Genomic DNA, 72089 nt, shown 5'->3' with positions numbered 1-72089 from the left:
ACTATATGGGGTTCTCTATCTCTGAGGACAATTTTTTTTCTTAAACGCATGTATTTTTGGTTAAAAATCATTTTTTAAATTGGATTTCATTAAAGCCTCATTCACACATCAGTATTTTTGATCAGTATTTCATAAGTATTTGTATGCCAAAATCAGGAGTGTCTCCAAAACACAGAACAAGTGTCAATGTTTCAGTGAGGCTGGAATCACACATGCGAGAAACATGGCCGAGTCTTGCATGTTAATATCCGGCACAGCCGCCTGCACTCGGTAACGGAGCGTGCGGCTGGATGTATTGCTATGCGGCCGCATGCTCTGATCCGAGTGCCGGCAGCAGTACCAGATATTAACATGCAAGACTCGGCCGTGTTTCTCGCATGTGTAATCCCGGCCTTATAGTTAATCTCTTTAAGTTCCACTCCTGGCTTTGGCATACACTGATGCAAAATACTGACCAAATACTGACGTGTGAATGAGGCCTAAAATGCTGCACTGTTTGCCTCCTATAGCCTCTGTGTTAGGCCACGTTCACACCTTCAGTATTTGGTCAGTATTTTACCTCAGTATTTGTAAGCCAAAATCAGGAGTGGGTGAGAAATACAGAAGTGGTGACATGTTTCAGTTATACTTTTCGTCTGAATGTTCCATTCCTAGTTTTGGCTTACAAGTACTGAGTTAAAATACTGATCAAATACTGACTGCGTGAACGTGGTCTATTGCTGGCTGCAGAATGAATTAACTGGGAATCCAACAGTGAGTCCGCTATGACAGTCTAATGGCGAGGTTGTAGCTCTTAGGCCATGTTCACATATTCAGTGTTTGGTCAGTATTTTACCTCAGTATCTGTGAGCCAAAATCAGTAATGGAACAATCAGAGGAAAAGTATAATAGAAATCCGTCACCACTTCTGTATTTATCACCCACTGCTGGTTTTGGCTTACAAATACTGAGGTAAAATACTGACCAAATACTGAATGTGTCAATGTGGCCTTGTTTGTCTTTTTCTGTGCTCCTCTCAGCTGATTTGTGAACACAGACCACATCAAAGTTGAATGTGAAGTAATCCAAAGATCCTGTAAAAGCCAAGTGCTGCAAATGTTGTAATGGAACTGAATTGCAAAAAAAATATTTCTAGTTGGAAATACATATATTTAAGAAAAAAAATAGACAACCCTATAGATATACGGTAAATTGTGCTTGAAATAACTAGCACTTTTGCAATTTACAGCTTATTAAAATGTGCAGTCATTCTTGAGCTACTACTCCTTTTCTTTTCTTTCCAGCTTGTTGTCCAGGAGACAGACCACTACTGCTGTCTAGTTTTTAAGAACTGCGCTGAAGGAGGTTAGGCGATAACAGCGATCGTGGTCAGCTTCAAAGCCGTGCTTACAAGCTTAATAAAAATGAGCATTGCTCAGGTTCTGTCAGCAAAAATGTACAAATCAGCAGCATATCTTTTATTTAACTTCCTGTGATCTACAAGTTAGTTGGACCTGGTTAGACCTACCCAAGTCCGTACAATCCTGCTCGAATAGCCAGTCACGGATCACTTATATCACACAAAGAGCAACCGTCGTTTTATTTTCCATGAATCAGTAGTACAAAAAATAAGAAAATATGAAACTGTGCAATATATCTTAGAAAAATCGACCTCTTTCTCCTCCTGAACTGATCTTTCATTCTCAAAATTCTCAATTCAAGGCAAAATCTGAGTTCAGTGAATGCAGACTTTCCCATCACTGAGATAGGAGTCAGTGCTCATAACTATGGTTTCAGGAGAACTTGCGGCAGAATGTCTGTGTAGGCCTCTAGCACCTCCCTCCTCCATAGAATTTTGAAAGCACCAACTGTCATCTCCTATTTAAAGGGAATCTGTCACCACCTGAATTTAAGCTGTTACTATGGGTATGTAGGTAATAGAGTGTATAAATCAGTCTTACCCATATGCCTCATAGCTGCGGTCTAGATATTGAGAAAAGCAGTTTTAATGTTATATGGTAATAATTTCTTCCAGGCTCCAGGGAGTGTGGTGTCTGGAAGACATCCTGCCTCCTCTCTTCATTATAAAGGCACGCCCTCCCATGCATATCACACTGACCTGTGATGTGCAGTTGCTGTGCTGTAGTCCGAGCATGCACTGTCCACTCGCGCGGTTATGTGAACATTATTCACCCTTCTATGGGCAGTGTCTTCATTTATCTTCTGTGCAGGAGATCGATGAAAACCCTGGCCATAGAAGGGTGAATAAGGTTCATGTAACCACGCAAGCAAACGGCGCATGCGCAGGATTACAGCGCCACCACAGCACGTCACAGACCAGTGTGACGTATATGGGAGGGCAGTGCTTTCAAAATGAAGAGAGGCGGCAGGGATTCCTTCCAGGGCCCGCATGCCCCAGAGTTTGGAAGAAATGTGCACAACACTTCAGGATTCTTATTGGCTTTGCTGGCAAAAGGATTCCCTGGCATTTTTTGGCCAATTTTGCACTGAAAAAAATGCATCAAAAACACACCATGTGCACACAGCCTAAAATTGCTTTTCTCCAAATCTCTACATCACAGTCATAAAGCAATAAGGTAAGACTGGTTTAACCTTTCAATTACCTGTATGCCCATAGTAATAGCTTAAATTCGTCCAAGGGGTGACTGATTCCCTTTCAGTAATAGGAAACTTTGTCTTCAATGAATATACTGTAGCTTTTACAGACTAGTGAAAGATCAATTGAAAAGGAGAAACAGAGTTATCTGATAAGATGTATTACACAGCTTCCTATTTTCATGTGTACTATTGGTTTATGAAATAAAAATGAAAAAAATGGATTCTCTTCAAAGTATCCATATTCTTTAGATGAAAATTGTCACGATCTGCTTTTGGTGGGAGCGGACGACCATCTAATAGGTATAACCGCTTACCCCAATGAGGGAGATAAGATTCAGGGAATTGGATTTCAATGCTTGATCTTTTAGTTCTTGGGAAGATAACCCACTGCTGGAGGAGTGTAGCAGCAGCCTAACCTCACCTTTATCTACTGAGAGTACTTGTCATTAAAAGTGCATCTTCCTTGCAATGCGAAACGCGCATCGGGGTTCGGGAGGTCAGCGTGTCACTCGACACTATACACGTGGGGAACACCATTCAGGTAATATGTACTAATCATGGGTCTATGCATCTGAATCTGTGCATTATCATTGGTCATTTTTGTATGGACATGTACAATACTATTGGAAGCATGACTCCATTGAAAGAATAAGGCTATAATGGCAGTAGGATTTAATATTTTTTGCACAAAGAGTCATTTTTTTGTATTAATCTGCATGAACGCTGCACTTTTATTATATATATGCACTTTATTTAGGAGTACTTTCCATTATAGGATTGCATGAGAGCGTTCAATGCAAAAAACGCAATAAGTTTATGGAACCACATAGGTGTGAATTGTGCATCATGTTGAGTTTCCAGCAGGATACATATATATATCTCTCTATGACTAGACCTTTATTTTTCCTGAATCAATTTTGTGTGCTCCTTAATTTGTCTGACTTCTCTTTTTATTCTTTTTGTCTGGTTTGAGGCACCAACATTCATTTATTTTTTAATTGTGGATTATTTCAATAAAAATTATTATTTTATTTGCTTTTTTGAGTAGACACTTCTTGGTCATATTGTTAGCCCAGCGGCTACAGGATCAATATGTTTGATCATAAAGAAATAGGTAAGTTCTGTGCAGGCTTAGGGTACCGTTACACTTAGCGATGCACCGGCAATCCCGACAACGATATGGATCGCTGGTGCTTCGCCAAGTGGTCACTAGTGAGCTGCCACACAGGCAGATCTCACCAGCATCATAGCAGCGGTCGGGGGTCGCTACTTACCTGTCAGACGCGGCGATCCTGACGTCCTCCCGCCCGCGTCCACACGTCGCTCGTCGGCGCCAGATGAAGCCCAGCAGGAAGCGCCCGACGAGAAATGGTCCAGGACGTTCTCGCGCGACCAGCGATGAGCAGCGGGGGAGCCGATCGGAGGTAAGTATCAGACATAGCGATATCGCTAGTAATATCGCTGCTACGTCACAAAATTGGTAACGTTACAGCGATATTGCTAGCTTTACCTAGGAAGTGGCAAAAGTGAAAACCATTTGATTTCCACAAGAAGAGAGGCTCTTTGGCAAGTTCAGTTTTTGTATATGATCTGTCATTGGTTCTCCTAGTTCTCATCTATCATAAAATTTACACAAATATGTTTCACACAGTAATATTTAACACTATGAAATAGGAAATAGCAAACCAACTGGCACGGTGGCCTGTGACATGATTTTCACTTCCAATTGGGTTGAAAAAAGACCTAGGTCCATCAAGTTCAACCTTTTCTGTTTATTTTTTGTTTCTGTTTCTATGTTTGTTATTTTTATGTAAATAAATTACTGATTATACTTGTTCATTTATCTTTCAAATTTTATTTTAAGAAATGACAAACTGTTTTTAGGGTCATTTTCAATAAATTTTAATTCCAAAAATATGATCACATTGTGTGCAGAATTATTTGGCAATTTTTATTGTTGATGATTAATTTTATTATTGAACAACTAAAGTGCTCTCAGTCAATTCAAAGTGTTATTAGACCTGAATCCTGAATAATTTAGAAAGTAAAATTGAGGTTTTGTCTTTTTGTGTGCAGGATTAATGGACAACTATTAGTGTGTAGAATTATTATCAAATTTTCCCATCTCACTTGTTTATTTTCATTTGTTACATTTGGAATAATAACCAAACAACTCAAAATGTATAATAATAGATTTCTGATTTTTTTAGAAAAATATCAGTGACCAATACAGCTGCCCTTCTTTTCAGTAACAGTCAGAAGCTCCATCCATGGAGTCTATCAGTTTCTTAATCTATTGATGATCAACTTTTTGGGCAGCACCAACCTCAATCTCCCAGATGCTGTTCATAGAGGTGACAGTTTCCATTCACCCATTTATGAAGGGTCCACAAATTTTCAATAGGGCATAAGTCAGGTGAGGAAGGAGCCAGGTCATTATTCTTCCTTAAGGCCAGTCCTTGCACCCAAGTAGTGGACCCTTCGATGCTGAAATGGAGCATAGTCCTTCATAAAATTCATGGTTTTCCTGAAAGATGCACTACTGTTTGAAGAAAGTGTCTTCTAAAAACTGACTGTTGTTTTGAAAGTTGATTTTGAGTCCATCTTCAACCTGAAAAGGTCCAGCTAGCTCATCTTTAATAATACCAGCCCATAGCAGTATTCTACCTCCACCTTGTTTAGGACTAAGTTGAAGTGGCGATCTGGGCCTGTTACTTATCCAACCATGGCCCAACTATCTCCAGTGCTGCCATCAGGCCAATAGTGCTCTTACTGTTGTATGAGGCTCGGTGAGCAGAAGCAAAGAGAGGGGGCCCGGACTTGGTCCTGTCACCTTTCTTGCTTCTGCTCACCTGGCCCCAAGGTATAATAAGAATCGTGCGCCGGTGGACCACCATGGGCGGTGCACATCTCGGCCCAAGGAGCTTTCATGGTGCTGCATGGCCATCAAAGCAGAATTGCAGAGCAGCTCCAGTGGAGCTTCCTCCACCTCTTCTTTGACGTGCTGCTAATGACGCCTACATGATGACGTCATCGCGTATGTGACGACATATGCACACACCACTCACCAGGACACTAAAAATGGAGCTGCGCCTGCAGGAGATCATCTGAGAAGTAAGTATGAGAATGTTTGTTTCAAATAGAATAAATAAATGGGTGTGGGGGGAGAAAATGATAGTGAATTCAGGGTTTGGGACAGTAAATGATGAAGTATTGAGGTGGCGGGAGCACAAATAATGATGAATTGGGAGTGTGGGACAGCAAATGATGAATTGACGGTGGGGTGGGGAGAGCCAATAATGATGGATTGAGGGTGGGTGGAAAAATTGATGATGTATTGAGACTGGGGGATGGGGAACAGAAAATGATGATGAATTGAGGGTGGAGGGTGGGGACAGCAAAATATGATGAATTGAGGATGGGGAGCAGCAAATAATGAAAAATTGAGTGTGGGGGCAGAGTAAATGATGTATTGAGTGTGGGGGAAAGCAAATGATGTTGTATTGAGGGAGAACAAATGATGATTAATTGTGGGTGGGGGAGACCAGTAGATAATGATTAGGGAGTGCATGTGGGAGAGAGAGGACATAATATATTGAATTGGGGTGGAGAGGGGCATGTAAATATAATTAATCGGGGGAGCGGGAAGTACAGAGTGTGGATGCAGGAGTGTGGTCATGGTGTGGCAGTATTTGTTCCTTGTATGTGGTATTATTATTAATCAAATGAGAAAAGAAAGAGTGATCTCATCGCACTAGGTTGTTGCATGCCTGATTAATTTTGCAGAGTGCCGTGTCCAAAGCTGCTGAACCGCAGAGAAATCCACAAAAATGTATGAAGGAGTAAGGCACCTCTGTTTTAAAATATCTTCATGGCTTTATTTCACATTCAAAAAAGATAAAATTTACACATGTTAGCAGGAAACACTCGTGTTTCTGGCACTAGTGTGCCCTTACAAATAGAGTACCTAAGGCTGGTTTCACATTTGCGTTTTTTAGCGCTGGAAAAAAACGCATACCTGCGCATGCGTTTTTTCCCCTATATTTAACATGGGTGCGCATACCTGCGCGCTGGTAAGCGCATGTATGCGATTTTCATGCGCTGCGTTTTTTTGGGGTGTGCGTTGGTATTTTCCAGACGCAGCATGTTGCATTTTTTGGCCCTTGAAAAAAGCGCATGCGCACGTATGCGCACGTTTTGCGCTAAAAATGGCCATTATAGCCTATGGATGCGCATACGTGCGCACTGGCATGGGCAGGTATGCGTTTTTTTAGCGCTGCGTTTTTTTGGTGGTGTCCACTTGTTGTCCTAGTTATAATCTTCTAAAGTCAAAAAAAAAAAGTCTATATAAAGGAGGTGCCAGCCAAAACTCTGCCAATACTACACTGACAGATTGAAGAGCAGACAGTCAACCAAGAACCCATTATATCAGCGAAGAATGTGAGTATATTACATTATATGCCTGTCCTTTTAAATTATGTATGTACTAATGATTTTTATTATTTTTACATGCAGTATGTCTTCAGAATCAGAGTATTCCCCATCGCGGCAGGAATTGGCGCAAGCAGACCGTGAGGTGATTATTTTTGTGCATCTGGTAAGTATATCTGCTGCTTCTCCAAATCTCTTACGTTTTTTTCAACTTTTTTAAGACATCGTCATCATCCTCTTCTGTGGACGGGACTAGTGAGGGCGAAGAGCAGGAGCAGCGAAGCCAAGTCCCGGTGGTGATACGGAATGTAAGTATCAAATGATTTGTAATGTTCTTTATTTTTTATCTTCTATTTTTACTCTTTTTTATGTTTCTTTTTTTGTAACTTTTTATTCAATTTAAATTGGATTATTCTAATGAATGTGTTTTGTCTAGGTTCCACAACGAGATGAAGACGTGTACCTGGATAATGAGCAGCTCATCAGCCTGGTCCAGGAGCGTTCGCCGTTGTGGGACAGCCGTGACCGGCTGCACAAGGACATTGTGGTGACCCGGCGGCTATGGAATGAGGTGGCCGCAGCGTTGATGGATGGCTGGGACAGCGCCACAGCATCCTCCAAAAAGGCGTTTAGTGAGTATTTCCCTGCTCTGTATTGTGCCGCAGTGACTGTTGTCCTTGATGGCACTGTTGGGTTTCGTGCTAGGCATATTCTAGCAGGAAACCCAACAGTGTCATCGGGGTCTACAGTGACTGCTTTGAGTATTGTATTGCTACATTGTGCCGCAGTGACTGTTGTCCTTGACGGCACTGTTGGGTTTCGTGCTAGGTGTATTCTAGCAGGAAACCCAACAGTGTCATCGGGGTCTACAGTGACTGCTTTGAGTATTGTATTGCTACATTGTGCCGCAGTGACTGTTGTCCTTGACGGCACTGTTGGGTTTCGTGCTAGGTGTATTCTAGCAGGAAACCCAACAGTGTCATCGGGGTCTACAGTGACTGCTTTGAGTATTGTATTGCTACATTGTGCCGCAGTGACTGTTGTCCTTGACGGCACTGTTGGGTTTCGTGCTAGGTGTATTCTAGCAGGAAACCCAACAGTGTCATCGGGGTCTACAGTGACTGCTTTGAGTATTGTATTGCTACATTGTGCCGCAGTGACTGTTGTCCTTGACGGCACTGTTGGGTTTCGTGCTAGGTGTATTCTAGCAGGAAACCCAACAGTGTCATCGGGGTCTACAGTGACTGCTTTGAGTATTGTATTGCTACATTGTGCCGCAGTGACTGTTGTCCTTGACGGCACTGTTGGGTTTCGTGTTAGGTGTATTCTAGCAGGAAACCCAACAGTGTCATCGGGGTCTACAGTGACTGCTTTGAGTATTGTATTGCTACATTGTGCCGCAGTGACTGTTGTCCTTGACGGCACTGTTTTTTTTTTATCAACAGTGGACAAAGTCCGAACACGTTGGCGTTCGATCAAGGACCGCTTCAACAGTGATGTTCGTGCTGAGGGCCAGGTTCGCAGTGGATCTGCGTCAAGGACCAGAACTAGATACCGTCACTATCACGCGTTGCAGTTCCTAAGACCGGTCCTTGCCACGAGATCGTAAGTATTATAAATTTTGGGTTTTTATTTTTATTAATCTGTGTTTTTCTAATCCACAGCTGATGCTTCTTGTAAAGGCATGGTAGTAATGATATTCCTTTCTTCAACAGCACCTGGAGCAGCACCCTGCAACCTGGCCCTGGAGCGGTCCTTCCTCGGACGTCCTCTGACCCGTCCCAGCCATCCGACAGCCAGGAAGCACCTTGCAGGTCAACCACACACACAGCTGGTGACCAGGAAGCTGGGCCATCAGGTGTTCCCCTGTCCCAGGTCTCTGCCACTGGTTATGCGGGCACTACCCGCCAGCGGCAGAGGGCCTTGGACAGGAATGTCTTGCCCGAGTTTATGCATTTGAGCGAGACATTTAATTCCAGCCTCAAGTCACTGTCCGACAGAGTTGAAAGCGGTTTTGCACTCATGGAACGTGGTTTTAACCACTTTGAACACCGCTTCAATTCTGTAGAACAGCGCCTTGACCGTCTGGAGGCCGACCTCAACAGACCAGCACACCATTTTTTTAGTAAGATTGAAAAGGGCATGGCTGAACACCTTAGTCCTGATCAACAGCTGAATGTGCTGCAGGCCTGCAACAATGCTTTCTTGCAGGCTATGCAGCATAATCGGTACGGTCAGCAGTCAGTGGTGTCCTTTCCACCTGTGCCACCATTGACTCGCTTCACCTCACTACCGACTTGTGCTGCATACCACTGCACGGACACCTCTATTCAAAGCCAGGACACCCACCGTTACACCACCACAAGTCTGAGTGCAGCTGGTCACTTCACCGACACCACCATGGCAAGCGCTGCTCCTGTCTGGAGCACCACCGCCACTCCCATGCATGCGTGGAGCTCAGCCACCACTAGGCAAACATGGAACAGCCCTGCCGCTACAACAACATGTAGTAGCCCTGCCACCACCACTCTGCAAACCTGGACCATCACTGCCGCCACCAGTCCTCCTGCAAGGACGAGCACTGACAACGAAGAGCAGCAGCAGCAGCCACCTCAGCAGCAGCAGCCACCTCAGCAGCAGCAGCCACCTCAGCAGCAGCAGCCACCTCAGCAGCAGCAGCAACCACCTCAGCAGCAGCAACCACCTCAGCAGCAGCAGCCACCTCAGCAGCAGCAACCACCTCAGCAGCAGCAGCCACCTCAGCAGCAGCCGCCACCTCAGCAGCAGCCGCCACCTCAGCAGCAGCAGCCGCCACCTCAGCAGCAGCAGCAGCCACACCTGCAGACGGGGGACCTACACTCAATATTTGCCCCTAGTTCAAGGCGAAATCTATCAAGGCGGGCATTGGGCCAAAGTCGGTCCAGGCACACAAGCCTACGGCGACATGCCATTACAACTAATGTACCTGAACAGATTTCCTCTCCTCCAAGTGTTCCTAGTTTAATTCCCTTAACTGGACTACCTTCCCCCACAAGTTTTGTTGCCCCTTCCCCTCAAACACCGTCTTCAACAGCAAGTGTTGCATATTCCCTGCACACCCCCAAATTGAAACCATCTGCCCCCAAATGCCGGAAAAAATAATTTTTTGGTTTATTTTTGTGATAAAAAATAAATTTACATTTGTGGTTCACCATTACTAAGTTTCATTAATGTTGTTTGCGCCGCTCACACACACTGATGGGTAAATACATGTTAAAAACCAACCCAAGGCCTAGTATAGTCATATGTGAAATAATACACGGACTAGTATAGTCATACCAAGGCCTAGTGTAATAACTCGAGTTTTACCAACTTGGATCTGGTTTCATGAAAAACAAACTGTTGAAACTTGTCTTAAAAATAAGTTTCTTTCTAGTTTCACCAGTTTGTTTTTTGTGAAACAAGATGCTAGTTGTTAAAAATCGAGTTATTACAGTAGGCCTTGGTATGACTATACTAGGCCGTGGTATTTCACATATGACTATACTAGTAGGCCCAAGGCCTACTATACTCATATTTGAAATACCACGGCCTAGTATAGTCATTCCAAGGCCTAGTGTAATAACTCTAGTTTTACCAACTAGAATCTGGTTTCATGAAAAACAAACTGTTGAAACTTGTCTTAAAAATAAAGTTTCTTTCTAGTTTCACCAGTTTGTTTTTTGTGAAACAAGATGCTAGTTGTTAAAAATCGAGTTATTACAGTAGGCCTTGGTATGACTATACTAGGCCGTGGTATTTCACATATGACTATACTAGTAGGCCCAAGGCCTACTATACTCATATTTGAAATACCACGGCCTAGTATAGTCATTCCAAGGCCTAGTGTAATAACTTGTAAGTTGGAATGGAGCAGATTACATTCATCCACTCAATGCTGACTTGTATTCCCCATGGACTTTCATTGGGGTTGGGTTTTGAGAAAATCACATACTTTGTTTTCAACTAGTTGCACAATTTTCTCTTGAAAAAAAATGGTTTCCTGATTCATGGCCTGCAGCTTTGCTCGTTCCAATATATTTCACGCAGACTAGCAATGCTGCATTTTAACTCATATGTGTATTTACCTGCCCAGGTGTGTGAACATCATAAAATTCAGTTATACATGGGAAGTTTTTTATTAAATTGGAGTTTAAAAAATAAAGTGCACTCAGTAATGGTATCAAATAAGGTTTTTTATTACCATAAACAAACAAAAACATTACACCATTTCATCTTGCCAGTGCACCCGTCCTACATCAGAAATAAAGTAGGCCGCAAATTGGTCCCTCATTTGGCCAACTTCAACGGATGACCTGAGAGTGTGCTGAGTGAATTCAGGCAATGGGTTAGGAGCATCATCGTCCAGTTCAAAGGTCGGGTGCTCTTTAGCCATCACAAAGTTATGTAGAACCACACAGGCCTTCACCACCTCATCGACTGTTTCAAGTTTAAGATTTATGGCCGTGCCCAGAATTCGCCATCTGGAAACAAGAATCCCAAAAGCACACTCGACAGTTCTTCTGGCCCTGGTCAGCCTGTAATTAAATATTTTTTTGGTGTGGTCCAAGTCCCGGCTGGAGTAGGGTTTCAGTAAGTTTCCGCACATTTGAAAAGCCTCATCGCCAACCATTACAAAGGGCAGTGGCGGAGCTTCGGTGTGAGGAAGAGGCCGTGGCATAGGGAAATTAAATTGGTTGCCATACAACCTACGGCCCATGTCTGAGTTTTTAAAAGCCTGTGAGTCATTACCACGGCCAAATGCTCCAATGTCCACTGCTACAAACATACATCCGGCATCCGCAATCGCAATGAGTACTATTGAAAAGTACTTTTTGTAATTATAGTACTCAGATCCCGTTCTTTGGGGTTTGATGATCCGTATGTGTTTACCATCAACAGCTCCCAAACAGTTGGGAAAATTGCATACTGTCCAGAATTTGTCAGCAATTTCCATCCACTTTTCAGCGGTGGGCAGGGGCATAAATTCTGGGCAAAGAACATTCCAGAGAGCCCGGCAGGTGTCAGCAACAATTCCAGACAAGGTAGAGATTCCAATACGGTACTGGAAGTGTAGTGAAGATAGGGTTTCTCCAGTCGCCAGGAATCTATGAACAGACAAAGAAGTAAAATTAATATTTATGTATATTATTTTAAAAAACTATAAAATAAAATATTAGTACATTCACGAAAACTAATTACCCACGGTTTTGAATACTAAATTTAAAAAAAAAACATCAGACCGCACCCCTTGGTTTTTAAAACATACCGTAATGTCACCAGTACCCGTTCCTCAGGAGGAATCGCACGACGGAGCTGTGTGTCCTGTCTCCGGATGGATTGTTGGACACGAGCAAGCAAATCCATGAAACTTTCGTGGGACATCCTGATATAATCTGTAAATTTCTCCGGGTTTGCCTGTAGCTCGCTGTAGAGGGTGTGGTATGCCCCACGGCTCTCCCGGAGTTCAACAATCGGATGTATCCACATACGCCGCCGTCTTCGCTGCCTCTCTCTCTTCCTTTGTTCATGGCAAGCAACTGCATACGCCTGAGCCATCGCGATGTCCAAATCCAAGTTGAAGTGAAAACTCTTCCAGCGCAGATCCATGGTCACGAGAAGAATCAAGCAAATGTGAAGAATACTGTAGACAGGGTCTATATATTAACATACCACACCCACAATGAAGTCCCATTGGTCTTGTGTGTTGTTGAATGGTTGTTTTTTCATTTTTGTGGGGTTTTTCCAAAATCTGTAAAAAAACGCAAACGCACAAAAAACGCATACAGACGCGCAAAAACGCTGCGTTTTTTCCTGCATGCGCATAAAAATGCTTGAAAAAAACGCAGCGTTTGTATGCATTTGTATGCGTTTTTTTAATGCGTTTTTTTGCGGGAAAAACGCGCTGCAAAAAAAAGCAAGTGTGAAACTAGCCTTAGCTGTATTATTGGTCATTTAAAAAAATGTATGTGACACATTCCCTTAAAGAAAAATAAAGAAAACTATACCTAAAAAAAGTATTGGATATTTTAAGAAATGTTTAACTGTTTAGAGTAGAGTAGGGCCCTACCAAAAGAGTCTACCTTGTCGTGGTCGTGGCTTAAAAAAATCTTTTGACCAAAACAAAAGCTACTGGCTCTGTATGGTGTTCGATGGGAACTGTTCATGTGTGATTTGTAAGAATGTGGTGCAGAAGTGGAAAAGTGGAAGGTTCAACGTGGAGGAGGAGCTGGGGTGGAACCTGGGCGGATTCTTTAGGGCCCAAAAATTTTGCTAGTATAGAGCCTTGAAATTTCATCTCATCCATCAACAATCACTCTCAGCTCAACAGTCTATAAAACCTTTGAAAAATCTGTCTTCATACATATCTTGGCCTAGTCTTGACGTTTATACTTATGGATCTTAATCAGTGGTCATGGAGTTCAAGCCTCCATTACCTCGGCCTGAGCTCTGAACACCTTGATTTCTGGGCCCTCCAGGGAGCTTGCAGTTCTGGAACATGACAGCACTGGAGGATAATGGCTTCAAGGTCACATCTCATTTAAGCCCCCGTTACACACTGCGATATCACTAGCAATATCGCTGTAAAGTCACCGATTTTGTGACGTTGCAGCGATATTGCTAGCGATATCGCTGCATGTGATACTTACCTCTGACCGGCTCCCCCGCTGCTCATCGCTGATCGCGCGAGAAGCTCCTGGACTGTTTCTCGTCATCAGCTTCCTGCTGGGCTTCCTGTGGCGCCGACGAGCGACGCGTGGACGCGGGCGGGAGGACATCAGGATCGCCTCGTCTTGCAGGTAAGTAGCGACCGCCGACCCCTGCGATGTCGCTGGTGAGATCTGCCTTTGTGGCAGCTTACTAGCGACCACCTAGCGATGTACCAGCGATCCTGACCGCGTCATATCGCTAGTCGGGATCGCTGGTGCATCGCTAGGTGTAACGGTACCCTTACTTTCGCTTCAATCTCTGGCAATTAATGGCGTCTTTTTTTTCTCAATACGTTTTTGGGACTCTGGTGTTTATTTGCAGCAAAACTATTGATGGCTCTGTGATAGCACAACAATGTGAATTTCAGTAGTGCTGCATCTCTCTGTAAAGCCCCCGTCACACACAGCGATCTCGCTAGCGAGATCACTGCAGTGCTGAGTCACAAGTTTTGTGACACAACAGCGATCTCACCAGTGAGATCGCTGTGTGTGACACCTATCAGCGACTGGCCCCCTGCCGGGTATCGCTGATCATTGTGGAAAGGGGTGGACATTTTTTTAGTCGCTGGTCTCCCGCTGGCCAGCACGCATCACGGCGTGTGGCAGGCGGGAGAACAGCGATCAGCGAGCAGGAGCTTGTAACCAAGGTAAACTGCGGGTTTCTAAGCGCTGTGCGACGCTTAGGAACCCTCTGTTTACCTTACTTACCAGCGCACTGATGTAGGGAGCTGGTAACCAAGGTAAACAGCGGATTTCTAAGTGCCGCGCGGCGCTTAGAAACCCGCTGTTTACCTTGGTTACCAGCTCCCTGCATCAGCGCGCTGGTAACTAAGGTACACAGCGACGCGAGAGCTCGTTGTCGCTGGTGCTGATCGCTGGTGAAGCTGACTGTTTGGCAGCTCACCAGCGAGCATGTAACGACACACAAGCGATCCTGACAAGTTGATATCGCTGTTGGGATCGCTGGTGAGTCGCTATGTGTGACAGGGCCCTAAGACTTGTAACAATTATTACTTAATTCTGCATATCCTGATAAAGGGCGTTGTATTTTTAAGCCACACGCCCCTCATTGCACAAATACACACCACCTGATCTGCTTCATCCAATAAGCATTCAAGTTTCAACAGCAGAATTGGAGTTGGAAAATCTGCATAAAAGTGATGATATGGTCAAAATACTCATCTAATAATTGTGCACAAAGTGTAGAGAAAGTTTGGCTACTATGCATTACTAGTCCTTTTATGTCTAATTAAAATTATAGCAGGAAATTTGACCATCACTTTTTTTAAAGTTTAATAATTGCTTTAATTTTATCGTAGAAAATATTGTATGTCTTCTGACAGATAGCAAACATTGTGAAAAGATTGTACTCACAATTGTGGCAGCTGGATACTCACATATTTCAAGTACAGAAGGAACAATGAACAATATTATCAGGGACAGCTTTTCCATAAGCAGAGCGGCTTTAGGAATTTTGGCGCCTGTTTCTAAACACATATTTGGACTCGGTCTGATGTGCTGTAAAGATTTTAGGAATGCTATAAGGAAAAAAGAATATATAACCAAAGAGAGATACTGAAGGATTTTCGTGTCTTTATTAATGCAATAGTGCGCATAAGAAATCTGAGGAAAAAAAAAGTGTGAATTGAGAGTTCAATGACAGTTCTCTAAATCCATACCTATTTTAGGACTCATATGTATATTTTATATACCCTCACTGTTTATATATATACAATATATACTATATATATATATTATATATATATATATATAATATAAAAACAGTGAGGGTATATAAAATATACATATGAGTCAACCATGTTGACAACCTTGAAAATGTTCCAGAAAATGAAATATTTCTCCCAATAATTTTGTCCGGCCCACAATTGGGGTTTTTCGTGAAATTATGTCCAATTTGCTTTTTTTTTCTCTGGTTTTTATGTTGTTCCAATAAACACAAAAGAAATAAACATGTGTATAACAATACATGTGCAATTACAATACTTTTATGGGAGAAATACTTCATTTTCTGGAACAATTTCAAGAGTGCCAACAATTTTGCCCATGACTTATATACACACACTCAATATATATATTGCACACACACATATACACACTGTATAGTGCATGCACACATTATAATTGCATGCACACTATATATTGCTCACACACTATGTATTGCAAACACAGACACACACACTATATATTGCATTGTATACACACACTATAAATTTCATACACACACTATATATTGCAAACACACTATAAATTGCACACACACACTATATATTGTATACACACACTATACATTGCATACACCCACACTATATATTTCATGCAAAAATAAAGATGACAAATATCCTTTGAATTTTAGGCAAATATATATACTGCTCTGGCAAAAATTAAGAGACCACTGCACAGTTTTCTAAAAATCAGCTTCTCTACATGTCTGTCAGCCATTCCATTGTCAGTTGAATTCCAACCAGAGTACACCTCATTCTACTTAATGTGCTTCTGATTAGGTGATCACCTGAACCAAATCAAATTTAACGAAGGAAAGTATAAAAAACCCTACTGTGGTGTTCACAATCCTCTGGCGATAGGAAAAGCTGCATGGCAAAACAAGTGCTAGAACTATCCCTAAAGTAATAGGAATGAAAAAATATCTTTTAACCATGCCAAAGGAGTTGAAAGAAAAGTCTTGAGCGATGAAAAGAAGGACTCAATTCTGGCTTTACTAGCAGAGGGATACAGTGAGCATCATGTCGCCTCCATCCTTAAAATTTCTAAGATGGCAGTCCATTACAACAAGGTCAAGCAGCAGACATTGGGGACAACGAAGCTACAGACCAGCAGAGGGTGAAAACAACTCTCCACTGACCGGGATGACGATCATCTTATTCGAATGTCACGCAGCAACCGCATGATGACATCAAGTGACCTACAAAAGGAATGGCAAATGGTAGCTGGGGTGAAGTGCACGACAAGAACAGTTTTTTGCAGGCTCCTAGAGGCAGTGCTCAAGTCATATAAAGCTAGAAAAAAGCCTTTCCTCAATGAGAAGCAAAGGAGAACCAGGCTGAAGTTTGCCAAAGACCATAAAGATTGGACCATAGAGGACTGGAGTAAGGTAATCTTCTCTGATAAGTCTAATTTTCAGCTTTGCCCAACACCTGGTCATCTAATGGTTAGATGGAGACCTGGAGAGGCGAACAAGCAACAGTGTCTTGCACCCACTGTGAAGTTTGGTGGAGGATCGGTGATGATCTGGGGATGCTTCAGCAAGGCTGGAATTGGGCAGTATAAGCTTTGTGAAGGACATATGAATCAAGCTGCATACAAGGTTATCCTGAAAAAACAGTTGACTCCTTCTGCTCAGGCAATGTTCCACAACTCTGAGGACTGTTTTTTTTCCAGCAGGACAATGCACCATGCCACACAGCAAGGTCAATCAATGTGTGGATGAAGGACCACCACATCAAATCCCTGTCATGACCAGCCCAATTTCCAGACCTGAACACCATTAAAAACCTCTGAAATGTAATCAAGAGGAAGATGGATAGTCACAAGCCATCAAACAAAGATGAAATGCTTACATTTCTGTACCAGGAGTGGCATAAGGTCACCCAAAAGCAGTGTGAAAGACTGGTGGAAAGCATGCCAAGATGCATGAAAGCTGTGATTAAACATCATGGTTATTCCACAAAATATTGATTGCTGAACTCTTCCTGAGTTAAAACATTAGTATTGTTGTTTCTAAATGATTATGAACTTGTTTTCTTAGCATTATTTGAGGTCTGCAATCACTTAATTTTTTTTGTTATTTTGACCAAAATTTAGGGCTTGGAAATTCGGAGACATGTTGTCAATAGTTTATAGAATAAAAGCGCAATTTACATTTTACTAAAAAATATACCTATAAAGAGAAAAATCAGATAAACTGAAAATTTTGCAGTGGTCTCTTAATTTTTGCCAGAGCTGTATATATATTCCATTGTAAAAATTACAAAAAGGAAAATGGACCAATGCAAAAGTTTGGGCACCTTGGAGATCTGTGGAATTTTTGGGTCACTTTGGGAAATGCAACCCTTTTGGGTTATAATAAAGTCGTCAGTAGGTTAAAGACACAAATAAAAAGGATTTTGACTCTATTCAAAATTTATGAACCGTGTGCTTTATTTTTACAAATTAGGTGCAAAACAAGGCAACAAATCAAACAAGCCAAAAAAGAAAGGTGACTTAAAAAAACGCAAGTGATGAATCGTTGGCCTTAGAGTCTAAAGTAGCATGCCACAATTTATTTCAGTCTAATTCATATATTCGTCAAAAAATCTGTATGACATCATTAGGCATACGGAGATACAGTAAAGGCCTATAACATCCTGATTATGGCTATGTACAAATTTGCATTGTAAAACATCTGTGTGTACGAGTGCTAAGAATGCTTGTTTTAAGCCCCCATTACACATAGCGGTATCGCTAGCAATATCGCTGTAACGTCACTGGTTTTGTGACGTAGCAGTGATATTGCTAGCGATATCGCTACATGTGATACATACCTCTGACCGGCTCCCCCGCTGATTATCGCTGGTCACACGAGAAGGTCCTGGACCATTTCTCGTCGGGCGCTTCCTGCTGGGCTTCCTGTGGCGCCGACTAGCGACGCGTGGACGCGGGCAGAAGGACGTCAGGATCGCCGCATTTGACCGGTAAGTAGCGACCCCCGACCCCTGCTATGTTGCTGGTGAGATCTGCCTGTGTGGCAGCTCACTAGCGACCACTTAGCGATGCACCAGCGATACATATCATTGTCAGGATCGCTGGTGCATCGCTTAGTGTAATGGTACCCTTAGGCTAACCATCCGAGAGAATCGGGTCGATTATGGTAATCACACTCTGATCAGAGTGTTATCATAGTGTGATCCTATACTCTTGGATGTGGAGAAGATGGAGAAAAAAAATTCTCCATCTCCATTGAGGCTGTGAAAATCTGACATCACTCCAATGGCATCTGAGTGCCGTCCAATGTTTTCTATGGACTCACTGACTTGCATGGCTGAATGACATACGAATATTGGATCAAACTCAGACATGCTGCGATTTGTATTGTCTGTCCTAGTTAAAAATTGGACTTATGCATGGCGTTATTAGTCATATCTTGATCCTACCTACTCATACAACTGACTGTAGGCTATGAGCTCGAGAGAAGTATCATATTTGGTTAGGTTCCCAGCAAAAAAATGTCACTTTTCAATTGCTGTTAGGCATGCTTAAATTGTCCGATATATGTGCTAAGTATCTTCATTTTAACTTTTTTCTAGAGCAGAAATGCAGTTCCAAATTCATATATTCCATATTTGAATGCTATAGTGTTACAGAGTGCAGCTTTAATTTGTTAGTTACATATGGAAGTGGCACTCTTAGCGTGTACCTGTTTACACCTGTTTTTCTGGTTTGAAGTGACGGTAAGTCTTTGATATTTGTATACACTGGCCTTCTGACTAAATACTTCCCCCATCAGCCTATGGTTTTAATCACAGCTCAATCCTACCTACCTATATAATTGAGAGCTATTAGCCCAGAGGTATCATATTAGGTTAGGTTCCAAACAAGGAAGGTTGCCTTGTCAATGGCTGTTGGGCACACATGAATTTATGTGCAAAGTATCTTCAATTTACTTTTTTTTCTAGCGCAGCAATGCAATTCCAATTTCATATACATGTTTGCATACTATTGCACTACAGAGTGCAGCTTTAATTTGTTAGTTAGGGACATATTTGCTAAGATCCACTTAAATACATAAATGTCCTTTTGCCGACCAGGTAAGTTATACTATTGTGATATGATATTCCTATCAGTCTTTTAGCAGACATGATTCAGGAATGAGCATTTGTGTGAAGGCTTGGATATTACGTTTCATCTATTCCATTAATGGCTAATGCCCATGTACCCTCCATTATGATTATGACATATTCAACCTCTGCAAACTAGAAGAACTGCTTATATTGCAGTATTAAGTCTTTATAATTGGCGATCCAAATCCCTTTTTAAGCTGTACCTCAACGCTGCCCCATTGCAATGAATATACTTTTTGGTAACATTGCTTTTCCAAGCCGGTGGCATCGCTAGTAGTCAAAACATACTTTGTCACACACACAGGCCAACACAGTCACCGAGACAAATACGCAGAGCTGCCAACCCATGAGTGGCTGCTCCATTCAAATGAGTTTCAATTGGCAGCTTTTCATAAAGCTAAATTAAAGCCAAACCCAGAACTGCAACCAAACATCCCATTAACCATTACCTTGCTACACTGTGCACTGCGCAGTATTGTATTCACAGGCAACAATATTATCCTTTGCCTACACCACAAAAACAAAAGATGGTGATGTCGCCCTTCTGTATGGGGTGATGTAATGCTGTGGGTGTCGGTGACATTGATCAAGTACAATAAATAAATATGCTTGATTTGTTTTTTATTTTTTAAAAGGCAGGTGAAGAGGAGCGTATTATCAGTCCTAGTGTGTTTCGAGAAAACATCGATCACACTTGAACCAGTTATTCTATGGAGCCTTACACGAGTCCAATTTTTTCTTCTGACAAAGACTATCTGAGGACAAAATTGCAGACTATCCGAGTTTAATCAGTTATTTGGATTGCACTCGGACATGAGAGTCAATCAGTGCGTAGAAAACATGAGACTACACTCGGATGACATCTGAGATGTCAATCGCGTCCTAGTTTAGACTGCCGATCGCATTTTTCTCCTTGAGATAAAGCGCTGGCCGACATGTCAACCAACGGGTTTCTCATTGAGAACAAAGGAGCGCTCGGCCGAACAAGGACTGTTGTGTATGGGAGAGTCGGATGAGATAGCTATGGGCCAAAGAATCGGCTACAGCTTCGTTCAGCCCACAGCCATCTAATGTGTATGGACGGCTTCACTATGGATAAATCCCAAAATGTACTAATAATACTCCTATGGAATAAAGGACAGCTTCCATTGCAAGATTATCATATCCTAGGAACACCCATTTCCTGAAGATTTTACAGTGTAAACAGGCTGCCAATCACCTGACGAATGAAAAAAAGTTTGTTTATTGGGTGAAATGATCTTTTGTGTTGTGCGAAAGATCATTATTGTTAGCAACAAATTGTCCTGTGTAAACGGGACCTACGCTGCAGACAAAAATTGCAGCCTACGCGCACTAAATGATCTGTTACACGCCACTTACTGATCACTCAATGCTCATCTGAAAAGCTGTCTCCCTGTATAAAAAAGCTATCAACTGACCGCCAATCAGCAAAATTTGCTAATTCAGCAGTCATTTAGTGCCGCTGGTCGGTTTGAGTGAACAAACTTTTAGTCTACCGTACTGTGCAGAGTTTTTTGAGGAACTGAAAAATGTCAAGCTTTTCAAGAGGAAACCGAATCAGGAATTTCTCATTTTTTGGAGGAGTCTTTTCTTAAAGAGATTTTTTACAGTACCTAGGTTGGAGTGGATTCTATAAGGAGAAGCCTCAAAGAAGCGATATGCACTTTAATTTTTTTCCACCGTATGTTTTTCATAATCTGAAGTGAAAAAAATGCTCCAAGAAAAAAATCGAACATATGAACAGCGAACATGATTAACTTTTAAAGGAAAAAGAAGAGTGGTTCAAGAGTGTTTTGTTAGACAATTTTTTTACATGCTTGTGGTGATCCATTCTAAAACAAAATCTTCAAAGATCCCATAAACAGAAGATTAAAGTTGAAAGAAATGGACAAATTCAAGACATAACAAATATTCATTGGAACATTAGCAAAAGAAATTCCCATTCTTTGTTATTGTTCAGACCAGTCGGTAACTGAAAAATAAAACAATATTGGCCTATGTAGTCTGTGATGTCTTTGGGGGAATCAGTGAACAATTGTCAATCTGCCCATTAGATTTTCATAGAAAGTGTAAGGGGGGCATTAAAATGTTTGTCTTAAAGTGGCCATGTACTTTAGATAGCTGTTGGGTCAGGTATCCAGTCGAGCCACCATCTATGCAATGTGTGTGCTCACCCTTAGAACGAGAGCCATTCGAGGGACAGGAATTGAAGTGATGACAACCTCCCAACAAATAATTTTGTTAGACAAGAGATTGTCCACTACTTTTTCATTGATGACCTCTCCTTAGGATGTTTTCGATTAGGAGGTGGATGTGTAGTACTCGGCCACTATCATAAAACAGAGCAGATCTGCAAAGGAGCAGTTCCAGCCAACGGCAGCCGCCAAAACAGCTGATCAACGGGGGTACTGGGTGTCAGACTTGGACCAATCAGACATTGATGACCTACCCTAAGCATAGTAGTGGATAACCTCATCAACTAAAGGGCCCATCACACTAAGCGATATCGCTAGCAATATCGCTATAAAATCACTGGTTTTGTGACACAGCAGCGATATTGCTAGCGATATCACTATGTGTGATACATACCTCCGACCGGCTCCCCCGCTGGTTATCGCTGATCGCACGAGAACGAGCGACGCGTGGACGCGGGTGGGAAGACGTCTTCATCGCCTCGTCTGACAGGTAAGTAGCGACTGCCGACCGCTGCTATGTCGTTGGTGAGATCTGCCTGTTTGGCAGCTCACTAGCGACCACTTAGCGATGCACCAGCGATCCTGACCAGGTCATATCGTTGTCGGGATCGCTGGTGCATCGCTAAGTGCGACAGTACCTTAACAAAGTAATTTTTTGGCAAGTGATATTATTCACATGGCCAACTTCATACAATATCTGAAGAAAATCTGATTAGCCATATAGATTTTTCAGCTATCAGCTTGCTTTGTTGTATCAGACAATGGTTTTTATTGAATTCCAAAATCTCATTTTCAATGGGGAAAGGAGACATTTTTTGTATGAAATGGACTGGGTACACCATAAGCCAATGGGCACATGAGAATGTATATTATTAGAGGGCCAAAAGTTCTCGAAGATCTGCTTTATTCTAATCCCAAACAATTGCTGGCTACTATGGTAATGGAAGGGTAACGGAGAATAAATTGTGGAAACAATTCTGAGATTGTCAGAGAAGACTGGTTGGTTGTATTCATTTAATACTACTAAATAAACCACCAATTGCCAAGGCTAGCGAATTTTAATTTGCCATGAATACATATTGAAGAGCTTTTTCACTATGTTAATGAAAAATACATAGAAGAAAAGGATCAGCCAATGGAAATCCATCAAGCCTGAATCTTCTCTTCCTTAACATCATCTATCATGGGAAGCCCCCATAAAAATTGGACTGTCAGCTAATCCCTGCAGTATCGGTTTGGCCAACTTCAGTTTGATATATTTCAGTCTAATATAGTCTAATACGACAAACGTCATGCTGATTGACAGCCAGCTCCTTGCTGCCGAACTGCAGGGAGTCGGCTCTCAATCAGCCTGATGTTGGCAGTGGCAGACCATCAACTAAGAAGCCCGGAGGAGGAAGAGCTGCTCTGTTGATGTGTAGCATCAGACTAATAAGCAGGAGCAGTCAGTGACCTCTCTAAGCCGGTGCTGGGTACAACAGACAGGTAGTTGCCTCTGTTAACAACTATCTGCCTGCTAGTTCTTACTCCCACGGTAAAAAAAAATGTACAGTGGGTATGGAAAGTATTCAGACCCCTTTAAATTTTTTAATCTTTGCTTCATTGCAGCCATTTGGTAAATTCAAAAACGTTCATTTTTTTCTTATTAATGTACACTGTGCACCCCATCTATAGGTCGAGGTCACACTAACCAATGCAAAATACGGTCCGTATTTTACATGCGTAATACGGAGAAATGTCCCCTAAATAGTGCTCTGTATGTCATCCGTAAGCAAGGTGTGGTTGCGTATTTTGCACATGTAAGCATCCGTATGTAATCCGTATGTAATCCGTATGGCGAGATTTTCTCGCAGGCTTGCAAAATGAACATTTAACGGTTTTGAGGCCTGCAAACTATTTAAATCATTAGCCTACACCCTATTTATTGGCTCTGGAACAGGTGTCTGTCTCCATTCTGTCTATTTGTGACCTTGCCTTGACTAGGTGTGGTTGTGTTGTATGTGCAACATGGCAGACAGTCTGAGTTTCAACACAACTGAGCAGGTTCTCTTCAACTGGCTTTTGTCACGCCGCTTTGGTCACCCATACCCAGTGATAGTGGATCCGCCGAGGAGGAGACGCATGTGGGTCCATCCACTTTTGAGGCAACGACTCACAAGAGGTAATTTTCACCGCCTCTTTTCTTGTCTGCAGGATCATCCGGAAAATTTTTTCCAATACTGTCGCATGAGCCTTGCAACATTTGATCTCCTCTTGGAGACAGTGCGCCCTGGGATAACCTTTCAGGACACAAGGATGCGCAAAGCTATATCTGCAGAGGAGCGACTTCTACTCACATTACGGTATGTACTACACAACCACATTCTCTATGTTCATGATGTGTTGACCAAAGTATGTGTATTTTTGTTTTTGGAATAATTTTTTGGCCTTCATCTTACTCCAGATATATTTAAAATTACATACCAGAATGTTATGTGTAATATGTACTGAATATCACGTAGTCATTATGCTAGAAAAAATATGTGTGTTAGTAGATATGAAACAATAACAAGTTTGGTATGTCTGTAGCTGGTCTTTTTATCATTTTTGCCTTCGAAAATGTTCCATTTCTGTTGTTCTTCAGCCTCCTGTCCACTGGCCTTTCTTATGCCGCCCTTCACCATGAGTTTCACATTGGAAGATCTACCATTTCTGGCATAGTCAGGTCAACATGCAGTGAAATATGGTCGAGACTCCATCAACTCGTCATGCCCGAACCCAGGATGGTAGACTGGTTGAGGATCTCAAGGGACTTTGAGGAAGAATGCCAGTTTCCTAATTGTATTGGGGCCCTGGATGGGAAACATATCCGGGTGCGTAAGCCGCCGAACTCTGGCTCCCAATTCTTCAATTATAAGCAATACTTTTCTGTTGTATTGTTGGCTCTGGCCGACCCTCAATACAAGTTTATAATTGTTGACATTGGGGCCTATGGAAGGACGGGAGACTCTAGAGTCTTCAATTCTTCCATTATGGGTCGGCGGCTACATACCAACCCGTTGAATCTACCCCCACCACGCCAGCTACCAGGCTCCATTCAAGAATCAGTCCCTTATGTCCTTGTGGCAAATGAGGCGTTTCAGTTACGCGCAATGTCATTAGGCCATATCCCCGGCGCAACCTGGACCACCGGCGCAGAATTTTAACTTGCGCCTATCACGAGCTCGGCGACTGGTGGAGTGTTCCTTTGGCATTCTTTGTGCCAAATGGCAGGTCCTACAGTCTGCCATTCAGCTGAGTGAACAAAATGTGAATGAAGTTATCAAAGCATGTTTCGTTCTTCATAACTTCACCAGGATACATGATTGTTCCTCCTCTGCTGGTGTTGTGCGTGGGTCGGACAATGTGCGTAGAGCGAGACCACATATCAACCCTCAACGTAGACCGCTCTCTGGGCTGAAAGTGCGTGATACTTTCACAAATTATTCTATGTCACCTGAGGGGGAAACTTCTTGGCAAGAGCATGCTGTGTCTATGTTATACATTTTTGATTTCTATCTGTGTAAATATATATATATTTCAACCACTTATGATTCTCTGACTGTTTAATTGCCTTGGTAAGTGTATGCTAGTATGCTGATAACTTTTTTCATAATTGAGACAGAGACCTAAAATGTTGTAGACAAATTTTTACTTTTGTCTTTTTTTTTTTTAACCACATATTGTTGCCGTATGGTAAATGTGGCAATGGCCCAAAGTGGCCTTTTTGCAGATTTGCAAAATTACAAGCAAAACATTTTCAGAAAACAAAAAAAAACAACAAACAATTATGCAAGACCAATATTCCTACATTACAAATGTTGGTAGGTCGGGGGAGGAGAAGGCGGAAGACCAGCCTGTGTTTACTGCTGGCTACTTTGGCCAACTTGGCCATCGCCCTGTTTGGGAGCATACTGTTGCCCATGATGTGGGTAGTGTACTGCCTCCTGTGATTGTGGTGGGTACAGGGCTGACTGAAATTGGAGAGGGGCCTCTTGTTGGGGCTGATAAACCCGTGGCTCATACTCACCAAAATAGCCATGTCGTCCCCAACCAGGTTGGGACCAGCCTCCAACACTGGGTGGGAACAAGTGGCCATATTGGTGAGGTTGGCTAGAAGCAGACATATGTGGCTGCTGTGGGCAAGGTTGGGTAGGGGGAGGAAGGGGGTCAGGTGTAGGCCCACGTGTTTGAGGATCCTCAGAGCCTGCTTGAGCAAGCATGTGTGTGGGGTGTCTAAGGCGCATCAGATTCCTTAGGGAAAGCTGCCACCTCTCCAGATATTCAAATAACTCATATGGGGTTTTGGGGTGTGTGCTTGCATCAAGCAGGATCTGAAAACATCCTCGAATACGTAGCCTCACCTCATGAGAAAGGGCCCGAAGATAACGAGCCAGGCTGCGTGAGTACGCCTCCTCCCCATCATCATTATTGACTCAAGCAAGGTAGTTCAGTAACCCCTGTGTCAACATTGGTACGGGTATCTCGGGCAGGGATCTGGTGCCTTCTTCTTCCTTGCCGGGATGGTCCAACAGGCTGTGGGGAGCCCTGTATCTGGGCAGTTGGGCTGCTGCTGATGTTGCCCTGCTCCTTCTGTATGGCGGATGGTGCTGCAGCAGACGGTCCTGCTTGGGGATGTGCTCCTGGTGGTGGGGCTTGTGGTGCAGGCACTGGGTTTTCAGGAGAGAAAACTTCACCCATGCTCCTTGGAGGGGGAGAAGATGGGCCAGTCACCTCTTCTCCTTCAGCCACAGGATCAATGATGGACTCTGTATCTGAGCCAGTTTCCCTTTCCGTAAGGTTTGACTGAGTTCTGTTATGAAATAGAACATAGCCAAAATTCCAAACATTAGTTTTGTCCCTGTAAAGTATCTGTGTAATGTGGTGTGAGGTATCTACTTACGGTCTCAGATTCAGAATAGGAGCGAGGAAGGAGATGCGATCATAATATATATATTTTCGCTTTGTGTGGCCCGCATCACCACTCCTGGCCCGCTGCTGACGTTCCCGCCTGTATTGGTCGCGGATGCTGTTCCAGCGTCTCATCACATCTTCCACTGCAATGTGACAGGAAATATTCTAAATTTCACATATTTGCTAGCTAAAATTTGCAAAAAGTAGCCCAGTCATGTGGCCTTCTAGGGTGTGCTTTCTACTCAGGGTGGCATATATAATTGGGGAATCCAGGTCAGATACACAGGGTCACAATAGTTCAGGGGTTAAGTAACTGCTCTTAACTTGGTTGCCTAGGAGGATGAGGAGGATGAGGAGCTTGTGGCCAGGGACAAATTCTGTCAGTGTAAAACAATAGTTCAAATAAAAATCTACACGCCTCATGAGGCAAAAAGGCTAAGCACAGGAAGGAAGGGGGGTGGGCTTATTCCAAATGCCTTTTTTGATGTGAGGTAATTTTAAACACTTTTTTGGTTGTACTTACTCATTTGCTGCTGCTCCTCACGTGGCCGATCACCAAAATCGTGGAACATCTGGCGACATATGTGCCTCAATAACGCCTCCTTTATTGCCCAGTTGGCATAATGGGCATCACGTTGGTCCCAGATTTCCTGCACTAACACGATAAACATCTCCATATTGAGGTAGTAGGGTGCCATGATGCTGCAGGACTCCGTGGAGGCGTACTTCCTGGATGTCTGGAGCGCTTTTTGAGCTAATTAGCATGTCTAAGCTTCCTGATGATGGATTGGCCCATTTCCTGTCACTTGCCAAAGACCTGCGTATTTCTCACAAGTCACACGTGTGGTTCGTGTGTAATGCGTATTTCTTGCGCACCCATAGACTTGCATTGGCGTACTACGGGCATAGTACTCTGACAATCGCAGCATGCTGCGATTGGCATGGACCGTAAAATATGGCTGAGAAATATACGGCTGATGGGAGCTACCCCATAGAGAATCATTTGTCCGTGTGCAATGCGTGGTTTTTACGCCTCTCACTCGTCCGTGTTTCACTCTAATGTGACCCCGACCTTACTGAAAAAAACAGAAGTGTAGAAATTTTAGCATATTTACTAAAAAAGAAAAACCAAAATATCACATGGTCATAAGTATTCAGACCCTTTGCTCAGTATTGAGTTGAAGCGCCCTTTTGAGTAAGCACAGCCACGAGTCTTCTTGGGAGTGATGCAACAAGTTTTTCACACCTGTATTTGGGGATCCTCTGCCATTCTTCCTTGCAGATCCTCTCCAATTCCGTCAGGTTGGATGGTGAACGTTGGTGGACAGCCATATTCAGGTCTCTCCAGAGATGCTCAATTGGGTTTAGGTCAGGGTTCTGGCTGGGCCAGTCAAGAGTGGTCACAGAGTTGTTCCGAAGCCACTCCTTTGTTACTTTAGCTATGTGCTTAGGGTCATTGTCGTGTTGGAAGGTGAACCTTCGGCCAAGTCTGAGGTCCAGAGCACTCTGGAAGAGGTTTTCATCCAGGATATCTCTGTACTTGGCCGCATTCATGTGTCCTTCAATGGAAACCAGCCGTCCTGTTGCTGCAGCTCTAAAACACCCTCATAGCATGAGGCTGCCATTACCATGTTTCACTGTTGGGATTGTATTGGGCAAGTGAAGAGCAATGCCTGGTTTTCTCCACACATACCGCTTAGAATTATCACCAAAAAGGTCTATCTTTGTCTCATCAGACCAGAGAATCTTATTTTTCATAGTCTGGAAGTCCTTCATGTGTTTTTTAGCAAGCTCTATGCGGGCTTTCATATGTCTTGCACTGAGGAAAGGCTTCCGTCGGGCCACTGTGCCATAAAGTGATAGTTGACTTTGTGGAACTTTCTCCAATCTCCCTACTGTATCTGTGGAGCTCAACCACAGTGATCTCTGGGTTCTTCTTTACCTCTCTCATCAAGACTCTTCTCCCATGATTGCTCAGTTTGGCTGGACGGCCAGGTCTAGGAATACTTCTGGTGGTCCCCAACTTCTTCCATTTAAGGATTATGGAGGCCACTGTGCTCTTAGGAACCTTGAGTACTGCATAAATTATTTTGTAACCTTGGCCAGATCTGTGCCTTGCCACAATTCTGTCTCTCATTCTCATTTGGTCTGACATGCACTGTGAGCTGTGAGGTCTTTACAAATCAAGTCCTATTAGTTTAGTTAAACAGACCTGGACTCCAATGAAGGAGTAGAACCATCTCAAAGGAGGATCACAAGGAAATGGACAGCATGTGACTTAAACATGAGTGCCTGAGCAAAGGGTTTGAATACTTATGACCATGTGATATTTTGGTTTTTCTTTTTTAATAAATTTGCAAAAATTTCTACATTTCTGTTTTTTTTTCAGTCAAGATGGGGTGTAGAGTGTACATTAATGAGAGAAAATTGACCCTTTTTGAATTTATCAAATGGCTGCATTGAAACAAAGTGAAAAATTTAAAGGGGTGTGAATACTTTCCATATCCACTGTAATAGCCCTGAACAGCCCGATGAAATATTGAGTGCCTCATAATCTTGTAACTAGTAATGACCTGGTAGACATCCAGTATCTTATTTATGAGATGGAAATGTACATTTCCTCTTTTGAAGAGGACTAACAAAAAATTAAGCACTCAGCACAATCAAATAGGTGCATAATGTGTCAATCCATGCGGTATTTCCATCTCATTGCGTATTCCCATTTCATGGCTATGTAAAGCAGGTAAAAGGATGCAGTAACACAGAGGCGCAGAGCAAGTGTTAACTATTGTTTACTTAATCAGCAATAATGAACTCCTTGCAAGGAGAAAAAAGGGAGGGGAAAATGGAGCACCCGCCAGGGCCGGGGGGTACTCGGTACGGGGCCGGTTCTTAAGGGGATGTGTCATGGCAACTGTGACCCGGTCCGTGGCCCTGGGCATCCAATGAAAATGATTATAAAAGGGGAAATAAAGTTTATAAGGAGTTCATTTGTGATGCCACCTGTGGTACTCAGCAATAAGTTGTTAGCCGACGCTGCTTGAAGAGACCGCTGAGGCTGATGGTGATGCAGCAGAGTTGATACAGCTCTCCACAGGTAGAGCTATGTCCCAGGGCAATTATATTATAAAAGATGGTGATGATGGATGTAATGCAGGACAGGTAACGCAGTAAATAACTCTGAGGACACAGCAGGGCAACTGTTTCCTTTACCTTTACTTGATGTTCTGAGGTGCAGACCGGAGCACTGGTACAGGTGGAAATGAAGATCCAGGCAGCCTGGAAGCAATTTAGGATCCCCTAAGCCAGATGGTGTTGAAGGCTTCATTACTGTGCTGTTCTCTGAGGTCTTTGCTGCCTGAAGCTATGCTCAGTCTTTACTGTCCTGTGGTACTTGCCCATATGGCAGGCAGCTTGAGCCTTTTACAGGTGTCACTCCTTCGTCGTGGCTCCGGCTCAGGTATGCTGCTGTGCCTTTAGGTGTGTGATGGGGCCAGGAGGCCTGCAGTCTCCTGCCCTTCGGATTTGGCTGCTGGAACTGTTGTACCCATGCAGCCACGGACTCTGGCATGTGATGTCAGCTCTCTTCCCTGGGGTGAGCTTGGTCACAGCTCCAATCCCTAGGCTTTCCTAAACTTCCACTTTCCTCTCTCTTCACTCTGCTCTTGAGACGAGCTCCTCACAGCTCCTGTCTATTGTACAGACTCTCACAGACTGCAACTAACTAACTCCACCTCCAGCCCAGAACTTATAGGAAAGCTCCCCTGAAACTGGGTTTAGAACTCCCCCTTCTGGTCTGGAGTAGGAAAAGTGTTGGATGTTGGTATTACCTGGCTAAGGGACCCCTCCTTGCTTTCAGGCATGTCATCACCCCCTGTGAGGGAGGCAATGCCACTGTGGCAACTGGACTCCTGGGGTGCCACAAAAACAGGCTAAACAGTGAAAAGGTGGTTAAACAACAGTCTTTCATCAGATTCAACTTATCATGGCTTCGCTGTCCTTTACTCGCTTGCAGTCCGATGGGTGATGGGATGCCAGCAGAGGCCAGTTCTTGCATCTTCAGGCTTCCCCGCCCAACACACAGTCTCACTTCTGGCGGCAGCGGGCGGTCACCGATTTTGCCTTCTGAGCCCCTAGTCCATTGAACTGCAGAGCTGAAAAGTGAAGCTCAGCACAAGTCTCTACTCGGCGAGTGCTCCCTTGCACACCTGCCAATACCTGGATGGGTGCACCACAATGTTTCACTTGGTGCTTATCTCCCAGCACACCCGCTGATACCTAGATGCCCGTACCATGATGCTTCATTCGGCGCCTGTCTCTCTGTGTTCCCACTGGTACCTGGTAATCCCCACAGCGCCCGTCTTGAGCCTCTGTTCTGTGGTCTAACTCCCTCCACGGCGAATAAGAGGGTCCATCCTCTCTCTTCCACCCGGCGTGATCTCTCTGGCTCGTCTCCTCACTAGACTTACTCTCTTCCCCTCGCTTACTATGCCCCTTCTCTCAAGATCATGGGTTCTTTCCGTCTCCCATTTCCTTCCCCCTGTAACACTGGACGCGGCCTCGGCAGTTCCGGACCTGGTGTCTCATTGTTGGCAGCAGATTATTCAGGATACTCTCCAAGCGTGTGACAACAGAGCTTCTTTATTCAGGACTAAACAGAAACAATATATGATAAGCTTAATAGATCAGTAATAAATCAGTTGTGTGTCTCTATCTGTGCAGCATCTACAGCAGGCTGCTTCTCTCATACACAGACACAGGAAAACAGGAAATACAGTCACACGCTCTCCCTGTGTGAGCCTCTGGGAGTTTTTTTTTGTTCTAACTTTATAAACAGCATACAAATCTAGCAACTAAACACTCATAGACATGAATGGAGTTGTTGCACCAAACATATTCCAACACTCATAGGTACCCACAGCCCGGTTTTCTTCCTTACCGCTATGCCGTGAATGTCTAATATATATACATCTTACATCTGGGAGGAAAAGGCTTGGAGAATTCTTATGCCATTGTGAATCTTGTGGTGTTCAGATATTACTAATAGAGGTGAACAAACCTAAACTGTAATGCTTAGGGTTAGTACTGAACTCCAAGCACAGACTTCACCCAGAAGTTTGTTTTAGTATTTGGAGAGAGACAGATTCTGTGGGAGCACGCTGCTTCCTTTGGCAGCCCCTTAGCCCTTACTATGACCATTATACAGTATAAAATTTTGGGTCCACATTGACTTGTACGGAGTTCTGGTTTCTGGTTGAAGTTCAAGTAGAGTTGTGGTACCCGAACCAAACTATGGACTAAAGTTCGGTCCAATCCGATGAACCCGAACATCCTTAGGTGTGCTCATCCCTAATTACTAATCAAGAACCCTGTAAGGCCTCATTGACATAATCGTATTTTCGGTCTGAGTTCTGTTAGTAAACAAAAAACAATCGCACTCGGACCAATGAAATACAATGGGGCACTGCAGATGAACATTTTTTTCACTGACCAAATCAAATCTGTCTATGAACAAAATCACAGCATGCATAAGTTTCTGCTGGCCATTCCAGTCTATGAGTAGCCAAACAGAAATTGGATTCCATAGTACAGAATCTGATTTTTAGGGATACATTGCAATTCTGAATACAGGAAACTATAAATGATTAATAGCAGCTGCTGTAAAAAACGGATTAAATAGGGATGAGAAGTGAGAAAAAAAGGAAAAAAAAATGCAAAAATGTATACCCTATTTTTACCCTAATAGAAATTGACCACAAATACATTTTTCGTATATCAATTTATGTTCCAAAAAATGCATAAATTCTTCTGAAAATCTGTTGCTTGGAAAATAAGCAAAAGAAAAAAAACATCTTGGATGGTGCTGTTTCTTATCTAAACAATCAGACTTGGCCAAGCCATCACAATTATTGTGCTGGCTATATGTTTACATAGGTGCAATAGTACAACGTACAAAACAGGCCATACTGGGCCCCTGTCTTTAAAGGGAGGCTGACATGATGGGGTTAAAGAGGGAATAGAGGGAGCTGGATAGTTCATGTGAAAGTTAGGGTTAAAAAAAAAAGAGGTGGGGATGGGACAAGAGAGGAGAGAGGTGTGGTCAGAGGTAGAGGAGGGGAGAGTATATAAGGGGTGGTCATTTGCCTGGGTGTACTCATTTTTGGTGCCCATCAGCAAGTATTAGAATCTCCCACTCTCCCTATATATTTTATGTATCACTGTTATTGTTTGGGGGATTATAGTTGGGGGTTATTATAAGGTTATTCTTGTTGGTTGGCAACAGAATGTCATGTTAAATACGTCATAGCATTACGGCAAGGGGTGTGGTCCTAGAAGTTGGTGTAGTTGGTTAGTGGCGGATCGGTGGGGGGAAATCTCATGAGGTTCTGGACCCCCACTTAGGTGAAATTAAGTGGTGACGGGTGTTTAAATAATCTCAGGGAGGGGATTAAAAGACCCTTGGTTAATGGTTATATTCGTTCATCAGGTTAGGTAATAGGTGCCTCTGAGCTAGTGCATAGCGGCTAGAGATAAGATACGAGTGGGACCAAGGTGGTCTTATTAAACCTGTTGTTTAGGGGAGAAAACAGAAAGAGGGGAAATAGGAGGAAGAGGTAAGTCAAAGCTCACATGACTCACAAATGCGTAATGCTTGTGTCATGTAAAGTGCAGCAGACCTGCCTGACATAATACCTCATCCGTCCGAGACCCCGGACCACTGCTGGAATGCAAATGAGACTAAGAACACCTGACCCCACATATGTCACGTGACCATACCGGTATATGTGCCTCCACATTTTTCTACTTCACCAATATGATTAATGTCTTGCTGACACATGAGCCATTAAGTGCCACAGAGGTAGAGAGAGCCCATAGTGTTACACCAAAAAGACAGCAATGCCTTGTTCACAAACACCAATTTGGTGCTGCTTTGAAGAAGTTTTTTTTAGACAGAGACATAAACCAAGACAAAGAAAGGCATAAATGATTAAGAACTGAATAAAAACTGTACTGTGTGAACATATCACAAATATGACAAGCCTAATGGGAACCTGTCACTTGATTCATGCATGCCACACGGTTTGCAACCAGGCATATTTCTCTCTGAATATCTCCAGCATTTCAGAGAAAATATACTTTGAAAAATTTGCCTGGAGACTATAGACTAGTGGCTGTCCCTGGCCGACTCTTCCTCATGACACTCCAAGTGATTGACATGTCTCTCCCATGGGTGTACTTAGTGAGCGACCTGTCAATCACCCGGAGCAGGAGAGATAGATTGGGCACCATACTAGACTCTTCTCTGGCTATGGTCCTCAACCGGCTCTTTAAACTATTTTGTCCCCATAAACAAAGCATTTCAGCATGAACTGAGTCACAGGTTCCCTTTAACGAGCTATTCTTTTTTCTATTTAAAAAAAAATACACTGCTCAAAAAAATAAAGGGAACACTTAAACAACAGAATATAACTCCAAGTAAATCAAACTTCTGTGAAATCAAACTGTCCACTTAGGAAGCGACACTGATTGGCAATCAATTTCACATGCTGTTGTGCAAATGGAATAGACAGCAGATGGAAATTATTGGCAATTATCAAGACACACTCAATAAAGGAGTGGTTCTGCAGGTGGGGACCACAGACCACATCTCAGTACCAATGCTTTCTGGCTGATGTTTTGGCCTCTTTTGAATGTTGGTTGTGCTTTCACACTCGTGGTAGCATGAGACGGACTCTACAACCCACACAAGTGGCTCAGGTAGTGCAGCTCATCCAGGATGGCACATCAATGCGAGCTGCGACAAGAAGGTTTGCTGTGTCTGTCTGCGTAGTGTCCAGAGGCTGGAGATACTACTAGGAGACATGGAGGGGGCGGTAGGAGGGCAACAACCCAGCAGCAGGACCACTATTTCAGCCTTTGTGCAAGGAGGAACAGGAGGAGCACTGCCAGAGCCCTGCAAAATGACCTCCAGCAGGTCACAAATGTGCATGTGTCTGCACAAACGGTTAGAAATCGACTCCATGAGGATGGTCTGAGTGCCCGACGTCCACAGATGGGGGTTGTGCTCACAGCCAAACACTGTGCAGGACACTTTGCATTTGCCACAGAACACCAGGATAGGCAAATTCGCCACTGGCGCCCTGTGCTCTTCACAGATGAAAGCAGGTTCACACTGAGCACATGTGACAGATGTGACAGAGTCTGGAGACGCTGTGGAGAGCGATCTGCTGCCTGCAACATCCTTCAGCATGACCGGTTTGGCAGTGGGTCAGTAATGGTGTGAGGTGGCATTTCTTTGGAGGCCGCACAGAGGTAGCCTGACTGCCATTAAGTATCGAGATGAGATCCTCAGATCAATTGTGAGACCATATGCTGGTGCGGTTGGCCTTGGGTTTATCCTAATGCAGGACAATGCCAGACCTCATGTGGCTGGAGTGTGTCAGCAGTTCCTGCAAGATGAAGGCATTGAAGCTATGGACTGGCCCGCCCGTTCCCCAGAACTGAATCCGATTGAGCACATCTGGGACATCATGTCTCGCTCCATCCACCAATGTCACGTTGCACCATAGACTGTCCAGGAGTTGGCGGATGCTTTAGTCCAGGTCTGGGAGGGGATCCCTCAAGACAACATCCACCGACTCATCAGGATCATGCCCAGGTGTTGTAGGGAGGTCAAACAGGCAGGTGGAGGCCACGCACACTACTGAGCATCATTTCCTTGTCTAGAGGCATTTCCACTGAAGTTGGATCAGCCTGTAATTTGATTTTACACTTTGATTTTGAGTATCCTTCCAAATCCAGAACTCCATGGGATATTAATTTTGATTTACATTGATCATTTTTATGTTTTCTTGTTCTCAACGCATGTCACTATGTAATGAAAAAAGATTTGCAGCTGCGACATTTCATTCAGTGATATCTACGATGTGGTATCTTAGTGTTCCATTTATTTTTTTGAGCAGTATATATAAATGCAACAAAAAAAACAACAAACACAAAGAAACACATAACAAAGGACACACGTGTGGGTAACGCCAGTGATAGAACCTGCTAAAGAATACTGAGTAGGACACAAGGAGAAACTATGTGCAAAACTGGAACAGCTGGAATTTTCTAAAAATATTTTCAGTTGTAAAAAGACAATTGCGGCCAAACATGACTGTATTTATGTACAAATAAGGTTTCATGCACACACGGAACACATCCACAGGCTTTCATTAATAAACGCCACAAGTGTCACCTTCAGGGGGCATCAATTATCTCCTCTTTTTACTTGGTGTTTACACCAAGGTGTAAGTTGGTGTAAACAGTTACAAAAAGTTTGGGTTTGGGTAACATAACAGTACCAGGACCTGAACCCGAACTTGGATCACATTCACTTGAATGGGAAGCCCGAACATCCAGTGTTTGCCACGCTGTCATGTGCATGGTAGCGTGGCAAACACCGCTTCTGATCGGCAGTGAAATCCTCCCTGCCGATCAGAGAGCCGCGGTTCCAAGGCTGTCAAAAGTCAGCATGAGCGCTGACAAAAACTCTCACGGTGCTAGCGGGGATGTCACCGAGAACACGGCAATTCAGCCCAGCTGGGAACGGAGCCTCACTGACCGGAGGTAACCTCAATGTCACCACCAGTCTCTGAGGCTGCACTCGCAGGAGTTCAGTCACCAGTGGTTCTCAGCCAGGATGGTCACATCTTGGCACCATCCAGGTTGAAATCTGTTTATTCTCCAGACATGGATTACGGTGTGTGACAGTACAGGTATGGTATATTGTTATTTTTTATTTTAGTTTTATTACAGGAGAACGAGGGCTTTGATGAAATAGGCATTTAAATAAAAATGGAAAATTGTGTTTAGTTTTAATTCAAATAAAGGAATTTATTCTGGCTGTGTCTTTATTTACCATATAAGTATAGGATTAGTAATGGATAGGTGTCTTACAGATGCCACTCCATTACTAAGCCATGGGCTTGATGTCACCTGACAATACAAAGGTGACATCAACCTCACAAATATGAACCCCACTTGCCACCAATACAGGGCAAGTGTGTAGAGCTGGGCAAAGCGCCAGAATTGGTGCATCTAATAGATGTGCATTTTCTGGGCAGCTGCGGGCTGCTATTTTTAGGCTGGGGGGGCAATATCCATGGCCCCTTACCAGCCTGAGAAAGCCAAACCCAAGCTGTCTGCTTTACTAAGGTTGGTTGTCAAAAATGGGGGGACCCCACGCCGTTTTTTTAAATTATTTAAATAATTTAAAAAAACAGCGTGTTAACCCCTCTATTCTTGATAACCAGCCTTGTTGAATTGTTGAAGCCGACAGCTGTGAGTTTTGTCTGGCTGTTTATCTAAAATACAGCGGGAGCCAAGCTGTTTTTTTTTAAATTATTTACAGTTGTGCTCAAAAGTTTACATACCCTGGCAGAATTTTTGCTTTCTTGGCCTTTTTTCAGAGAATATGAATGATAACACCAAAACTTTTTCTCCACTCATGGTTAGTGGTTGGGTGAAGCCATTTATTGTCAGACTACTGTGTTTTCTCTTTTCAAATCATAATGGAAACCAAAAACATCCAAATGACCCTGATCAAAAGTTCACATACCCTGGTGATTTTGGAATGATAACATGCACACAAGTTGACACAAATCATAGAATCATAGAATCATAGAATCGTAGAGTTGGAAGGGACCTCCTGGGCCATCTGGTCCAACCCCCTGCTCAAAGCAGGATTCGCTAAATCATCCCAGACAGATGTCTGTCCAGCCTCTGTTTGAAGACATCCATTGAAGGAGAACTCACCACTTCTCGTGGCAGCCTGTTCCACTCATTGATCACTCTAACTGTCAAAAAGTTTTTTCTAATATCTAATCTGTGTCTCCTCCCATTCAGTTTCATCCCATTGCTTCTAGTCTTTCCTTGTGCAAATGAGAATAAAGTTGATCCTTCTACATTGTGACAGCCCTTTAGATATTTGTAGACAGCTATTAAGTCTCCTCTCAGTCTTCTCTTTTGCAAACTAAACATTCCCAAATCCTGCAACCTTTCCTCATAAGACAGGGTTTGCAGACCGGTCACCATTCTGGTCGCTCTTTTCTGAACTTGCTCCAGTTTGTTGATGTCTTTTTTAAAATGTGGTGCCCAAAACTGGACACAATATTCCAGATGAGGTCTGACCAAAGAGGAGTAGAGGGAAATAATGACTTCACGTGATCTAGACTGTATGCTTCTGTTAATACATCCTAGAATTGCATTTGCCTTTTTTGCTGCTGCATCACACTGTTGACTCATATTCAGTCTGTGATCTATTAGTATACCCAAGTCTTTTTCACATGTGCTGTTGCTTAGGCCTATTCCTCCCATTCTGTATATGCTCTTTTCATTTTTATTGCCCAGATGTAGTACTTTGCATTTTTCCCTGTTAAAAACCATTCTGTTAGTTGCTGCCCACTTCTCCAGTTTATTTATATCTTTTTGAATCCTCTCTCTCTTCTCTAGTATTAGCTATCCCTCCTAGCTTTGTGTCATCAGCAAATTTAATCAGTTTACCCTCAATTCCTTCATCTAAATCGTTGATAAAGATGTTGAACAATACAGGGCCCAGGACAGAGCCCTGTGGTACCCCACTTGAGACATTCTTCCAACTGGATGTGCATCCATTTACGACCACTCTTTGGGTCCGATCACTAAGCCAGTTATGAATCCACCTAACAGTTGCCTTGTCCATTCCATACTTAGTCATTTTTTCAATAAGGATTGTATGAGAGACTTTGTCAAATGCTTTGCTGAAGTCAAGATATACTATATCTACAGCATTTCCTTGATCCACCCAATCAGTGATACCGTCATAGAAGGAAATTAAGTTAGTCTGACATGACTTATTAGTTACAAACCCATGCTGACTCTGTTTAATCACTTCATTCTTATCCAGGTATTGACATACATGTTGTTTAATAATTTGTTCAAAGATCTTTCCTGGTATAGAAGTCAGACTCACCGGCCTATAGTTGCCTGGGTCCACCTTCTTCCCCTTTTTGAAGATAGGAACAACATTTGCTCTTCTCCAGTCTTCTGGCACTTCTCCTGTTCTCCAAGAATTTTCAAAGATTATGGAGAGGGGTTCAAAAATTTCTTCTGCTATCTCCTTCAGTACTCTGGGGTGTAATTCATCTGGACCTGGAGACTTGAATACATTTAGGTTAGCTAAGTGTTTCCTCACTATCTTTCTGTTTATAGATATCCTGGATTCTTCTATTCCCTTAATAGGACAGTGAAGAACACTTGATGTTACATTTCCTTTCTGAGAGAAAACAGATGCAAAATAGGAATTTAAAAGTTCAGCCTTCTCAACATCCTGTCTTACCATTTCATCATTTTCATCCTGTAAAAATCCTATAGCATCTTTGACTTTTCTTTTACTTTTGACATATCCCCAAAATCCTTTATTATTGCTTTTGACATCTCTTGCAAGCCTCAATTCATTTTCAGCTTTAGCTAATCTGATTTGTGCCCTGCAGGTTCTGCAGACAGCATTATATTCTTCTTTAGATATGCCTCCCTCTTTCCATTTTATAAACATTTTTTTCTTCCTTTTTAGCATGTGCTTAAGTTCTGTGTTCATCCATCCTGGTTTCCTTAAATGCCTCCTATTCTTCCCTCTTTTCGGAATTGTTAACAACTGTGCTTTGAGAATTTCATTTTTCAAGATTTCCCATCCTTCCTGGACATTTTTGTCTTTAAGGATATCCAGCCATTGGATCCCTCCAATTCTCTTTCTGAATCCCTTAAAATCTGCCTTTCTGAAATCTAACCTTGACATCTGAGTCTTCACAGGTCTTCCGCCTCTAGTGATCCAAAATTCTAAAATAGCATGGTCGCTACCTCCTAGGGTCCCAGCCACTTTTACCTCCTCAACCATTTCCTCCCTGTTTATAAGGATTAGATCCAAGGTAGCAGTTCCCCTTGTTTTCTCCCTTACCTTTTGGAAGATAAAGTTGTCAGCAAGAGAGGATAAGAATTTCCTTGACCTGTTAGTTTTGCCTGAGAGAGATTCCCAACAAATGTCTGGATAGTTGAAATCTCCCATGACAACTATGTCATATTTTTTGGAGAACTTGGCCATTTGATGCATAAAGAGTTCATCCAATGGGTTTGAATGGATACTAAAGGTAACATCCTCACCTGTGACTTGTGACAAATGCCAAGAAAATTGTTCGGGATGCAAAGAAAAACCCACAAATAACATCAGCTGAAATACTGGACTCTGAAAACTAGCGGTGTGGCTGTTTCAAGATGCACAATAAGGAGGCACTTGAAGAAAAATGGGCTGCACGGCATGACAAACACCTGGTGTTCGGGCAGCCGAACCCCAACAGTAACACGGACTTCCTGGTGAAGTCTGTGTTCGGTGACCATGCCCGAACAGTAGGTGCTCGGTATGGACGCCGAGCTTTACTGTTCGGGTTTGCCCATCTCTAGTTGTTAGGTGAGCAGAACTTTGTTACTTGCCAGTTAATACAGTCCCTTTAAGTTCTGTAAATAGGCCTTTGTATAAAATGGCAGAATATTAGCACACCCAGGGCTCGTAAAAAAGATATCCCAGACCTCAGAAGTTGGGCCAATATGCCAACAAGTATATCAACGCGTTTCAGGCTAGGTTCACACACATACAGTTCAGTTCTTCTGCTGAGCACTCTGTTGGGGCTTCCGACAGAATTCCAAAACATGAAAAACCAGACAGAGCCACTTTGGACCCCGTATGAGCTCTGGCAGTGCTCATACAGGATCCAAGGTCCAACCTGGCAGTGCAGACCAGGTTTTTGGGCATGTGTGAAAAAGACACCATGATGGAGGCCAGATAGTGTCCACAGTCGCCCTAATAGTCAGTGGCTCTGGAGCGCTGGTACTCTGTCAAATGGAAACCCCCCAAAAAGTACTCAGCACTGTATGAATGTGAATCCATCCTTAGTTTGTGGCGTTTTTTTTTTTTTTCTATATGCTGTATCTTTCACACAGGTTTCTTTATAGGACTTAAAAATCCAAAAAATGCATGGAAAAAAAATAAGAAAAAATAATTAAAACACTCTACAAAAAAGTGCCCATCATTTTATAAATAATAATAATAATAATAATAAATTTCATTTCTATAGTGCCGACATATTCCGCAGCACTTTACATTTCAGAGGGGACATGTACAGATGATAGACATTTCAGCATAACAATAATCACATAGATCATAACAGATACCAAGAGGAATAAGGGCCCTGCTCGCAAGCTTGCAATCTATGAGGAAAGAGGTAGACACGAAAGATGGATGTTAACAATTACCCTGATTGTATGGACCAGCCATAATGTTAAGTGTGTAACAGTACAGACACAGAGGGCTAATGGCTGCATAAAGCATGTGGGAACATGATGCGGGGAACCTGGTTATGGTAAAACTTTTGGCTGTGCCACACAGGGATAGATTAGGTCAATGTGTTGAGACAGTAGGCCAGTCTGAATAAATGCATTTTCAGGGCACGCTTAAAATTGTGGGGATTGGGGACTAATCGTATTGACATGGTAAGTGCATTCCAAAGAATTGGCGTAGCACGTGTGAAGTCTTGGAGACGGGAGTGGGAGGTTCTGATTATTGAGGAAAAGAGCGATCAGAATGGTGACCGGTCTGCAAACCCTGTCTTATGAGGAAAGGTTGCAGGATTTGGGAATGTTTAGTTTGCAAAAGAGAAGACTGAGAGGAGACTTAATAGCTGTCTACAAATATCTAAAGGGCTGTCACACTGTAGAAGGATCAACTTTATTCTCATTTGCACAAGGAAAGACTAGAAGCAATGGGATGAAACTGAATAGGAGGAGACACAGATTAGATATTAGAAAAAACTTTTTGACAGTTAGAGTGATCAATGAGTGGAACAGGCTGCCACGAGAAGTGGTGAGTTCTCCTTCAATGGAAGTCTTCAAACAGAGGCTGGACAGACATCTGACTGGGATGATTTAGCGAATCCTGCTTTGAGCAGGGGGTTGGACCAGATGGCCCAGGAGGTCCCTTCCAACTCTACGATTCTATGATTCTATGATTCTATGATTCTAGGATGCTAACCTCAGGTCATCAGTAGAATGGAGGGCGCGGGTAGGGTGGTATACTGAAACAAGGGAGGAGATGTAGGGTGGTGCTGAGCCATGGAGAGCTTTGTGGGTGAGGGTAATAAGTTTGTACTGGATTCTGGAGTGGATGGGTAGCCAGAGTAAGGACTGGCACAAGGTAAAGGCATCAGTGTAACGATTAGTGAGGAATACGATCCTGGCTGCAGCATTCAAGACAGATTGGAGAGGGGAGAGTTTGGTAAGAGGGAGACCGATTAGAAGAGAGTTACAATAGTCGAGACGAGAATGAATAAGAGAAACAGTAAGAGTTTTTGCGAAGTCAAAAGTAATAATAATATAATAATAAATTTTATTTTTATAGCGCCGACATATTCCGCAGCACTTTACATTTCAGAGGGGATTTGTACAGACAATAGACATTACAGCATAACAATAATCACATACAGTAGATTATAACAAATACCAAGAGGAGTGAGGGCCCTGCTCGCAAGCTTACAGTCTATGAGGAAAGAGGTAGACACGAAAGGTGGGTGGTAACAGTTGCCCTGATTGTATGGACCAGCCATAATGTTAAGTGTGTAACAGTACAGACACAGAGGGCTAATGGATGCATAAAGCATGTGGGAACATGATGCTGGGAACCTGGTTATGGTAAAATTTTTGGCTCTGCCACACAGGGATAGGTTAGGTTAATGTGTTGAGGCGATAGGCCAGTCTGAATAAATGCGTTTTCAGGACACGCTTAAAATTGTGGGGACTGGGGACTAATCGTATTGACCTGGGAAGTGCATTCCAAAGAATTGGCGCGGCACGTGTAAAGTCTTGGAGACGGGAGTGGGAGGTTCTGACTATTGAGGATACTAACCTCAGGTCATCAGCAGAACGGAGGGCGCGGGTAGGGTGGTATACTGAAACAAGGGAGGAGATGTAGGGTGGTGCTGAGCCATGGAGGGCTTTGTGGGTGAGGGTAATAAGTTTATACTGAATTCTGGAGTGGATGGGTAGCCAGTGTAATGACTGGCACAAGGTAGAGGCATCGGTGTAACGATTGGTGAGGAATATGATCCTGGCTGCAGCATTCAAGACAGATTGGAGAGGGGAGAGTTTTGTAAGAGGGAGACCGATTAGAAGAGAGTTACAATAGTCGAGACGAGAATGAATAAGAGAAACAGTAAGAGTTTTTGCAGAGTCAAAAGTAAGAAAAGGTCGAATTCTAGAAATGTTTTTGAGGTGCAGATGACAAGAGCGAGCCAGTGATCGAATGTGGGGGGCAAAGGAAAGCTCGGAATCAAGTATGACCCCAAGACAGCGGGCATGTTGCTGGGGAGTAATAGTGGAACCACAGACGGAAATGGCAATGTCGGGTGTAGGTACATTAGTAGCGGGAGGAAACACAAGGAGTTCAGTCTTTGATAGGTTCAGTTTCAGATATAGTGAGGACATGATATTAGACACAGCGTTTAGACAATCGCCAGTGTTTTCTAGAAAGGCTGGCGTGATGTCAGGAGAAGAAGCGTATAATTGGGTGTCATCAGCATAGAGATGGTACTGGAAACCAAATCTACTGATTGTTTGACCAATAGGGGCAGTGTACAAGGAGAAGAGGAGGGGGCCTAGAACCGATCCTTGAGGGACCCCAACAGTAAGGGGAAGGTGAGAGGAGGAGGAACCGGCAAAAGAAACCGTAAAGGAGCGGTCGGAGAGATAGGAGGAGAACCAGGAGAGAACGGTGTCCTTGAGGCCAATGGAACGGAGCATAGTGAGGAGGAGCTGATGATCCACAGTGTCGAATGCTGCAGAGAGATCCAAGAGAATTAGCATGGAGTAATGACCATTTGATTTAGCTGTTAGCAGATCATTAGAGACTTTAGTGAGGGCAGTTTCAGTGGAGTGTAAAGAGCGGAAACCGGATTGGAGAGGGTCGAGAACAGAGTTTTCTGAGAGATAGCGGATAAGACGGGAGTGGACCAGGCGTTCCAGGAGTTTAGAGATGAAGGGAAGATTAGAGACAGGTCTATAGTTAGCGGCACAATTTTGGTCGAGGGATGGTTTTTTAAGTAGTGGATGTATGATGGCATGCTTAAATGAGGAGGGAAAAATACCAGAAGAGAGAGAGAGGTTAAATATTTTAGTTAGGTGAGGGGTGACAGCAGGGGAAAGGGACTGGAGGAGATGTGACGGAAATGGGTCACTGGTGCAAGTAGTTGGGCGAGAAGATGCAAGGAGCCTGCTTACTTCTTCTTCTGTGACTGGTTCAAAATCAGAGAGTGAGTTAGATGCAGTGGGGGAGGGAGGACAGTGCATGGTATGAGGGGATTTGGAGATAATTTCCTGTCGGATCTGGTCAATTTTTTCTTTGAAGTAATTGGCCAGATCGTCAGCTCGGAGCTCAGTGGTTGGGGCCTGTACTCTTGGATTGAGTAGAGAATGAAAAGTGTCAAAGAGACGTTTCGGGTTATTAGACAGTGAGATGATGAGGGTGTTGAAATAGGTTTGTTTGGAGAGGTGAAGGGCAGTGTTGTATGTTCTAAGCATAAACTTAAAATGGATGAAATCTTCATGTAGATTGGATTTTCTCCACAGACGTTCGGCGCACCTGGAGCACCGCTGCAGGAAACGTGTTTGCACCGTGTGCCAGGGTTGTCGCCGTCTGCGTTGTGGTGTTCTATTTATAGGGGGTGCAAATTCATCCAGGGCAGTTTGAAGTGTTTCATTGTAATGCTTCAATGCAGAATCAGGACATGAGAGGGAGGAGATAGGGGCCAATGAAGACTGCAAGTTCTTCAGAAGTTTCTGGGTGTTAATGGCCTGTGTGTTTCTATAAGTCTGGACAGTGGGGGTGACCTGAGCAGCCTGGCAGTTCTTTATAGAGAATGAAAGAAGATTGTGGTCAGAGAGCGGGAGAGGGGAGTTTGCAAAATCATCCACTGCACAAAGCCGAGAGAAGACCAAGTCGAGGGAGTTTCCGTCTTCATGCGTTGGAGAATTAGTAAGCTGCGAAAGGCCAAATGAGGAGGTTAGAGATAAAAGGTGAGTAGCAGATGGGGAGAGGGGAAGAGCAATGGGGATGTTGAAATCTCCCATGAGGAGGGTAGGGATGTCACAGGAGAGAAAATGTGGAAGCCAAGTGGCAAAATGATCCAGGAACTGATGGGAGGGGCCGGTAAGAAAAGGTCAAATTCTAGAAATGTTTTTGAGGTGCAGATAACAACAGCGAGCCAGTGATCGAATGTGGGGGGCAAAGGAAAGCTCGGAGTCAAGTATGACCCCAAGACAGCGGGCATGTTGCTGGGGAGTAATAGTGGAACCACACACAGAAATGGCAATGTCGGGTATAGGTACATTAGTAGAGGGAGGATATACAAGGAGTTCAGTCTTTGACAGGTTCAGTTTCAGATATAGTGAGGACATGATGTTAGACACAGCATTTAGACAATCGCTGGTGTTTTCTAGAAAGGCTGGTGTGATGTCAGGAGAAGAAGCGTATAATTGGGTGTCATCAGCATAGAGATGGTACTGGAAACCAAATCTATTGATTGTTTGACCAATAGGGGCAGTGTACAAAGAGAAGAGGAGAGGTCCTAGGACTAATCCTTGAGGAACCCCAACAGTAAGGGAAGGTGAGAGGAGGAGGAGCCAGCAAAAGATACAGTAAAGGAGCCGTCAGAGAGATAGGAGGAAAACCAGGAGAGAATGGTGTCCTTGAGGCCAATGGAACGGAGCATAGTGAGGAGGAGCTGATGATCCACAGTATCGAATGCTGCAGAGAGATCCAAGAGAATTAGCATGGAGTAATGACCATGTGATTTAGCTGTTAGTAGATCATTAGAGACTTTAGTGAGGGCAGTTTCAGTAGAGTGTAAAGAGCGGAAACCAGATTGGAGAGGGTCGAGAAGAGAGTTATCAAAGAGATAGCAGATAATATGGGAGTGGACCAGGCATTCCAGGAGTTTAGAGATGAAGGGAAGATTAGAGACAGGTCTATAGTTAGCGGCACAGTTTTGGTCGAGGGATGGTTTTTTTTAAGTAGTGGATGTATGATGGCATGCTTAAATGAGGAGGGAAAGATACCAGAGGAGAGAGAGAAGTTAAATATTTTAGTTAGGTGAGGGGTGACAGCAGGGGAAAGGGACTGGAGGAGATGTGATGGAAATGGGTCACTGGTGCAAGTGGTTGGGCGAGAAGATGCAAGGAGCCTGATTACTTCTTCTTCTGTGACTGGTTCAAAATCAGAGAGTGAGTTAGATGCAGTGGGGGAGGGAGGATAGTGCATGGTATGAGATGATTGGGAGATAATTTCCTGTTGGATCTGGTCAATTTTTTCTTTGAAGTAATTGGCCAGATCGTCAGCTCGAAGCTCCGTGGTTGGGGCCTGTACTCTTAGGCTGAGTAGAGAATGAAAAGTGTCAAAGAATTTTTTAGGTTATTGGACAGTGAGGTGATGAGGGTGTTGAAATAGGTTTGTTTGGCGAGGTGAAGGGCAGTGTTGTATATTCTAAGCAGTGTTGTATGTTCTAATCATTTTAAGACTTTGTGAAGAAGAAAGTAAAATGCATTAAGATCGCACCATGCAAACAAAGCTGTAAACAACATGTTCAGAGACAGAGAATGTAGAGAACATTGAGATCAAGCCCCCTCCCCAAATGAAAAAGTGCATATTGTAAAACTGATTAGAAAACACAAATATATGGCTCAGAGGCATCATCTGGCAAGTGTAGAGTTAAAAAGGGGGAAAAATATAAACAAATAAATTAAATAAATAAACAAATAAATAAATAAATATGTGATAACAAACACCTCCACTACTTAGTGTACGGTCCAGATAAAAAAATACTAAATATGTAAGATAAGACAAAGTAGTGTTAACTCATAAATGTGTTGGGCGTGACATAGTATATTGGGGGGGGGGGATACAATTTAGATTTAACACTTTGTTGGCTAGAAACAAAAGTGTTGCCATGCTGCAGCATAAAATAAATACTTTAGGGTCACTCAGTCTAAAACAAACAAACAAAAAAGAAATAGGAATTAAAACAGATGCTACCACTTAACATAAAAAATAACTTCCTTAATCATTCGCAAATGTGAAGCGCATGTGATTTTTTTCCAGCACATCTTTTTCTGCTCAGAATGTGTTATTTATTTTTTTGTTTCCTTTTATTATTTTTTTTCTTCTCCTTCCTTCTTCTTTGCCTTTCTCATCTTCTTCTGGAACAGTTTGATTTTGCAAGTTAAAAAAAAAAAAAAAAAAAAAGTTCCCTCCCTTCCCCCCTTTTCTTTTGCAAGCTGCTTTCCTCTGCAGCACTTCAGGGGTTAAATGTGATTGAAGGCTCTTTGAAGATGGGATGAAAGGAATAGCTGCTGGAGACTCTCTGCTCTCATTGGTCCGGCTGCCTTCAAAGGACTCTTTTTCTTAACCAGAGGGGGGAGTCTGGCTTTAAGAAAGGAATTCAGAAATCTCAGGTCCTTGCAGATACACTCTCACAGACAAGTACTGAAGATCGCCTGCAAAAATCCCCTCTGTTCTGTTCGGGCCCAGAAAGCCAGAAGATCGCATGGTTGTGCCGGGGAAGGCTCGGGACGAGCTGAGGGATTTTTCCTCGGCTGCTTTGCTGCTTTTTGCCGAGCTGCACTTTTACCGCTCTGCCAGGATGCAGCCTTCAGTGATCTCCACTGATGTTTCATTAAAGCCATAACACCCCTTTGTTCTTTGGCTTTGTCCCCAGGGGGAGTGAAAAAGGGCTTTTTGGTTTTGATTAAAAAAAAAAAAAAGTTCAGAGAGAGAGAGGAGGGAGAGGGAAGAAATCCTTCCAGTCCTAACTCCCTCCAGGAAGGTGTGAGCTTCTTCTCCTCCTGGCTTCTTCCCGTCCCCTTTTCCAGGCTGGATCATGGTTTTTTCTTCTTTTTTTTGCAACTTGGATTCTCTTTTGGATTATTTCAATGTTTGCGACCATGACTGAGCTTCACTGGGCAAGTGGATTATTGGATTTGTAATCCGGAGTGAGACCTGATCTGAAAGCTGAAGGTAAAGTTCTCAGGGGTCGCTGTGCGAGCGGAGGGCCTGCAGAAGTCACCCTGGGGTGCCCCCATAAGTGTCCAGGCTTGTCCCAAGGGCCCCCCCGGTGCTGGCTGGGCTGCAGGGACATATGTTTATATTTAGACCCTCAGTGTTGTGTGTTAGGGTGGGATGTTTACCACTCTTCTCTTCTCCTGACTTCCTAGGGTTTGCTCTGGTTTCCTATGTGGTGGGCAGGATTTGTTGTCTCCCTCTCTTCATAATGATTATTTCTTCTTCTTCTCTATACTATTACCTGAAAGCTTGATTGCACTTTTTTGAGTCCACTTTCTTCTCCATGTGGTTTGTAATGGATCCTGCAGACCCCCCCTCCTCCCCATTTCTAGTCCTATCCTTTTAATCTGTTATTGTGTAGAACTGTACGATATTTGCTTTCATACCAATATCGCCTTCATCACACACGTGTGTGTGTGTGTGTGTGTGTGTGTGTGTATGTATATATATATTATAATACACACACACACACACACACACACACACACACACACACACACACACACACACACACCCCAAATGTGACATTTTGCAATGAAACTCCTTCATCCATAGACTTTTCAGATCTCTGCAAATTAACTCTTTGTCACAGGGTTGCCTGAAAAGTTTTCCCTGTGATCTGCATCCCAGCAGAGAAGGGGCAGTGAGGGCCTCATCTGTATAGGATTTCATGAGAATTGGTGAAATACTTCTAGCTTCCCCCTTATCCACAAATGTCTGTGAACTTGTACCTATAAAATGGTTTCAAACATCTGGATATATTGGACGCATTTTCTGGTATGCTGGGGAAGAGAGGGAGAGAGTCTTTGGCCCACCTGTTGTGAATAATTTCTCTTGAAGAAAAACTCTACAGGGCGACAGTGTATGGTGTAAGTCATGTTGAAAAGGAAGAAAATGGTTCCCAGATGGCCATTTACTTGTAATAGAGCCTTGCAGTTCCGGAGGAGTTATAGGCTGTAGTCATAAGTGGATTCTTCTCTTGATGCAGGCCTAATGATCCCTGATAATCTTCAGAAGGCCAAACCAAAGTTGTTTTTTAATGTCAAATGTTTACGAGTTTAATTACTTTTATCGATCTTTAGACAAAAAAATGGCCATAAATGTCAGATACTTATGCAGACTATTGGCAAATCCAGCAGAAAACTGGTGAAATCTGCTAAGAAGCTGATGTCTGTGGTGGTCCTACACATCTGATGCTACCATGAAGAGCAGGATCTGCAGATATCTCATGGGTATGGTCAGCTGATGGACCCTTATAATAAACTATGGACAGACCTATTAAAAAAATGTTTTTTTTACAAAGTTATTGACCACTGTGGAACATTCCCTACTAGTTAAAAGATGTCCAAAGTAGGCCACCTCTACTTTGTTTAGGCAACTTTGAAGCATTGCACCTAAACTTTTCTGGAATCCTCCCAAGAGTTCATGTATAATTATCATTTCTTATTGATTTATAACAATGTATGTAGCAAACATGATGGCAAAAACAAAGTCCTGATAAAATATCTTAATTGGTACATTTTTTTTCCCCTTTATAGGAGCATCAATTTCAGGCAGCCATGAGTTCTGCTGGGGTGCTGACCTGTATGCCAGACTCAGGACGGATATTCAGGGAGACCTCATTGCGCCCACCAGTGCCAGGCCAGGAGACACAAACTTACAAGGTATGGGAACACTATGGGAGGATTTATTGATGCTCATTTTGCTTGCACAGGATATCTACATAGACTCGTATATTAACTTTTAAGAGGTAACAGTTATAATTGAGACTAAGGCCACGTTCATGTTCAGTATTTGGTCACTTTTTTACCCCAACCAAAACCAGGAGTCTGACAAAAAGAGATTAGAAATATAATAGAAACACGTCACCACTTCTGTATTTTACCTGGTTTTGGCTACTAATACAGAGGTAAAATACTGAACATGTGAACGTGGCCTTAAGCATAGTTTAAGTGTAGCTAACGTAAAAGTAGCCCCAGTCGATTGCAGTTACTGCACAGTTTGACAGTAGATAATGTATACATGGCTGACCCATTTCATTTTTTTTTTCCACCCCAAAGACTGAGAAGTTTGCAATGGACCCTCATCACTATGAACAACAAATGAAATACAAAGACGATTCTCTTCGAGAAGCGGAAGGTTGTGTCGAGCAAGACACTCGTTTTTCACGATGGGGCCGGTCCTTGAATTTGCTTTTGGATGACCAGGATGGGGCAACACTTTTTCGTATGTACCTGGATGGTAAGGGGCTAGTGGATCTTCTAAGTTTCTGGTTTGCTTGTAATGGCTTTCGAGCTATGGACCCAGCAGAACCCAAAACCTCAAAGACAGCTAAAGCCATCTATCGTTGGTATGTACAAAATAGCCAATCTGTTTCGGGGCGCTTAAAGCCGTCCACGCGGGCCCATGTTAAGGACTGTGTCAAGAACCAACAACTCAATAAAACGGTATTTGACCAGGCACAGCAGGAGATCCAAAAGGCCATGGAGCAGGAGGCCTTTCCTTCTTTTTTGCAGTCTGATATATGCAGGGAATATGCTCACACTTTTGAAGACAGTCCCACCCCTGATAGCCCAGGACCTGGACTTCCAACTCTGGCTGAAGAAGAGGAATACAATGGATTACCGCACACTTCTGTTGGGTTGGGCACCATGGGTAAACTAAACCGTACCTTCACACGAGTACCACCAAGAAGCCAAAGGTGAGACCCATGCTCTTGTCGTCAGTGTAATTTTCTGCTGCTCATTAAATTTCCCTGTATTGTGGTTGATAATCATTTTTATCCATAGGTTGATGGGGTTTTTTTTTCTTTTTTTTTTTTTTTCCCCTCATTTAAGCTTATTTTGATGTTTGTTCTCTGGAACTTTTTCAGCATATTTCTTTGTTTCTGTTCCTCCCCTCCTTGTGTTAAAGGTTAACTTAGCTGTTATTCCTTTCCCTGAGCTCACATATCTTTGATGTGAACAAAATCTTTCCCTGCTCCAGAGATCAAAGAACCACATCTATAAAGCGGTCCGGGATTTTTTTTTCCTCTGCTCTACACTTCCCCCTCCCTCCCAAGATGCCTTGCTGTTTCAAAGCCTTCTTATCTTATAATGACTGTTTTTTATAACAGTTATTCCTTTTTATGGCTTAGGCTGGATTAGATAGTAAATCTTAGCAACATCAGTTTGGAAGATATTTATTTGAATTTGCGCCTTTTCTTTTAGTTGTCCAAAGTGACATCCAAAACAAAAGTGGACAACACTAACTTTCCTGTCATTAAGTAAAATAAAAACTGTCAAGCTCCTACCATGGTCATCTATGGCTTAGTAAGGTGGCTGAGAACGACATGTTCTGTGTAGTCAACAAATCTTCTTTCTTGTTGAAGAATATGGTGACTGTCAACGTCGTCATTCATACCATGCATAACTTCCTAGAATCTCATCTGATCTGTTTTTCAATTTTTTTCTTTTCTTAGGCCTCCCCTTCAAAAAACTGAGTCGGCTTATCAGTACTTTGCTCCTGCAGCTAGCATAAATGACAGTGAGATTTCAAGCGATGCATTAACAGAAGACAGCATGTCCGTCACCGATAGTAGCATGTAAGTATCTTCTCTGGTTTGCATTCATCAATCTCTCTTGGCGTCATTGACCATATAAATCAATATGATGTATGTATTAAAAAAAATGATCGTATTCTAGGTAATGATCCAAGAGGAAAAAAGATGCAAAAAAATAATTTGCGTGCATGGACATGTGTAGGCATCTTTTGGCAGGTGGTCCTGCCGGCCTTGGTTCTTTCAACAAGTAGACTGCCAGAGGGTACAGGTCAAGAAACACGCGGCCTCTTGCTTTTTATCTTCCTATTGTTGGAGACAATGAATGGAATTTGCTGCTCACTTTGATGAAGTTGCCAAGTGCATGGCTCCAAATAGAAGAGATGCACTTGGATCTATGGTGCCTTAATAGTAGAAAGAACCCATGATATTTGTTCTGTCACTTCTTGTTCCCGGCATATTTAGGCAAAAAATTAAAATTGGGTTGTCATAGTCATGTTTACTGTATGTTTGAGATGACATGGATGTGATAATGAACTACAGTATATCATAGTTTAATTGTGCCTATATTCCTCATATGTTCCCTTGTATTTTTTCAGAGATGGAGTCCCGCCATATCGCTTCAAGCAGAGAGAAATCCATCGAAGCGTTAGTGCCAATGGTCAAGTGCCTCTGCCGTTTGTTCCTGTAAGTTTTATGAAAAGTCCCAAAAAAGTTTGTTTTATTAACTTTAGAATTTCCATTAAGTCACTCTTAAGTGCAACTATATTGTCTAGACTAGGGGCACCCAACTGTTTTTGGTTTGAGGGCCATTTTATCAGAGTAAACTAGCCCCTATCGACCGTAATAAAAGGTCATTAACGTCACAACATAAAGATCTAATGGGGACAGATTCCAGTTTTGGGACGACTACCTATTGGTTCCTTCACAATCCAGAAAGGATTGGACCATGGATTCAGTTCTACATTGTAGGTTGTGCGAGACGCTGACAGTCAAGTGTTTCCTTTCTCCTATCAATTACGTGATGATGGCAGCGCTCATGCATGGTCAATTCTCTACTTTACTCCTCTTCAAGATGGTGGCATGGCCCTATAGTGCATCATTACTAGTTGCCCATACCTATGGTGCTACCTGACAATCCTTCACTCCCAAATGTGTATCTATAGCAACCAGACACATTCAGGCACGTCTGTGGTCAGATAATTGAGGGCCACATAGAAAGGTATTTGGCCCCTGTGCCGCAGGTTGTGCACTCCTGCTCTAGACCATATCCACACAGCATAACCATGTAGCTCAGTAGACAGTCATTGGTGCCTAATGATGCCCCATAATGGGGACGCAAGGCTGGAACAGCTTATATTAGATGGTTGCCATACTACTGTGCTGTCCATAGACCCTTATTTTGACCATTATTTATGTATAATGTGTTGAATTGGTTTATTTTCTATATGAAAAGAAAGCACTTGCCCTTCTTTCACAAGATACTTCAGTTCTTGCACTTTTTTGCTAGATGTCCAAATAATGAAAATTAACAAGGACTGAAGTATCTTGTGAAAGAAGGGCGAGTGCTGACTTTCTTTTCATATACATTATAGTGAAACTCCAATTTTCCTTGTTTTTGCACCGCTCCTTATTGGAATAATAGAGGATGCAATTTAATAAAAAAGTGCATTCTACACTGGTGAAAGTGCTTCAACCCTTACATTAATAATTCATATTTTCATTAAAAATAAAAGTTGTACCTGTTCCTAATGCATAGTCTTCATTATTTTTTTTTTTTTTCCCTCCCACCCTCAGAGAACAATGCGCCCACCAGCTGAAATGATGCCAAGTAACCCTGCAGAGTTTGCAGCAAAACTCACTTTAGCTTTGGAAAAAGTTAAAAGACAAAGAGATGCGGAAGAAAAGTTAGATGAAAAGTTACAAAGGTTAAAAGAGGTACAAAATAAAAGTCTTGTTTTGTTGAAGTTGACTTTCCACATGCAGACAGTGACTTTTCTGTAATTTTATTTGTTAGCTCCATAGCTAAAATCCAGGCGGCTGTTTGTGATCAGTTTTAGGTTGTTCAGATGCATCATAAAACTTATCCCTGTGCCCTCCCTAGGCATAAACCTTTCAGCTGCCCAAAAATGTGACTGTCATGAAGATCCTTGATCCCTGAGACAACTGTTGTTTCCTGTCTACATAGACTGGCTGTAGGTCAAATGCAGCACTATTTTGATCTCCAGCCAAACAGGAAAGAGTCCTGTACATTTTCAGGTGCCTGGAGAACACTTTACCTTGCTCTGTTTGCAAATTTGCTGAAAATTGTCCCCCTTTTTATATAAAACAAAACAATTAAAAACTGCAGTGAAAAAAGGGTCAGGTGTCCCTTTAGAACTAATCAAAGAAGTTAAGCTGTTTCTCTACCTCATGAATGACTCTCCTTGATGTGTTAGTAGCTTTTATTGTTCTGCATGTACAATATGATGTTAATGAGTTCTAATTCTGCGATAAGTAGCAAATGTGATACATTTATGTACCTGGCAGTATGACAAGAGGACAAGCTGAGGCACGTACTGCAGGGAATGCTACTGGAATAGCTTTTGGCAAGGTTCAGCCTAAAGATTTAGGAGGAGCTTCAGTTACTTTAATAACTTTATACTTTTAAGTTTGGCCTTTGGAAAAAAAGTCACTATTGTCAATTGAAATGATAAATTACAGGAGCAAAATTAGCAAATGTTACAATTGTATCTTAACAGGAAGAAGACAAACCTGAATATGACCTACCTGCATCCAGCCAGGAGGCTCTTCCAGCTGCTCCTATTGAGGATGACCCTCAGTCCATTCTGGATGACCACGTTTCAAGAGTTTTGAAGACACCAGCAAATCTGTCGCCTAGATCACAGTCGCCTTTCATTCAAAGAAAAGCTAAAGGTCAAAGCTTAACTTCCTCCCACTTAAGACCAAAGGCTTTTCCAGGAATGGAAACACCTGTCACACAGAATGGAGAGCAGAGGGGATCTATTAGGTAGGTACCTGTGCTGATGGCAAATGTTGTGCTTTCCTCTTCATGATTTAGAGTTTTTTTTCAATTCTCTTCATGAGCGCTTGTATTCCCTGTGTCTCCGCTTCTTGCTTGTTGGTGGGAGCAGTGCGCTTCTAAACACTGACAGTGCACTTTACCACACTGTAAGCAGCCGCAGCATTGACGGATCACCGATATACTAATGTTTTCTGTATTCATCTTCAGAGCAATGCTTGCAAGCTGAAAAGGAAGTGTTTGTAAGCATGTTCTCCTTGCCTAAGATTTGGTACCTCTGACAGGTTGGAGAGGTGGCCAATAGCAAGGGCAATGAACAAGCATTTTGCATCTATACCTGTTTACCAAAATGAGACAACATATTATAGGTTTTGTAACTTAAAAATATATTTTTCTTATCTGTCATCCTTCTTAGTTCCCAGGGAACAAGAAATTACAGAAAGGCAGAAGGATGTGTCCCACCTCATAAACTGGATGATGGAAGCTCTTCTCTTTGTCTAACTACGCCTCTTTCACCTGAGCAAGAAGTAGAACGCAGCCAAAGTGTCTTGCAGTGGGTTTTAGACAGCGCAAAGATGATGAAAAAACATAATCGTGATACAAACACTAGGTGCGAGACAAAAGGGCCTCTTAGCGTTTGTGTGGTGTGTTTTTTCTTTGTATTGCTCTTTAACAATTATTTTTGGGTCCGTTCACATGTGTGGGTGTGATGCACACTTTCAGCAAAAATTTCCAGGTGGAACTCTGCAGCAAAAATTGACCCGTATCCGGATTTTAAATGTAACGTTTTTCAACTTGTGCTGCAGATTTTCAATAGAAATTACGCCCTTTTCAGTGAATAGTATGAAATCTGTGGTATATTGGCATTAAAACCCGTAACAAATCCACATTTAGAGTAATAAGTAAGCAATACAGGGTGAAAATAAAGTAGTCAATGGACATGGCTCCCCCAATATCATAAGAAAAATGGGGAACTTAAAACTTAACATTTAATATTAATCATTAAATTGTCACGACACAAACATAGAAATCAGGACCCCCCCCAAGAAAAGCTGCCAGACATGAGTGCGCCAAAAGTGGGGACTGATTACAAGCCAAAAAACTACCAGTTCCACTGGCAATGCAGTACAATAAACCTAATTGGACATAGGGGAATTTATAGACCATCAGTACATATGGTTTTGCCCACTATGCCCCAAACAACCATAGGAGGTCCAAATATTAGAAAATTGGAGCAATCTCACCAAGTAGGTAGAGGAGTCTCCAATGTTGTAGAAAAAAACTCATATGGAGCAGTAGACAAGAACCCATGAAGGCAAGTATCCATGCCAAGAATAAGATTCAGTATGCCATTCCAAGAGGGGGACCACCTCCCTACACGTTTTATCCTAGAAGGACTCATCAGGGGATAGGGGCAGCCAAGGCAGGAGTGCTCCACCATCTCAGGTATTGTTCAATGGCCTCCCACCCACATTGTGCACATCCAGCCAAATCCAGGAACAGATGATCGGTGGGGGAGGCTCTTGTGGGAGGCCCTTGAGCAATACCTGAGATGGTGGAGCACTCCTGCCTTGGCTGCCATATCCCCTGATGAGTCCTTCTAGGATGAAACGTGTAGGGAGGCGGTCCTCTCTTGAAATGGCATACTGAGTCTTATTCCTGGCATGGATACTTGCCTTCATGGGTTCTTGGTCTGCTGTTCCATAGGAGGTTTTTTCTGCAACATTGGAGTCTCTGTCATCTACCTGTCTGAGATTGTTCCGATTTTCTAATTTTTGGAACTCCTATAGTTTGGGGCATAATGGGCAAAAACATAGTAATTTTTTGGATTGTAATCAGTCCCCAGATTTGGTGCATTCATGTCTGGCTGCTTTTCTTGGGAGTTCTGATTTCTATGTTTATTGTATCGTGACATTTTAACGATTAATATTAAATGTTTTAAATCCATATTTAACATTCAGATTTTGTTAAATCATTGTGACAGATTGGAGGAGGATCTGCCTCAAAATTTGTATGAACATACTTGTTGGAAGCATATACTGTTGTAATATGGACAGTTTATTTGCTCGTGCTCACTTCTTAATATCTCATCTTTATTACAGTGTAAGCCACTGCCCGGAAGTGAAGAAAACGAGCCATCGCACCGCATCCCAGCCTGCGCACCTCTTCCTGCAGGATACTTCTATGCCTCCACTTACTGCACCAAACACCTTGGATCAACTGGAAGAAGCTCGTCGGCGACTTGTCGAAGACAAAAGAGTTCCCAAACTTCATAAGAACAGGTACATTTATAATGAATGTGTTCATGTTAATGCAATTAAGTTATGGGGTTGTCCTGAACTTTATATTTTAGGATAGGTCATCAATATCTGATCGGTGGATGTGCAACACCCACCACTCACCTGCCAACTGTTTTTCGATTCCAGTCGCGACCGGACGTGATCAGTTGTGGAGCTGTAGTGCATGGCTCCCTCAACTGTATTCGTCTACTTTTAAGTTTATAGGCGTGTATGTTAATATCTGGCCACGGCCCCTATGCAGTTGACGGAGCTGTGTAGTTCCACGCTGCAACTGGGCACATCCAGCCAAATCCAACAACATGTGATCGGTGGGGGTGCAGAACATCTGTCCCTAAGGACAGACCAACTATATAAAATTCAATGTTTGCAACTCATAGGTTATTATATACCATTGAAAGTGTTGCCTATTTATATGGTTTTTATTTATATATTTTTTTTTGCTTTTGGATGTTTTATTTTCCCTTATGATAAATTCTAAATTTTAAAGTTGAAAGGTTGTCTCATAAAAGTGACCCGTTCCTATACCTTGTATTAGGGAATCCGGACAGTAGAGAGGGTGTTACCTTGTATAGTCAGAGTGACCCTTATCATTGCTTCTTTATTTTAGCCGGTAACTGAGCGTTGAGCATTTTTACTCTTTGTAAAGCTGTAAAGCATTAATACTACCCATTTCATAAAGCTAATCTTAAATGCAATCAAGCACTTTGGCAAACATGGAAATCAAATACGGTAATGCCTAAAAATCTCACACAGCTGTCTGGGTTCACATGCTCAAAAATGTTTGTTTTAGGTGTGTGCAGTCGGCAACTCTTATTAAAGAAAAAGGCAAAGCTGCAGATAGCGTTTCATCTTCTGTCTTCTCCACCATGAAATTGTCTGAAGAGTAAGTATCCTCATGCAGAGTGGTAACTGACTCTGCATTGTTGCCTTCAACAAGTGGCACGGGAACCACATGCGGTTCTCTGTGGCTCCTCCGAGGCAATGACGTGACTTTGCCAGGCTTTTAAAAGTATTTAAATCATTGCAGTACAAACTGTTTGTACTGTGAACTATTCCCAAAAAGGGGTCGGTGCAACCCTGAAACACGTTGATGTATCTACACTCAAGAAAGAAAACACCTTTTTATCATCACATTGTGCCATCCTCGTTCTTTGGGAAACAGCGCAGCCGGCAGCCAATACATAGAGCTCCCATCAACTCCCACTGATGGCCCAACCAGTATCACAAGAACCACATATAGGTGTCTGCAGCTCGTCAGAATCTGTCAGATTCAGATATAGCTGTGCACTAGTGACTTCAGACATCATGGCATTGCTAGAACTTGGTATTATGATCAAGACCATGTCAGTGGTAGATTACAGTAAAAGAAAAGACATATCGTCAATAGACTTTATTCCCTTCAGGCCCGAGTTCCCACAATGAGTGTTTGATGCGTTTTTGATGGTGCATATTTTTAAATTGTTATTGCATTTTTATTTAATGGTTTTTGCTTCATTGATTTCAAAATGGCAAAGCAAGGCCAGTTTCTGCAGTGTGAACGAAAAAAAGAAGCATAATGGTTAGGAGACTTCAGTAAATTCCAAACACTTTGCTTAAACTTTCTGTAATATGCTGCAGATTTTCTTATTATTTTTTTTTTTTTTTTTTTTTTTTGGTGTGTGTGCAAAATACACAGTAGAATAAAGTCCTTGTGGAAATTTGGCCTTCTAAAATTAGTGCCTGATTCGTCAAGGCTTTTTTCGCCAAAGTTTTGGCATTAAAAGCTTTGAAAAGTCACAATTTTGGTGCATCTGAACTTATAGCGTTCTTGCGTCTTATTTACCCAGTTCCGGCAAAGTGGGTCAAGCTGGGGCTGGACGGAGAGGTAACCCCCTCTCGTCATGAATTTGTTATGCCGCAGATCTCACTTCAGCCCCAACTGAGGTAAGATTTGTGGTGAGCGCACGCTACTCTTCAGACACTCCTGATTTATTAAGAGGTGTCTGACTCTAGGACGCCCCCTCACCAAGATCAGTGTGAGCAATGCAAGTCTTGATGGGCCATTTACACTACAAGATAATTGTGGTTAAGAACTCTCATTTCAGGATCTTGTTGGCACTTAAACAGGCTGCCAATCACCTCATTGGGTAAAATCTTTTACGCTGCATAAAAAGAAACATCGTCCTCAGCGATACATTGTTCTGTGTAAACAGGACTCTCAATGCCAAGAACCTTGGCAGCCTCTGTGCACTTGTGGTGGGGTGCCGAGCTGGGGGGGGTGATAGGGGGTGATCCCACTTCTTACCGCGCAGAGATGATACAGAGACACGATGAGGCAGATTCTGGGTGCAACAGGTCCAAGTTTATTTCACACCGTCCGACTGACGGTCCTCGCGGTACACCGCGATATCTCTCTCTGCCCTCCGTGTTCAGGGCCGCTTCAACACCGTATGTTACACAAGGGACGTACTTACACGTCACGTCCCATCTCACACTGTGACAATCCTGACAGCTCGGTTACTGTGGCCGCCTTAGGCCCGTACACCAACAGCACTTTACTAATCAGTCTCGTCGTTACACATACGGTGTCTTCCACCCAGAGCCTTGTCTCTGCTGCGGTCCTTCCCTGTCAGGACCACCCCCCTGACATTTCCTCTCCTCAGTCCCCCTGGTCGGATTCTCCTCAGGGCACACAGACTGGCGAAGTCCTCCTGTCACCTGGGCTCCCCCTGGGGACTGGAACTTTCTGGAACCCTCCCTCAGAATTTATAACTTCCCCGGTTCCTTGAAACTGTCACTAACTGTCACCACGCCCCCCATGACCAACGGTTTCTAAAGCCCTAAGCTGCTGTAAAGTCCTTTACTCACACTCCACCCTGCCATCTAATGGTCATCCCAAGGTACTGCACGTCCACTACACTTTTCTAGTTGTTTCCCCACTGTAATCACTGTCTCCTACCTACACTGTGCAAACCTATCTTTCTTCACTCTGACTAGTCCGTCCGTCCGTCAGGTCACCTTCCCTACACTCCCCCTTCCTTTGTCCATTGTCGTCCTCGACAATCGTCATCCCTGCCTTCGTCGTTCTGAATCTACACCTACATTCTGTTGTCGGACCAGAAGTTGAGCCAAACCCACTATCTGCGGGGGCCGAACCATACTGGGAGCACTATGCTCTGAGCAGCCTACTGCTACTCACCAGCGCGCACGCCACATGACAACGTCTTTCAAATTGGGCAAGGTACACCCGTATTCTCTCTACGGCGTGTATCTTTCCCCTACTCTCCCCTACTGTTACCTTTCACTATCCGGTACGCCATGATCGAGGCCACTCACCTACCAGATCATTGCCGGCGCCCGCCTTTCCTTCTTCAGGGGTGTCCGTGGTGTTGGGGACCTGACCTAGGACGGCTGTCTTTCTCACATCTTCCCATTCATTTTCCTTCTTTCAATTACATGTCATGGTCGGCGTCCCGGTCTCCCAGACCTCAACTCGTAGATCCCTACCGGATCTCACACTTTCCTTTGGTCCCTCGGACCTTCCCGCACTCGGACCTGTTGCATTTTACTTTGGCATATCATACAATAAACAACTTTATAATAGCACAAGTACCCATTTTTATATTTTTTTTTTTTTCATTTTCTTTTGCTTTAAAACTCAACGTTCAACAATAAACAACGCCAGTACTCCTTTTCCCTCCCCCTTCCTTGGACATGGACACTCCCTCTCTTTTACATATCCCCGCTCTGTCAGGCAATCAACTTTACGTTTGCTTTCCATACATGAAACATAAGAAAAGAGAGAAACAAAAAAAAAATAATTGCATCAGATAACAACAAAACATTTTTTTTTTTTTTAAATACAACTGTCCTTATAATCTGCACAACGGTGCCTCGAACTCCTGACAGTCTATACCACTCTCAATGGACAGAGGTGAGGGCTCCACAGCCGTGGAACTCCTGGGGGAACCGAGAGTGTCCATAACAGTCCTTTTTTTACGGGGGTCCGCTTTGCTCAGGCTCCGCCAGCACTGCCACCGCATAATACCCGCGGGGGCAGTATTCCTTATAATAAGAGACCAAGTCCCCTACTTCCAGAGCCCGGCCATGCCGTATAGAGGCAACGTTCACATACACTTTCTGGCCAGTCTTATCACGGATGAAACCGTACCCCTTCTCGAGGTCGGTGTATACCAGCCGCCCCTGCGATCTCTTCTCTGCCATGCCAGCCTCCCCCTTGTCATGCAGCTGTTTCCAAATCGCTTTCTCCCGTGTCTTCTTTCCCTTAATAACCTCCGCAACCCAAACGGAGGGTACCGCACCAGTCCCAGAGTCCGGTGGGCGGGACCTTGCCGAGAAAGGGCGTGGGGTAGAGGCGGCCGATGATATCTGTGGCCCAGCAGTCGCTGGGGCCGGGTAGCGGATGGGAGCAGCCGTGACTCCGGAGGGCTGGTCCACAGGGCCCGATAAACAGACCCCAGCCGGTTCCAATACTGGCTTCACCGCGGCCACAGGGTAGGCCGCATCCACAACTCCCAGCAAAGCCGGAGTAACGGCCGGTTCGGGTGATGAGGCTGACACCGGCCGAGGGAGCGCAACCGCGCTTTCTGTAAATAAGCCCCGCCCTGGTGACTCCGGGCGGGAAGGTTCGGGAACGGGAGCTAGGGCCTTGCTCAATTCCACGTATAGCATAGGGCCCTCCGCAGCCGGGCCTTCCGGTACACTGGAGGCTGCGTGTTGTGGCAAAATGATAGGGGCCGCTTGTGAAGCTGTCGGCAAGGCCGGGGGAACTCTCACCTTCCTCGGCGCCACGGCCTCCGTCACACCACCGCACGGATCATCCCGCAGCCTCCGCTCTCCAATTTGCTGCTCAGCGGGCCTAGCCTCCAGACTCAGGGGCTCCGCAAGGAGACTCTCCGTCGGTATCAATGGCGGCCGCTCCTTCTGGTTCCGCAGGGGCTCCGCATAGATTCCTCTTCTTGTCCATGGACCCGAAGATGACGTCTTCTGTCTCAGCTCGTTCTCCTGCCGCCACTGCCATTCTAGGCGGCCAATACCCCGACTTTCGCAGCATCTCATACCGTCCGGTGGGCAGCAATCGAATGGCGCCAAACAGTCGCTCCCAGGCTTTCCTTCGGTGTCACTCCCTCTGCGGGGTGGAGCGTTGGTAGGCCTCTCCACCCACCTGTCAGGGTCCAATGCTTGGAAACGTCGGCCTCCGGACACATACTGCTGTCCACGGGGGTACGTTGGAGGGGGTCCCAATCCATTCGGAACTACCGCGAACACCCGGACCTCGCCTCTGCGTTGAAGGAGCGCTGCCATACTGCACTGTCTCTGGTACCGCCCCGGATCCTCTACTGGCCACACAGATTCGTCACTGCGCTCCTCATTTGTAATCCACTGGTAAACAAATTGTAATCCACCGGTAATTGTATTCCAGACTGAGTAGACTAAGTCCTTTTCCATTTTTTTTGAGGCAGGTCTGCCGCAGAAGATGAGGTATTAGCGGCGGCGATCCTGCCGACTACGCCAAATGTGGTGGGGTGCCGAGCTGGGGGGGGGTGATAGGGGGTGATCCCACTTCTTACCGCGCAGAGATGATACAAAGACACGATGAGGCAGATTCTGGGTGCAACAGGTCCAAGTTTATTTCACACCGTCCGACTGACGGTCCTCGCGGTACACCGCGATATCTCTCTCTGCCCTCCGTGTTCAGGGCCGCTTCAACACCGTATGTTACACAAGGGACGTACTTACATGTCACGTCCCGTCTCACACTGTGACAATCCTGACAGCTCGGTTACTGTGGCCGCCTTAGGCCCGTACACCAACAGCACTTTACTAATCAGTCTCGTCGTTACACATACGGTGTCTTCCACCCAGAGCCTTGTCTCTGCTGCGGTCCTTCCCTGTCAGGACCACCCCCCTGACGTTTCCTCTCCTCAGTCCCCCTGGTCGGATTCTCCTCAGGGCACACAGACTGGCGAAGTCCTCCTGTCACCTGGGCTCCCCCTGGGGACTGGAACTTTCTGGAACCCTCCCTCAGAATTTATAACTTCCCCGGTTCCTTGAAACTGTCACTAACTGTCACCACGCCCCCCATGACCAACGGTTTCTAAAGCCCTAAGCTGCTGTAAAGTCCTTTACTCACACTCCACCCTGCCATCTAATGGTCATCCCAAGGTACTGCACGTCCACTACACTTTTCTAGTTGTTTCCCCACTGTAATCACTGTCTCCTACCTACACTGTGCAAACCTATCTTTCTTCACTCTGACTAGTCCGTCCGTCCGTCAGGTCACCTTCCCTACACACTGCCAGTCAGCCCTTAAGGCTCAAAATCATGTGTTGAAAGTGGTTTACAACCCATAATAAACTGGAGCCCTCCACTCCTATTGCGCAGTGGCCATTATTGACGATCAGAACTAAATAACTACCCGAGACTCAAAATGAGCCCAACATAAGAATACGTTTCGAAAATGATATGCTTCATTACCAATATAGCAAAGCCTTCTGATCTGAAGTCTGGCTTATAGAGTTAGATTAAGAACCTTAATACATTGACTTTAATGTATTTTTCTTTTTTTAATTTCTTATAGGCTTAAGTCTGCAAAAAAGATGAATAGTGATCAAGGGCAAGGAGGTTTAGCGATTGTCTACTACTTCTGTGGAGAAAGAATTCCTTACATGATTCGAACAAAGGAGCCTAGCTTGACTTTGCAAGAATTTAAAGAGCTTCTCAGTAAGAAAGGAAGTTACAAGTAAGTATCATGTCTGGGGTCTCATCTGATATTGTAAAAGAAATGTCAGGTTCTCCTCGTCGGCCACTAAATATCCTTGCTTGTCTTTTGCAGATATTACTTCAAAAAGGAGAGTCAAGAGTTTGAATGCAATGCTGTGTTTCAAGAGATATCTGAGGAGAATGCAGTCCTGCCGTTGTATGAAGAGAAGATCATCTGCAAGGTGGAAAGGGCATGCTAAGCATACAGTGCATGCAAGAGAGAAGGTCAAGTTTTACTGTGGCTGTTCAGACGTGAAGGTTTATAGACAGTGAGGCAAATGGGACCTCTTGACTTAAGAAGTTCTTGGGACTAGGTAAAGAAGATGGAATGAGATGATGGAAACCACATGAAGTTTGGTGGTCTTTTCATGACACGCACATGTGAAGGAATTGGAGATAAGCCTGGAAATGCTCAAAATGAGAAGGTAGAGAGTTAGTACTTCACAGTTCTGTGCATTTAATATCTATGGTTCCTAAGAGGCAATTGCTGACCCTGATCCTGTTAAGGGTTGTGACGGGAAAACCTGTCCACAAAAAGTGGAAATGTATTTCCTGGATTTTTCTGGCCACTATGTGTATTCAGGTACACTGTATCTACATAACAATGTGTATTTATGTAGCAAGTAGCTTGATTTTGATGGACAACAGCCAGCTTGCTACAGTATCTAGAACGTTTACGTTTACATGCAATACCACTATGTAATCTTTGGATACCCCATTCTTGTGGATCAAAGGATTAATGTAAACCCATTTATCAAACAATTCAAGGACTCAAAATGGAAAATTGGAGAAGATGATGTTGGAGAAGCAAAATGGTGCTTGTTGAGTTGGAGTAGAGGGACTTGTCCAAGTCTTCTGAGACCACATTTTCATTTCTGGTTATGAAGCTATGCAAAAGAGATGATTTAAACTGCTGCTATTTGGACTGCTGGTGACTTTCTTGCTTGGATTGTACTGCAAGGATTTTACGCCATACTGATGAGAGGGATATCGCCATCTGAACTTTTGTTTTTGTTACATGAATTTTTCACAAACTATGTAATATTACTTTTATATCCGGTACTAGTTTATATGGGTTATATTGTTCTGAATCAACATACCCTTATCCAAGTTCTGTTTTAAGAACAATTTATACTGATCTGATGAAATTTCAAAAGAAAAAACTATTTGAAGGCGCATAAGAACGCATGCTCACGTGACTATTGGCATTTTTTTCTCTATTGATACTGTTGAAATAAGTGATCAAACTTTTTTGGAGATAGATAATCAAAGCCATAGAAACCATTTTAAACTCTGTTTTAAGGGTTTACATTATCCCTTGATTATATTAAAGGGTTTTCCTGCCTTTTTTGTATACATAAAGTAGAAAAATTTGTAACCACAACAAAAGAAACGCCTTTTATTTAAGCAATAAAGGTCTGGGTATTTTCTAAGTGAGGATCTTGATGCCTATAAGAATCTATATACAACCCGTGTTCAAGTAGACTATATTGACCTGTGCCAGGGTACAGTACGTAGAACTTTTTTGTGAATTTTTTTTCTTTAGTTTATCCAGAAAAATGGGAACGTTGGACAGTCTCACCTTAGGCTGCTGTAATGTCAGTATTTTATGGTTCTAGTGTACAGCAGAATGGCTTAGACTGGAAGGCCTGCTGTTTGGGGCACAGTAAGAATGCCATTTATTCATTTAATGGTATTTTTATTAATTCTACACCTGTGCACTATCAAGATTCAGTGGTTTATAAATTAAAACCAGGGCGTATGAAAAGGTGGGTCAGAACTTGGGTTTCTTTTTTCTTTACTCGTTTGTTCAGGACTGTAGCGTTGGCTTGTCTTAGTATGTGGTACAGGTGAAAATGATAGTGGTGCAAAATAGAAAAAAATATCCTTTTCTACTGTATGCTGGACCATCCCCGAAAGTGGACCACTTAAAAAAGGATAGACTGTAAGAAGTGAGAGGTTCATTTCAAATCTTGGAATCAAGATCTTCTGGAAACCCATAACGTACTTTTAGGCATATGTCTTGCTATGTTGCTGCTTTCTTTTGATAGAAATCAGAAGCGCTAGGATTCTCTCAGTACAACAGAGGGCTATGAACGTGGTTCAGCATTGTAGGTATTGTCTCATATATTCTCTTGAACGCACAGCTCCTCAGCCTCCCTGCTTCCTGTTTTGCTGGAGAACAGAGCGCTCCTGATTTTCCACCTCGAACTTGGAACATTTTGACCTGGTAGCACAAACTTGAGCTTTGTAGGGGTTGTCTCATATTTTCTCTTGAGCGCAGCGCTCCTCAGCCGCTCTGCTTCCTGTTCGAACTTTGAACTTTGAACATTGTTGCCCTGGTAGCACAAACTATTTGTTCTCCATTGCTCCACAGATTCAATTGTCTCTGGGGCACCGAAGATGGGCATATGAAGTGATCTTACAAGGATTGCTCTCCGTATTTGGGAGACCGGCCACCGGTGATAGGTTGCATTCAACTACAGAATTAAAAATCCTTCTGTTCTTGATGATTTTTAATAAGGCTTCTTGTTTCTACAAGACCATTTTATGATGAGAAGACCCCTTGAGTTTCCCAAGCTCATTAGAAGGACACGTATACACGTCAAGTATTTTGAGTTTTTTTACATCAGTATTCATAAGGCAAAAGCAGGAGAGGAACAATCAGAGAAAAGTATAATAGAAACACGTCACCACTTCAACATTTTTCACCCACTATTAATTTTGGCTTACAAATACTGATGTAAAATACTGACCAAATACTTAACATGTGAACATGGCCCAAGTATCTTGTGATACTGGTGGATTTTTATTCTTTCTCTCTTTTTCCATGGGGGTTAGCAGGGTGGCTGGGTAGCCTGAATTACATGGGCGTACAACATTCTGCACTTTATTTGTTGACAAACTAGAAGTCCTATTCTTTTTGGTGAGCGAGGCCCATTTGTAGCAAGCTTTACTTCTTGGTTGAAAAACCGATGTGGTGCAGATATTTTCCCAAACTCCTACATTTAACAAGTACCAGCATTACTTGTAGAAATAACTTATTTTCTAGAATACAATTTGTAAATGTTTTTATAAATATAAAGATTACTATTTAATAATTCATATTAATAAAGTATTGCTTTTGTCTCCGTTACGTGGCGAACTGGGACATTCATTCATTCATTCATTCATTCATTCTTTCTAACACCTGTTTTAAAGGTGATGGTGTTAATTGTTACAGGGAAAGAAACTTCTGCATTTTTTTTTTTTTTTTTTTTTTTTTTTTTTTTAATTCTTGTAGCAATGAACTACATTTTGGTAGCCGAATATTCGACAGTTTTATACAGTAATTCATATTTTTATATTGAATTATATTCACATGTACAAATATAAATACATTTTTTTTTTATATATATATATTTCAGAGTTATTAAGGTGTATAAATTTAAAACTTTTTGTTATTCTACAAAATGTAAAATAAGCTGGAATAAAAAAATATATTTTTTTGGAAACTTTCCTTTGCTTGACATTTTTATTTTTTTCCACATAAAATAAAGGAGAAAAAAAGTTGACAAATTCACAAAACAATGAAGGGCTTGGCTTAATGGCGATAAATGGAGCCTATAATGCATGTGTTATACTCCAGCGCACAGGGACACAAAGTCTCATTGTTAGAAAATGATGCCACTCCTTAGCATAATAACGTCTAAACTTTAGTATGCAAAGTTTCAAAATATAGCTTTCCCTTAGTACTTTAATGTCAGTGCTCCCATTTCCTGACAGGTAGTGTACTAAGCATTTAAACACTTGGCTGAGTGGCAGGATGTACCTCGGAGGAATACAGGTAATTGTGCCCATCATTGTTCAGATTTGCCATGTAAGCTGCTTATGCCTTTAATGACAAAAACCTCCTTATCGACAGAGTTAAAACTTAATTAAAATTGCCTAAAAACAATACTTACTATTATACTTGCCGGTATTTGTCTTGCTTTTAGCCATTGGCGTGAATCTTTACGAGGTAATCAACATTTTGTCTTTTTGCAGCCAACACCTTCCAGACCAGAATAAAGACCGTATTGTTCAGCATTTAATGTTTAAAGGGAAGGTGACAGCTGATACATGCTTCCTGTGGATCGAGAAGCATGTATCAGACACTTGCTACAATTGTGGCACCCCAGGAGTCCAGTTGTCACATTGGCATTGCCTCCCTCACAGAGGGGAATGTCATGCCTGGAAGCAATGAGAGGTTCCCTGACCAGGTAGAACCAGCATCCAACAGTTGTTCTAACTCCAGAACAAAAGGGATGGAGCTTAAGGGAGTGACAGTTGATGGGAGGAGTTAGTGCTGAAGTAAGGTGGTTGTATTGGAAACAGTCAGTCAGAGGGGAGTGAGGGCTAACAGTCTGAGGAGAGTTGGGGAGGAAAAGAGAAACTTGGGGAATCTGGGAAGTGGAGCTGAGAGAAGGCTCACCCCGAAGCTGAGCGCTGGAAAGAAGACGCCGGAGTCTGTGGCTGCACGGGTAAAAAGAGCCCGACCGCTAAATCCTGAGGGCAGGGGACTGCAGGTCTCATGGCCCCATAAAACACTCAGTGGCACAGCAGCATAAGAGAGCCCGGAGCTGCCACGAAGGGGCGACACCTGTAAAAAGGCTAAAGCTGCCTGCCATACGGGCAAGTGCTAAAAGAAAAGCAGGAAAAGAGGCCCAAGCACAGCTTTAGTAGCAAGGACCTCAGAGGAAAGTGCAAAAGGGAGGCCTCCATAGCCATCTGGCTCAATGGATCTTGAACTGCTTCCAGGCTACCCAGATCTCCCTCACTATCTGTGATCCCCTGGTCTGCACCCTGGACTATCAAGTAAAGGTAAAAGGAAATTGCAACCCTGCTGTGTCCTCGGTTTTATTACTGTGTCATCTACTCTGCAATACAACCATCACAACCATTTTAAATAAAACGGATACAACTGCCCTGGGGCCTAGCTCTGCCTGTGGAGAGCTGTAACAACTCTGCAGCATCACCAACAGCCCCAGAGGTCTTTCAAGCAGCGTTGGCTAACACCTTTTATTGCCGAATACCACAGGTGGCATCACGAATTAATCCCCCATAACTATTCCCTTCATTTGATTGCTCGCCCAGGGCCATAGACCGGGTCACCACTGCCGTGACATCTCCTGAAGTAACAGAACCGGCCAGGTACCGAGTACCCCACAACCCTGCGGGGTGCGGCACAATATTCCCGCCAGGTATGTTTAACATTGTGGGGTTTCAGAGACAACCATACTTTAACAGCCGTCGGGTACCGAGCAGCGCTGTAGACTTGTCTTACAGGTAGTTCCCTGGCAGCTTCTCCCGCCTGCTGCCCTAGATTGATAGGTCTTTGCCTATGTGAGCGTATGGGTGGCCCCCGCAAAATTGCAAAGATGTCTTAATTTTTATACGAGTGCCTGATCAGAATCTGCAATGCAAGTCTATGGATCAGTGAAAAATTAGACCACACTGGCATCCAAGTGCTGTCCGATTTTCATGGACTGTTCGATTTACAAAATAAATTTATGAAACTTGGCCCCAAATCACTGTTAAAACTTGGTCAGTTTTTTTTCCTCTTATGTGAAAGAAACTAACCTGAGTGATGCCAGAGGCTAAGTTCCCACGATGCACTTTTGAATTTTTTTTTTTTTTTTTTTTTTTTACTCTGCGTTTATTTTCTTTACTTGTAAGGCTATTTTCAGACTTGCGTTAGGCCGTCACTAAGATCCGGCTGCGCCTCCTCCGGTCAGCTCCTCCTATGGGCGCATGACGCTGCATACCAGCATACCCTATATTTAGCGTTGGGTATGCTGGCCGTGCGCTGGTATGATTTTGCTGGCGCATGCACCGTGTTGCATTTTTGTGCGCTCAGCGCAGTGCCAAAAGGGCGCACGGCCAGTGTACCCAATGCTAAACATAGGGTACTCTGGTCGCATGCAGCGTCATGCGCCCATAGGAGGAGCTTAACGGGGGAGGCACGGCCGGGGGCAGAGCTTAGCAGCGGCCCTGCGCTGCGCCTCCTAACGCAAGTCTGAAAGTAGCCTAAGTAACCTATTTTAATTAATGGATGCAGAAATGTAAAACAAAAATCTGCTACATCAAAAGCTCATCGTGGGAATGTAGCCTTAGGCTATGTGTACATGTTGCGTTTTTTATGCATTTTTTAAGCTTTTTTTACAAGCGCAATTGGTCGAAAAACGCAATGGAGTACTTATTCAAGGTAATTCAATGACAATCCTGAAATATTGAGCACATGATCAGTAAATTTCTGTCCATATTTGCTGTGTTTTATTTTCTGCAGCATGTCCATTCTTTTTGCGTTTCTGCAGCGTTTTTGACTCACTGACTTAAATTGAGTCAGTCAAATCTGCAGCAAAAAACGCAGGTGTAAAAACGTTTGCGCAGTTGCTGGGTATTTACTGCTTATTTACTGCAGATTTGCTGCCAAATACGCTGTGAATTGTCAAGGGAAATGATGTCAGAAGGAGGAAGTGTTTGTGAGCAGAAAATATGTGTGTGTGTCTTTCTGTGTTTGTCTGTGTCTGTGTGGGTCTGCCTACGTGTGTCTGCGTCTGTCTGTGTGTGTCTGTGTGTGTGTACCCATGCGACAAACAGCCCATGGTGATTGTACTTAGGCGTCGTCTGATGGGACTACTACTCCCATCCGGCTAAGTCTTTTGTCACATATAAGAGACCGCATGAGCCGATGATGGGAGAATAGTCTCATCATCCGGCGCCTGAGTTCAATTGTAAAAAAAAATCAAAACATTTGCATAGTTACATACATATTCACATACAAAATACATACTCACCGAACACCTAATCCCTGATGCCTGCGTCTTCTGCAAACAATCAAAATTAATAAACCAACATATACTCACCTTTCTGCCATAGTCCATTTAATACCGAGTGTTTCACGGTGATCTCACGTGTAGAACAGTCACATCGAGAGATGTGACTGCATTACCCAGCCTGCGGCGATACACTGACAGGAGGTAATCACTCCCACAGTGTCTAACTGCCATGAGGGTTCATCGGAGTTAATCAGCTGAACAGCTCCGGTTCTCACGCAGCAGTGCCGTAAATGAGAGCATCAGAGCTGATGAACTCTCACACCAGCGCAGTGATACACTGACATGAGGTAATCGCTTCCGCAGTGTATCGCCGGACGTCGGGTAGAGCAGTCACATCTCCCAATGTGACTGTTCTACATGTGAGATCGCCGTGGGACAATCGGTATTATATGTTGATTTATTATTTTTTGATTGTTTGCAGGATACAAGGGCTTCGGGGATTAGGCGTTCAGTAATTATGGTAAATTTAGATTCAATAAAGGAGTCTGGGATTATTTCAAATACATGACTTTGTTCTGGGTGTCTGTATGTTTTATACAATATCACTATGGGGTTATAGACACCTCTCCATTACTAACCTGTGGGCTTGATGTCACCTGACAATGCAAAGATGACATCAACCCCACAAATATGAGCCCCACTTGCTACCGCTACAGGGCAAGTGGGAAGAATGAGGCTAAGTGCCAGAATTGGCACATCTATAAGATGCGACATTTCTGTGGTGTCTGGGGGTGCCAATATCCATGGCCCCTTGCCAGGCTATTAAAGTCAGCCCACAGCCCCTATAGACTAGCCAGTAAAGGCTAAGCAAACAGCTGTGAGCTGATATTAATAGCCTGAGAACCTTTATGGCTATTGGCTCCTTCCCAGAATTAACATCAGTCGTCGGCTTTCCACTGCTGGTTATGAAAATTATGTGGGAGCCCACGCATTTTTTTTAATTTAAAAAAAATAAATAAATAGATATCTGACAGTTGCTGTTTTGTTACAGCATATGTAGGTTAATTATGCTAATGCTCCTACATAGGCTGGTGACTGTGTTTGTGTGTGTCTTTATTAAACTCTTTGCGATGAGGGTATCTGGCTGATACCTGTTCATTACTAAACTTTGGGCTTGGTATTATATATATATACTAGCTGAAGAGCCCGGCGCTGCCCGGCTTTAGTAACTAACTGTGGTTAGTTATAACAAATTATAATTATCCTCCATCCCATAGTCCCGTGCCCATATACCCATCATACATATCCTCCATCCCATAGTCCCATGCCCATATACCCATCATACATATTCTCCATCCCATAGTTCCATGCCCATATACCCATCATACATATTCGCCATCCCATAGTCGAGTGCCATATACCCATCACACATCCTTCATCTCATAATCCCATGCCCATATACCCATCATACATATCGTCCATCCCATAGTCCCGTGCCCATATACCCATCATACATATCCGCCATCCCATAGTCCCGTGCCCATATACCAGTCATACATATCCTCCATCCCATAGTCCAGTGCTCATATACCCATCACACATCCTCCATCCCATAGTCCCGTGCCCATATACATATCCGCCATCCCATAGTCCCGTGCCCATATACCCATCACATATCCTCCATCCCATAGTCCAGTGCCCATATACCCATCACACATCCTTAATTCCATAG

The 72089-nt window shown here is 43.3% G+C and overlaps 1 protein-coding gene across 2 annotated transcripts; it reads left to right on the top strand.

Moving 5' to 3' along the window:
- The first annotated feature begins 47277 nt into the window (after positions 1 to 47277).
- On the top strand, positions 47278 to 66693 carry LOC141085642 (axin-related protein-like). Of its 2 annotated transcripts, XM_073571181.1 has the most exons (12): positions 47278 to 47890; positions 49474 to 49599; positions 49996 to 50636; positions 51396 to 51518; positions 52073 to 52160; positions 53271 to 53411; positions 54215 to 54483; positions 54911 to 55105; positions 56598 to 56777; positions 57586 to 57678; positions 63376 to 63537; positions 63631 to 66693. In XM_073571181.1, exons 2-12 carry the CDS (start codon positions 49495 to 49497, stop codon positions 63755 to 63757), a joined length of 2124 nt encoding a protein of 707 aa, XP_073427282.1. In that variant the 5' UTR covers positions 47278 to 47890; positions 49474 to 49494; the 3' UTR covers positions 63758 to 66693. The 2 variants fall into 2 exon arrangements, with proteins under 2 accessions (XP_073427282.1, XP_073427283.1); XM_073571182.1 differs by lacking the exon at positions 57586 to 57678.
- Positions 66694 to 72089: the final 5396 nt, after the last annotated feature.

This window comes from Dendrobates tinctorius, unplaced genomic scaffold (genome assembly GCF_039654945.1).
Source record: "Dendrobates tinctorius isolate UK_male_01 unplaced genomic scaffold, ASM3965494v1 ptg000028l, whole genome shotgun sequence".
NCBI lineage: Eukaryota > Metazoa > Chordata > Amphibia > Anura > Dendrobatidae > Dendrobates > Dendrobates tinctorius.
The sequence above is the reverse complement of the archived record's forward strand: the minus strand, read 5'-3'. Positions and strand labels throughout refer to the sequence as shown.

Excerpts from the sequence above, each read along its gene's own strand:
- LOC141085642 (XM_073571181.1), top strand. The coding sequence starts at position 49,495 with ATGAGTTCTGCTGGGGTGCTGACCTGTATGCCAGACTCAGGACGGATA. Across the intron at positions 51,519-52,072 it reads TCCGTCACCGATAGTAGCAT|AGATGGAGTCCCGCCATATC; the intron begins GTAAGTATCTTC and ends GTATTTTTTCAG. Across the intron at positions 56,778-57,585 it reads CCCAAACTTCATAAGAACAG|GTGTGTGCAGTCGGCAACTC; the intron begins GTACATTTATAA and ends TGTTTGTTTTAG.